General features: G+C 40.0%; 1 pseudogene; it reads left to right on the top strand.

Moving 5' to 3' along the window:
• Window positions 1-43,971: 43,971 nt before the first annotated feature.
• On the top strand, window positions 43,972-51,831 carry LOC148150625 (uncharacterized; annotated as a pseudogene).
• The last annotated feature ends 20,258 nt before the right edge of the window (window positions 51,832-72,089 follow it).

A 72,089-nucleotide genomic window follows, 5' to 3' on the forward strand; every position in this document is an offset into this window, starting at 1 on the left:
TCAGTGCTGCCATCTCATCTATCAGTCTGACTGTTGTTACCACTCAAGGGTGAGCTTCTGAGTTTTGCCATTTAAAGCTTGAGAAGATTATCTGGAAAATTTTCTTCACATTGAGAATCTGATTTTGTATTTCATCCTCATCCTGTCATCCTACTGTTGCGAAACTAGGGAAAGGAAAATTCCACCCCATGATGTTTTTAGCTTTTTTAAAAAAATAACTTTCTGAATGTGATTTCTAATGCTTAATTGAATTGACTTCCACCTTCTGACAACCTACGCTGAACAGTACAAAGGCAAACAGACAGCCTGCCCTCAGATTACCATATCCTCTGTAACACACAACCAGAGACAGCTTGAATCCTGATGAAGAGCTTTTGCCTGAACCGTCAATTTTCCTGCTCTTCAAATGCCGTCTGATCTGCAGTGCTTTTTCAGCACCACACTCTCGACTCAGAGATCTCATGAACCTGACTTGAAACATCCTGTCAGGACCAAATAAACATAAAGGCATAAGGGATCACTATTCTTACTGAGGTCACTTGCTACGTGAGCACACCTGTGGCATTACCTTAAAATTGTGATGCATTGGCTGTTCCATTCTGCCCGCTTGCTCGAAAATGCTCTGTTCACACCCATCACTTGCCTGTTAAAAATTCCCAGCTGTTGTTAAGAAGCAACAGTCAATTGGATTTTTTCTATTACGGTGGTCACAGTTAGCAGTCTTTCCTCAGAAGTTAGAGAAAGCAGTCTAATTTGCTATATTAACCGGCAACACAAAGAAGATTTAACAGGATGTTGCCTGGCCTTGAAGATTTTAGTTATGTGGAGAGGTTGGATAAACTTGGATTGTTTTCACTGGAAAGTTGGAGGCTGAGGGGCAACCTGATGGAGGTCTACAAAATTATGAGAGGGATAGATAGGGTGGATAGCCAGAGGCTTTTTCCCAGGGTGGAAAAATCAGCTACAAGAGGGCACAAGTTCAAGGTGAGAGGGGGAAAGTTGAGGGGAGAAGTGTGGGGAAACCTTATCTCACAGAGGATGATGGCTGCCTTGAATGCACTGCCAGTGGAGGTGGTGGAACCACATTAAAAGCACATTTGCAATGTTTAAGGCATTTCCTGATAGATAAATATGGAAAATGAGCAGTAAGTAGCAGGTCTAAATAAGGAATAGGAATCAATGCAAGTTTGATGGGTCGAAGGACCTGTTCCTGTATTGTATTATTGTATTATATTGTAAATAGGACAAAATCCCAGAGTATTAATAACTAAGAGGGATGAAATCAAAGTAATATCTAAATTAATATCCAAGAATGACCATATTGTGAACTTTGGATCAACACTGGGAAGCATGAAATTCAAATGTTCACAATTCAGATTTCATTTAAAATGGCAAATGGACAGAAATTGGAGTTAAATTCTATATCACATTTTCAGGCAGCTGAGGATAAATCATCGACATTAATCTGTGTTGAATCACCAAGGGAAAAGCCAGTCACCTACCTGGTTCAGCCCCTCTGGCATTGTCTTTGGGGACTGAGTCTACAGGTACCAGTAGCACAAGAGGAAAACCCGACACACCAAAGCTTTAAGGGACTACAGTCGTGTTATTCAGCCTGATCCAGTGTCTCAAAAGAAATAAACAGAGCAAAAGCCAAATGGTGAAACTCAAAGCACATTTCCAATTAAATATAATTTTGTGTAAGATCTGGAATATGTGGAGTCTAATTTTGCCATTCGTCACTACTGATAACCTTTTCATATTTAAAATAAACCCATAAGATTACTCTCTGCCACTTTCATGAGACACTTAATACAGGAACATTTCTCTTTTTAAAAAAAAGGCAGCTTATGATATATCATTCTCTGTAGCTACATAATTATAAATAAAGGAAACTTATTGCTCTTCCTGTCAAGCTAGTATGGGGCTCTGTTACAAAGAATTACAAGAGAGACTAATTGATTGTGAGTTTTAAGACTCCAAGCGCTTTAAACTGACTCATTGTCATGCCTTGAAGCCCTAGTTTGCATCTTTTCTTTTACACTGTTGCATTTGACCTGACAACAATGAAAGAATAATGTGTTCCATTCTTGCTTTCCATCACAGCTTACAGAACTGATCCCGTGGCAGTGGTTTTAGACAGACATAATTAATCGCTCATCTTCCCTCTGCCACATCTATACATCACAATGGCAGCTGGAACTGCCTCTTGCTTAAAAGGCATCACTTTCATGAGGCGCTTGTCTGATGTTCAGATATGACCACAGGCAGAGATTTGTGATGTGTTGAATCATTTTAAATACTAGGGTGGAGATATTCTGTATATCCAGACTCCACCATACCTTCCTAGGAAATCAATAGACATTTCTACAAAAATCCATCACAGCAAAAAAAGGAAAAAAAGAACAGGCAGCCATTCTAATACTGCAATTTGATTTGACATTGCACACCACAGTCTGAATCTTTATATCCTGGAAAATGGATAAATTTAGAATCTTGTTTTGAACAGATCAGATAAGATCTTCAACACTTTGAAAAACTGTTTCTCACCAATATTTTATATGGAAATTCCAGAATAATTAAGCTTGATGTAGTCAGTATTTCAAATAGGCTTGCTATTAGTAAGAAAAAAATCTTGAAATGATTAAAGTGCAAAAATAAAAGAACTTTTGTACTACTTTTAGAAAACCAACTCTCTTTGAGTAAGATAAATATAGATGTACTGCAATCTTTTTCAAAAAACAAAACATTCATGGGTATCGGGTGGCTCTGGCTAGGCCAGCATTTACTGCCAATCTCTAATTGATCTGAATCTGAATGGCTTGCTAAGGCAGTTCAGAGGACATTTAAGATTGATGAATGCATTGCTATGGGGCTGGAGTCACATGTAAGTCAGACCAGGTAACAACATCCCTTAAAGTGCATTTAGAACACATGGTCTTTGTAAAGCAATTAGTAGTGGTTACAGCATTGCCATGAACCTTTTAATTCTAGAATTTAATTGAATTCATATTTTAACTGTGGGATTTGAACCCATGTCCTGAGAACATTTGAATGTGCAGCTCTGGATTCTAGAGTCATCATCACTACAGTCTCACCTATTCTAACTTAATAGCTTGAAAAGAGACACTTGAAAGATTTGGGCTGGGTATTATATAGGTGACAGCAGTCCTTCATGCCGAACTGAAAGCAGACAGAGCCCTTGAGATGTCCATGGATGGAGTGGTTAAGAGAAGCACATATAATGTATTTACTGAACCCAGTCACATGCTATATGTTTGACTCTGACATGGTCTGGTGCAGTAAAGTAACATATCCACACTTGTGCCTGCTCTCAGTGTTCTAAACTGAGAAAAACTGCCGACTTCTCCCTCTGCACTAAACAGCAATGTCAGCCTCAAAATCAGTATAAGATGCGTGAGCATTAAGAATGTAAATTCAGTTGCTACATATGTAGATGCATGAGATGTGTGTCTGTGTCCCTGTGGCCAAGGCGAATCTGATAGAAGTATTGATTTGGAGAAGTGAAACTATCACTGTATTCTAACAGATGAAAGGCTTAACAGACAATCAATTTTTCAAGGTATAATTTCAGTTACATCACACTGCAAACTTTTGCTATAAATTCTGCTACGATCGAGCCCTCCACAATCACCTGATGAAGGAGCGTCGCTCCGAAAGCTAGTGTGCTTCCAATTAAACCTGTTGGACTATAACCTGGTGTTGTGTGATTTTTAACCTTATAGAAGTATGTAAGTTCTATTTGTCCCAAGCTCCGAAGTGAAGTCCTGAAGTCTGAAGAGATGTGTGAGTTGTTCGGAAAGCAGCCAAGAAGATGGGGTGAGGCTGGTAGTTTGACAATGCCCATATGCACAGGGGTGGGTGGGTGAAGAGGTGGTGTCCATGGAGACTGCTGGGAAATGGTGGTCGTGAAACTGGATGAAGGCTTAAGAAGCAAACAGCTTTCAGTAACCTTTCTGTCTTGCACATTGGGAATTAGTTTCTCAGGGAAGGAGGGGATAATGGGGGAGCTGAGGTGAGAAATGAGGTGAGGTTACCTCATAAGGAGATACAAATGCATGGAAGTAAGTCAGTCACCATTGGTCAGAGAAATTCAGAATATGCAGTTTAAAATGGTAAGGGGAAAATGGAAATACTTTCTCACAAGGTTACAAATCTGATTTTTTTTCCACATTCTTGCCATATTTTCCATGTTTTCTCACCATTGCCTTTGCTGCTCAAGGTAGTGGAAAATTCCACCCAAAGCCTACACTGACTCACTTACCTATCTTGTCCAGGAATGTAATGGTGCTTTGTGTCTTCCTGCCAACACTGAGTCTCCACTTCAAGGAAAGCAGTGCGGATGATGAGTGAGAAATATCAATTTAGACCACCCTCCAAACAAAGCGTGGATACACTATGAAAAGATTTGACATTAATTCTGTGCCATTTTCAACATAATTCAACATGAGTTGATCCCTGAATTTTTCTATTACTACGAGAACCTTGAAGTATAGCTAATGTAGGAAATTTAAAAATTCCCAGTTGTCATATGTGAGTGTGGCTGAGGTTAAAGTGCTTTATTGCAGCAGGGTTGAAGGAGATTGAATTTGGCCAAGTTATCTCAAAAGGCAGAACCATGATAAGTATATAATTTGACTGATTTTTCCCAAACTTTGGCCATGTGTCAGTCTTGGGAGGTTTTATGGAGAGTTTTCCTCTATGATCACTGGAGACTTTCCTGATACAATTTTCTGCGGCTCACCTCATTAAGTATGAACCCCACCTCCACAGTGTCATTGTTACACAATACAATGTATTGTATACTTCAGCAGTGAAACCTTTCCCAAGTGCTGAGAATTTACAGAGTTCACGTCATGCACGGCAGTGTTTAAACCAACCACATAGTATGCTAGCGTGAATTAAAGTAATTATCTGGATCAATGCAGTGTCCACAATTCAGAGGAATACCCAGCACTGCAGTAAGAAGGTTCATGGCCTTTTTGCTCTCTGCAAGGTTAAGTATCATAATTTTTTCTCTACTATCTCACACTCACGCTAACTCTGCCACTATACCCACCTTCCAGGCTCAAGGTGTCACTCTTGCATGAAGCATCTTCCCTCATCGTCTCTCACCCACCCCAAACTCAAACTACTAATCCTTCCTCTCCTCAAAACTTTTTACCCACTCACTTGGGACCCTCACCCCTTTCCTGACTGAGAACTGACCATAGTGCTCTTTCACTGGACTAAGGACTACTCTTTTTAGACTTTCAGAGATGGACATTTGGGTGAATCACATGCGGTGTATTTGCCACATAAACAGCTGCCACTTGCTGTTGAAGTGTCATTTACTTAGCAACGTGCACGTCTACTCCCTTGACTGATCATTGTTAGACACCATGACAAGGTATCTGGCTTTTTTATTCTGTGCTAAAAGGCAAAGTGAAACAGAAAACCATGCCAGCTCCTAGCTTTGGAATGAAGCTGCAGTGCTGTAAAAGGCAAGCATGGCAGAGATCTTGTTGACATCCAATTAGGCACAAACTGAACGTGTGAGATGTAAGAAGGCAATCAAGGAGCCCTGACACCAATACACAGTGTCTGCCCCGTGCACAAAACAGCCAGGCTGCTTCATTGTATACACATTGAACTGAAATGTCAATCAATGATGTGGTACATTTTGAGAAAAAAATTATCTCCTGAATTAGTTTCATTCAGAATTAGCAAATCTACTGCACTTTGAAGAGATTGTCTTTGGCCATGAAGTGTTATGGGGCAGAGGAATCAATGAAAGTGATTCTACAAATTCATCCTACTTCTAGATCCCTTTCATTCTAGAAAGAACAATTAACAAGACAGTTTAATCATCTAGCTGTGTTTCACAAGGCCTCCATCACAGCTAAAAGCCTGCGCATCAGAAAATCGAGCCTCTTACCTCACAAACTACTATCATCTGCATCTGACTATTTTGTCGACAAAAGGTAAACCCCATTGAATGGCCAAAGAAACTTTATTTGCATATGCTTATCACAATAATAAATCCCACAATGAATGTTTTTTTTAAAAAACTGAATTTTTTTAGATATTCTCCCCACAGTGATTTGTTTATCCTTTTAAAATGGAAACCTATTTGAAATTATTCCTGGACTTATAACTGATATCTTTACAACTGATTTGCAATTATATTATTGGAACATCAGAGAGTATTCTTTTAGTTAAAAATATGAGGTGTTGTAGATATTTTGCACATTGAGTGAAGTATTGATTATTGTCCATGTTTGATGCTAATTGTAACGGTTCTAAAAGTCACACTTGCCAGCTTGTAGATCCAGTTAATACATGATGGTGTCCTCAGGGGAGGCCAGTGAAGTGGAAGGATGGAAACTCCTTCCACATAGATTCATAGATACACTCCAGCTCAGTAGAAGGCTATTCAGTCCATCATGTCTATGCGGGTCAACAAGATCTGGCTACACTAATCTCATTTTCCAACTCTTAGCCCAATGTCCTGGAGACCATGACAATACAAGTGAACATTTAAATAAAGCTTAAAGTTAAGACAGCTTCTGAATCAACTACTTATCCTGCCTGTGAGCACCCAGATTTCCACCAACCTCTGAGTGAAAGACGTTCCCTCAATTTTCCTCTTTCGGGGATGTTAGTGGGGGCCGGGTTAATAGAACATAGAACAGTACAGCACAGAACAGGCTCTTCAGCCCACGATGTTGTGCCGACCACTGATCCTCATGTATGCACCCTCAAATTTCTGTGACCATATGCATGTCCAGGAATCTCTTAAATGTCCAAATGACCCTGCCTCCGCATGGGCGGCACGGTGGCACAGTGGTTAGCACTGCAGCCTCACAGTGCCAGAGACCCGGGTTCAATTCCCGCCTCAGGCGACTGACTGTGTGGAGTTTGCACATTCTCCCCGTGACTGCGTGGGTTTCCTCCGGGTGCTCCGGTTTCCTCCCACAATCCAAAAATGTGCAGGTTAGGTGAATTGGCCACGCTAAATTGCCCGTAGTGTTAGGTAAGGGGTAAATGTAGGAGAATGGGTCTGGGTGGGTTACGCTTCGGCGGGTCGGTGTGGACTTGTTGGGCCGAAGGGCCTGTTTCCACACTGTAGGTAATCTAAAAAATCTAATTCAAACTGCTGCTGGCAACGCATTCCATGCTCTCACAACTCTCTGTGTAAAGAACACGCATCTAAAAGAACCAATTTTGCAGACTACACAATATCTTAATCTTCATCTGACCTCAATTTAAGACGTTATTGTATTGTATATCAGAGTGGGAAACCTCCAGCCTATGGGTTGAATCTAGCCCTGTAATATATTGAAACCAACCCTCCATGATTGACAGGATCCTGGAGAAAATAGTTGCTACAAAGGAGTAATTAACCTCAAAGTGGGAACAGTACCACTGCACATCGAGGGGATGAGACTTGAGAGCAAGGGACCATGAGTAAAATAGCAGGCCAAATGCATATCGGAGTAAACCCAGAATCCACCACCAGAGAAGCAATGGCTGCCAGAGGAGAGCAGCCTGAAGGCCCAAAAGCCTATGTTAGAGAAATGCCAGCAGAGGCCTGTGTCTGGCACAGAATGACAACAAAAATGGCTACTGCAAAGAAAAGGAAATTGGTTGCAGAGTTTCATATTTTTAATGAGAAATGAGCAAATAATGTTTTTGTTTTGCAAGGTGAAATGCAAGTCTGAGTGCTTGATTTCTTCAGAGGCATGCAACCAAAACAATATAAAATGATATTGCAGTCTAAAGTACATCAAATATGAACAAGGTCAAGGACATACACAGAAAATTTCATAAAGCTGAGAAAGGAGATGGGCAGGGTTACTCAAGCCGGTTACATGGTGAATGACCTCATTGCAAGAAAAAAAACCTTAGGTATCATACAAATGGAGAACTTGCAATGGAGTGCATCATTGCCAGCACAGCTTCACTGATTCCAGTGAAACGTAAATTATTTCAAAGTCAGCTTATCTCACAGGATTGCACCAGGTGGCATTAAAAATATGGGTTGGACATAAGGTTCTGTTGGAGTTTTCAAGTTCAACTCTTGCTTCTGATGAGACAACCGATAAAACAAGTGCAGGCCAAATGATGATCTCTGTGTGTGGATCATAGCAGATACTGAAGTTGGAGAGGATTTGCTTTCTTCATCATAGTGTCACAAATGCAGAGAGAAGCTATTCAGCTGATGGAGCCTGTACTAGCCTTCAACTACTAGCGCCATTACTTCGAGCCAATCTTCTGCTTTTACCCCTTGTGCCACATCCTTGCACATTACTTTCGTCCAAATAATCATCAATACACTCTTGAATGGTTCAATTGAACCTGCCTCATTCACACTTCCAAGCAGTTCATTCCAGACCCTAAGTTATTTGCTGAGTGAAAATGTTATTTTTAACATCTCATCTTTGCTTCTTTTGCAAATCATATTATATCTATGTCTCTTTTTGTACTTGTTCCTTTCACAAACTGAAATAGTTTGTCCCGGTCTATTTTATCCAACTCACTCATGATAACTCTCAACCTTCTTCTCTCCAAGGAGACCAGTCCCAACTTCTTCAATCTATCCTCATAACTGAACCATTTCTCATTCTGAACTGTTCTTGTAAATCCCTCCTGCTCTGTCTCCAATGTGTTCACATCCTTTGCTGAAGTGAGGCATGCAGAACGGTACACAATACTCCAGCCGAGGTCTAACAGGTGTCTTCTACAAGTTCAATATTACCCCCTTGATCTTGTCCTTTATGCCTGTAATAATAATGTTACTAACTTCTCTCTCTATCTGCCCTGTCATCTTCAATGATCTGTGCACATATTCATCCAGATCCCTTTGCTCTTACACCATTTGTAGAATTGTACCCATTGCTTTATATAGTCTTTCAATGTTCATCTGACCAAACTACATTGCCTCACCCTTCTGCACATTGAACAGCATCTGCCATCTTTTGCCTCCTCACAGTTTACAATATTTCCAAGTTTCATGTCATTTGTGAACTTTGAAATTATCCCCTGCATACTCAGATGTACTGTATCAGGAAAAGCAAAGACTCCAAAAGTTTATTACAAACAATCCTCCAGCCTAAAATTATCCATTGACTGCTACACTCTTTTCCTTTAACTTAACCAATTTTATATCCATGTTGTTACTTACCCTTTCTTTCCATGAGCTATAATCTTTCTTACAAGTCTGATGTGTGATGCTGTATCAAATGCATTTTAATGTCTATATACACATATGCTTCAGATATGCTTACATGTGCTTTTTTAAAAAATAACCTTATATCACCTCACAATACTCTCATCAAGCCTTTTCTGTCACTTCTTCAAAAAGCTACAGCGAGTTAGTTAAAAATTAGTTTTCCTTTAGAAATCTATACTGACTCTTCCGCTTCATGTAACTACTAATTCTGTCTGGAATAACCGACTCCAGAAGTTTTCCCACCATTGAAATTAAACTGACAACAACAGTTATATTGGACAAAAACTTTTAGTCTGTTTCACCCACCACAGACATTCACAGACCTGCTGAGTTTCTCCAGCAATTTCTGTTTTTATTTTAGATGTCCAGAATCCACAGTACTTTGCTTTTTATCTAATTTAATATCCCTTTCATGTCTGTTTTTCCTCTTATCAGGCATTATTCTCAAAGTTTTATGAGATATGTTCATATTTCTTCAATATTCTAGTTACCTTGGGAAGTTTTAGCAGCACACAGTACTTTAATTAACTGTTGTTCTGCCAGGAATTTTTATAGACTCTCCTATTGCAGTCTAGTATTGATATCTTAAACCACTCACAATAAAGCCTATTTTCTTTTAATGGTCATATTGCTTGTGTTCCTGCTTTTAATGTCTAGCAAACCAGAAATCTCAGATTCCTTTGTGCTGCCATAGGAACCATTCAAGAGACATATGCTTTTTTAAAATCAATAATCATGTATTCCCTCACATTGAAAGACAATGAATGCTATCTCCTGATTATTACTGATTGGTTATTTGAGTGTTCAATTGTTCTGTGTTTGATCATGTGAGAAGTTTATTATCGATGCTCACTGTACAGTACTGATTAGGCCTGGATATGCACTCAGAGGTAAATAAACAAACCGGGGAAAGAGCTGGGAGCTGCAACTGAAGCATGGAGTAAATATTTTAAACACAATCAACAAAACCTATTACACACAGAGAAACTAATTTTATTTCTGCATTACACTGAGGCATAAAATATAGAGCAATATAAATGGCAATGAGCCTGATGGAAAATGGTTTAAATTCTCAGGCTCCAGCACCCACAGTGTGATACCAACAGCATGTGTTCAATTCCCAGACTCACTGAGGTTGCCATGCAGTACTCTCCTCAATCTCTGCACTCACCTAAGGTATGGTGACTCTCCATTGAGAGCATCTTTATAGATGGATAGCACTACAGTGACTTCACCATAATCAGCAACTCTAAGAGAGCAACCGTGATATGTCTTTCATGGAGCAGAAGATCAGCTAATATATAACTAGGTGTGAGTGTGAGTTGTAAGTTGGATGTAAAGTCACTTGAAGTGGATTTAGACAGGCTGAATGAGTGACCAGCAGTATGACAAATGGAACATAATGTGTGTGATGTTTGTCAAGGAGCAATTGTTCAGTGGAGATGAACAATTGCACAGCTCACAATATTCAAAGGGAGGATGACACCACAGCAATTTTCAGCCCACATGTAGAAACATGTCACAATCAATGAGCAGAGAAATGCAATTGGAATTGTACTCTCACAGTATAGTGAAGGATGAAAATAAGTTGATGAGTATTTGAATGAATTCCAATGAATTGTTTTTATAAATGACTTGGATGAGGAGGTTGAGGGGTGGGTTAGTAAATTTGTAGATGACACCAAGGTTGGAGGTGTCGTCGATAGTATAGAGGGCTACTGCAGGCTGCAGTGCGACATAGACAGGATGCAGAGCTGGGCTGAGAAATGGCAGATGGAGTTCAACCTTGATAAATGCGAAGTGATGCATTTTGGAAGGTCGAACTCGAATGCTGAATATAGGATTAAAGACAGGATTCTTGGCAGAGTGGAGGAACAGAGGGATCTGAGTGTGCTAGTACATAGATCCCTCAAAGTTGCCACCCAAGTGGATAGGGTTGTTAAGAAAGCATGTGGTGTTTTGACATTCATTAACAGGGGGATCGAGTTTAAAAGCCACAAGGTTTTGCTGCAGTTCTACAAGTCCCTGGTGAGACCACACTTGGAATATTGTGTCCAGTTCTGGTCGCCCTACTATAGGAAAGATACAGAGGCTTTGGAGAGGGTGCAAAGAATGTTTACCAGAATGCTGCCTGGACTGGAGGGCTTGTCTTATGAAGAAAGGTTGAAAAAGCTTGGACTTTTCTCTCTGGAGAGAAGGAGGAAGGGAGGAGACCTGATCGATGTGTACAAAATCCTGAGAGAAATAGATAGCGTCAATAGCCAGAGACTTTTCCCCAGGGCAGGATTGACTGGTACAAGGAGTCATAGTTTGAAGATATTAGGAGGAAGGTATAAAGGAGACGTCAGAGGTAGGTTCTTTTACGCAGAGAGTTGTGAATGCATGGAATGCATTGCCAGCTGTAGTGGTGGAAGCAGAGTCATTGGGGACATTTAAGTGACTGCTAGACATGTACATGGATAGCAGTGAATTGAGGGGTGCATAGGTTAAGTTACTATACTTTACATTAGGATTAAACCTCGGCACAACATTGTGGGCCAAAGGGCGTGTTATGTGCTGTACTTTTCTATGTTCTATGTTCTAGTATTTCTTATCACTCACAAAGTGGTGGGCATCTGGAACTCACTGGCTGAAAGGGTAGTGAGTCAGAAACTCTTGTAACTCTTATGATTTGGAGCTGCCAGTGTTGGACTGGGGTGTACAAAGTTAAACATCACACAACACCAGGTTAATCCAACTGGTTTATTTGGAAGCACTAGCTTTCGGAGCACTGCTCCTTCATCAAGTGGTTGTGGGCCTGATGTTGTGTGATTTTTAACTTTGTAACATTTAAGCAGTGTTTCAATCTTCACTTGTGTTGCCATATCCTCCAAGACTATGGTCAAAAGTAGGATTAGTGTACTCAGATCTTTGTCAACAGGCACAGACAAAATAGGCCAAATGGCCTCCTTCTGTGCTGTAAATGTCAATAAAGAATTCTGGGTAATCCAAGATGGAGAAAGTGAGGTCTGCAGATGCTGTACAGGACATTGGTTAGGCCACTGTTGGAATATTGCGTGCAATTCTGGTCTCCTTCCTATTGGAAAGATGTTGTGAAACTTGAAAGGGTTCAGAAAAGATTTACAAGGATGTTGCCAGGGTTGAAGGATCTGAGCTACAGGGAGAGGCTGAACAGGCTGGGGCTGTTTTCCCTGGAGCGTTGGAGGCTGAGGGGTGACCTTAAAGAGGTTTACAAAATTATGAGGGGCATGGATAGGATAAATAGGCAAAGGCTTTTCCCTGGGGTCGGGGAGTCCAGAACTAGAGTGAGAGGGGAAAGATATAAAAGAGACCTCAGGGGCAACTTTTTCACGCAGAGGGTGGTATGTGTATGGAAAGAGCTGCCAGAGGATGTGGTGGAGGCTGGTACAATTGCAACATTTAAGGGCATTTGGAAGGGTATATGAATAGGAAGTGTTTGGAGGGATATGGGCTGGGTGCTGGCAGGTGGGACTAGATTGGGTTGGGATATCTGGTCGGCATGGACGGGTTGGACGGAAGGGTCTGTTTCCATGCTGTACATCTCTATGACTCTATGTGGGAGTTTAGGGAGATTTTACGTGTTACTGAGGATTATATTTGCAACAAATGCCATTGGTTGTGAATCCTATCAGATAGAATGGATCAGTTGAAGTGACAGTTAGAGGCAATGAGGAATTTACAAGAGCAAGTGAATGTGACGGATGGCAGTTATAGGAAGGGAGAAAAGCTGTAGATGCAGTCAGATAGATGTGTTAACTCCAAGAAAAGTGGGAGAGGTTGGCAGGTAGTGCAGGAGTCTTCCATGGCTATCCCCATTTCAATTAAGAATACTCTTTTGGAAAATGAAGGGGGTAATGGCCTCTCAGGGGAATGTAGCATGAACAACCAAGTTTCTGGTTATCAACACCGGGTCTAATGTAATGAGGGGTATGTCAGGTTCCAAGCAATCGATTGTAAAAGGGGACTGTCTAGTCAGAGACACAGACTGATCTTTCTGCGGCCAGCAGCGAAAAATCAGAATGGTGTGTTCCCTCCCTTGTGCCTGGATCAAGGATATCTCAGAAAGGGTGCAGAATGTTCTCACAGGGGAGAGGGAACAGCAGGAGGTCGTTGTACACATTGGAATCAATGACATAGGAAGGCAAAAGGATGAGATTCTAAAGGGAGAATATAGAGAGTTAGGCAGGAATTGAAAAGAGAAGTCCTGAAGAGTTGTAATATTTGGATTACTCCTGGTGCTATGAGCTAATGAGGGTAGGAATAGGAGGATAGAGCAAATGAATGTATGGCTGAGGAGCTGGTACATGGAAGAAGAGTTTGCATTTTAGATGATTGAAATTTCTTCTGGGTTAAAAGTGACCTGTACAAGAAGGACAGATTGCACCCAAATTGGAAGGGGACAAATATACTGGCAGGGAGATTTGCTTGAGCTGCTCGGGAGGATTTAAACTAGTAAGGTAGTGGTGGAGGTGGGACCCAGGAAGATAGTGAGGATAGAGATCAATCTGAGACTGGTACAGTTGAGAAAGTGGGTGAGTCAAACAGCCAGGGAAGGCAAGAACAAAGCAGAGAACAAGGTAGGACTGATAAATTAAACTGCATTTACTTCAATGCAGGAGTCCTAACAGGGAAGGTGGATGAATTCCGGGTATGGGTAGGAACATGGGACTGGAATATCATAGCAATTACAGAAATGTGGCTCAGGGATGGGCAGGACTGGCAGCTTAATGTTCCAGGATAGAAATGTTATAGAAAGGATAGAATTGGCAGGGTGCAAGAGAGGAGGGGGAGAGGCACTTTTGATAAGGGACAGGATTACAGCTGTACTGAGGGAGGATATTCCTGGAAACACATCCAGGGAAGTTATTTGGGTGGAACTGAGAAATAAGAAAGAGATGATCACCTTATTGGGATTGCATTATGGACCCCTCATAGTCAGTGGGAAATTGAGAAACAAATTTGTAATGGGTAAATGAGTAGGAATAGGAAGGGTTGGGAGGGATATGGGCCAAGTGCTGGCAAATGGGATGAGATTAGTTGGGATATCTGGTCAGCATGGGCAAGTTGGACCGAAGGGTCTGCTTCCATGCTTTACATCTCTATGACTCTAAGTGTATAAGTCCAGACATGTTGTCAGAAACTGAATGCCAATAATCTGTTGGAGATGGGAAACATTCCCCTGCACCTACACCCATGAACATTGGCACATTAACCTCTAAGGTAGAAATTTCATTTTTAACACAGGTCACCAAGCAGTGTCAGATTGCCATGCTGAGCAACCAATGGCAATGTTCTTGCTGTAGGATGTTTGAAGAGTGTTGGGGACTGGGGGATGGTGAAGCTGGAGGGAGTGGGCGCTGCGGTATAGAGAGTGTGAGCAATGATTAGTTAAAGGCAGGAGTTCACATCTTCCAGAATATATCCAGACAGAGTAGGGTTTCCTTTTCTATAAATCTTGAGTCATAAAAAAGTACCTAACAAATTTAATTGTCTTCCTTTGGAGTATACCTCACACCTTTAATAAACCATTTCAATTCTGCTTCCAGTATACCATAACTTTACATCTTGCGTGCCAACTTACTACTGTACAAAAAATGTTACACAATTTAAACATAGTAATTCTGAACAAGTATCTCTGAACAGTGTTGTCAGCAATCCAGCCATTAGTTAGAAATAAGTGCAGATTGTGTTGGCATATGGTCGAAGGATTGCATTTACAGGTATTTATTAATTATCACTGTACCTCAATTCTACAAATTTATGCATTTGAGCCTGGTAATGGGTTCATTAGCTATCTAGATTACAATTCATGCTCCTTGTTTGTCCTTACTGATAATTGTCCATAACAATATAAAGATTATGCGAAGATAAATTGTCCAATTGAGTTGTTTTCTGTGCACATGCATTCTAATGCTCTGGATAACAAACAAACTCATTGGATGGGATCATCTTAACTTGCAAATAATTGACAGCTCCTCACAGTCACACAGATGGCTCACTGGTGCAGGTGACTTCTGGAGTGGGAATCACGGGATTCCAAATACACAGCGCTCAGGGACACAGTCAGTTGTGGAGCACCTGTGTCACTTTGGGTTCAGCAGCACCTATGCTGTTGTCAGGCAAGATGAGCAAATTGCTGAGTGACACAAAAGAACGTAAGGAGTAGCAGCAGGAGTAATCCGTTCAGCACCTCAATGCTGGCCTGCCATTCTATTAAGTCTTGGCTGATCTTCCCCACATCTCAACTCCTCTTTCATGCAAGCTTCTCTTAGCTCATAATTCCTCAATATTTCAAATTCTATCTGCTTCCCCTTTACGTGTTTGCATGGATGTAGCCATCCACTCCCTGACGTAGATTTTTCCAGCCATTCGCTATTCTTTTGAATCTTGATTTTGAATGAGTTTGTCTTTCTTCTGTAACTATGTCCCCTAGATTGAGGTTGCCCCACTAGTGGAAACATCTTCTCAACATTCACCCTTTCAAACCCCTCAGAATTGTATCACTCTAATGAATAAAGGTGAACCTGTTTGGCAATTCATCCCAGGAATCAGCTGAGTGAATCTCTTTTGAACTGCCTTCAATATCAGTATATCCTTTCTTAAAGTTAGAAAGTAGAATTGTACATAGTACTCCAGGTGTGGTTTCACCCACATCCGATACAGTTGCATCAAAAAATCCCTATTTAAAGAAGCAAGATGGTCATAGTGTAGCAGTGCAATTTGCAGGAACCTCAGTCCAGGAGCTCATCTGCTCCATCTGCTTTTTACTCTTTTACTTTTTCTTACTTTCTCAGCTTTTTCTTAATGCTTCCATTTATTACCTTACTTTCTTTAACTTCTTTGACAAAAGGCATCTTCTCCCAGCCCAGACTCGGTGAAGAGAAGGCTTCCAGCCTGGCATGGCAGTATTGGCCTGGTGCAGTGGTGTCTCGTTATGGCAGCCTCATCCTAGAGGCGCTGTCTCAACTTGGCATGGTGGTCTCCAGGTTGGTGTGAAGGTCACATCAATGTGGAGATCTTCAGCAGCAGATTCCAAATTTTTCCAGTGGCCCAGCCTGGCAACCTCATTCAGCCCCAGCATGTCTCGATGTGTGGTGTGGTGGTCTCATCCCAGCGTGGAGGGCTTGTACTCCACTCTGGATCAATGGTGTCTCATTGTGGCATCCTTGTCCCAGAGGGGTGGTCTTGGATTGGCATGGCAGTCTCCAGGTTTGGTAGTCTTGTCTCAGCGTGGAGGTCTCATTAATGTATAGGTTTTCTTCAGCGGCAGCTTCTGGGATTTCCAGTGTTTGTCATCTTAATTGACTTTCCCCAAACTGAAATTGATCTGAATGAACTCTGTCTTAATTATTACTGTTTTCTTCTTAACTATAACTTCTGTCAATAATACAGGCACCATGATATGGTGACTTAGAAAACTTCCACTTTTTTTGTAAAAACACACATGACAATAAATTGCTATTCTATTCTGTTCTATTCTATTTTTAAATTCCAAAACTCTAGCAATAAAGATCAAAATATAATTTCCCCTTTTAATTACTTGCGTACCTTAATGTTGACATTTTATGTCTCAGGCTCAAGAACACAGTAGAGCTCTGCTACACATTTTTGGTGTCTTTCTCTATTTAAATAATTGTCTGTCCTTTTGATTCTTCCTACCAAAGTGCAGGAACTCACAGTTTCCTACATTAAAGTCCATCTGCCAAGTTTTTGCCCACTCACTCAACCTATAGTATTCCCTTGGGGATTTATTATGTCCTTATCATAACATGCCCTCCTACCTATGTTTGTATCATCAGCAAATTTGGACAGATTTCTCTGTACCCTCTTCTCCAGCTCAACAGTACAGATAATAAATAATTAAGACATAGGATTGATCGTTGTAGCACTCTACTAGTTATGTCTTCACAACCTGAAAATCACCCACCAGTCCTGGTTCTCTGTCCCTGTGTGTTAACCTAATCATCAATCCATGTTAATACCATATTAACACACCCAATGCCTTTTGGAAATCTAAGGACACTACAACTAGTAGTTTCCCTTTATCAACTTTGCTTTATTATGACACATGATGCTCAAAAGGCATCATTAGCATTGGGGTCATTGGCAGCAAAACATTGAGGTAACCCCCTTAGATTGAGCTCCAGTCTTTCCTGGTTGCACAACAACTGTGATGAACATTGCTAAATTACCAATGAAGGCAGCAGGACACTTAATGAAAAATTGAGGGGGACCAGTCATGTCACCCTAAATATCCCACCATCAAGTAGCTAACACATGTAGCTATATTGCTATCATGGACAGCATTAGTGATACTGAAGTGAATTGTGACATTGAAGTCCACACAAATGAAATGATTTCTCACATTTCTATGAACCTTGTAACATAAGTGGAGTTGAAGGCTGTGCTGATGACAGACAGTATAGCGCAGAAAGTAAGCCAATATCCAAAAAAGTAAGTCTTCTTGCAAAATAGTGGAAGAATTGACCCTGCACTAGAGTAAGTAGTGAACTCACAGCAACTGACGATTCCTGTATTGCATGTGTAACTTAAGCAGCTATCACAAAACAGGTACAGCTATGCCTATTGCACCTAACCCATGTAGTACATGTAAGTTTTGTTAAGGTGAATCAGCAATCCCATGAAGTAGTCTGGTTCTCAGTAATAGATTGCTATATAGAAGTGTTTGTTAGAAACTGTGTAGCCAACAAAACCATGGCCACAACTCCAAATTGGAGAAATGCATGCAACACAAAAAAGCAATATTTTTGCTCATTATTCACACGTTACATAACCAATGGCCGGAAATTAAAACAAAAAAAATTCCATAACCTCCAGTTCGATCACAGTGCAGATAACTTGTTAAAAACTAGAGTTTACTGGATTCTATCACTACATGTAATGGTACAGTTTTGTTTCTAGTCACTTCCTGAAGTTTTCAGCAAGCTATGGAATTCATCTCCATCTGATATTATGACACGATTGAAATTAAATACTAATGTGAACAATTCAATATGATGAGAAAGGACACCCCGAGGGTTAGTATAGCAGAAAGGTAAGATTTGAACAATCTCTTCATATCCAACTTTACACACATCAACCAGCCCTACAGTCTCTGGCCAGAAAGACACCAGGATAGTTCATAGTTTTCACATTACGTACAATTCTTAATCCATTGCTGCCTTTCATAGCAATACTCCAGCTGAACCAGCTCTTGTGTCTGATATATGTCTAGCTGCCTTTACAGACTTATACATTTTCGGGTTCCTTTGCTCCTCGACCCGATGAAGAGTTGTACCATTTATTTTATATTGTGTCTCCTTGTTCTTTATATCAAATGTGTCACTTCATCCTTTTCTATATTGAACTTCATCTGCCAATTATCTACCTGCTCCACCAACCTGCCCACATCCTCTTCAAAGTTTACATTGCCTCCAAATTTAGTATTGTCCACAAATTTTGAAATTGTGCACTGCACCGCAAGTTTTAGATAACTAATTTATATCAGGAGAAGCAAAGTCCTGATACCTGGGGATCTGCATTGCAAACCTTCCCTCAACCTGAAAATCAGCAATTAACCACTTGTTTCGGTTTCCTGTATCCAGGTTGTTACAATCCTTTGTATTCCAGGAGCTGTAACTTTGCACACATGTACTGCACTGTACTGCATCAAATGCCTTCTGGATGTCCATGTAAACCACATTAACAGAATTGCCCCGGCCAACCCTTTCTTTTACCTCATCATTCAGCTGTAAGAATTTGATTAAATAGGATTTCCCTTGAGGAATCCATTGCATTTTATTTAATTAAATTGTATTTATTGATCAATATATGACAAATACTAAGTTACAGGGTGGTGGTGGTAGTTTGGGGGCAAGGGTGAGCATGGAGGCTGAGAGTGAAGGTCCATGGGCCCATGGATAGATGTCAAAATTGGAGTTGAAAAGGGTGGCGCTGGAAAAGCACAGCAGGTCAGATAGCATCTGAGGAGCAGGAGACTCAAAACTGGATTCAAGGCCTAAATAGGGAATCCGTGTCAAGGAATGTGCAACCAGGACAAGAGACATTTGTTGTCGAACAAAATCAATTACATTTCTAAATTTCTGATGATCAACCATCAGAATACACATAAAACAACTTTACAAACTGAAGAGCTTGAATAAATATGAATATTTAAGTTGATGTCTCTATTAATTCTAAGCTTGGAAATTGTTGCCCAGTTTTTAATTGACTATTTCTACACAGTCTCTTACTTTATTCAAAGTAAGTATGCTTTTTACTGATAATATTTTACCTTTATTTACCCTGTTTTTGAGCTCTAATTGTGTCTTCAACTTTCCCACTATTGTGTTGAGAAAATTAAAAACAGAAAAATCAAAAAATCCTGTGTTCTTAAAAATATAAAAGTTGATTTTTAAAAACAATAAAATTCTGTAACTTGATTAGAGGAGCTCAGATACAGCTGAATTAATCTAAGCTTCATCCACCCAATGACCAATCTCACTGAGGATGTTATTTCTGTTGCTGCTGTGAATATTGTTAATTAACTGCAATTGTTGGGAACTCACTATGGATTATAGAATCAGAAAGACACATGAAAAGGCAGAATTCTGCAGATGCTGTAAACCTGAAATCAAGACAGAAAATGTTTTAAATAATCAAAAGGATAAACTGCATCTGTGGAGTGAGAGTTGATAGCCCTTCATTAGAGTGGCATTTGAATGTCATGAGGAGAAAAATAGGATAGGTCTTGTTTAGCTTTTTTTGGAAGAGTCAACGATAAAAATAACTCTGCCTTGCAAAAGTTCAAAATTCAGAAAATTTTCTATTCTCTGAAATGTCTATGATTTATGTGGACACTACCCCAATATCAATCAGTTTAGATGGCCCTGAACTATCAGTGGACAAATTCAATGTGTAAGGCATCCACACTTTACAAGCTATTTGGGTATTTGATTTAAGTTGAATCTAGAGTAAAAGTTAATTTGAGGTGTGATATGAACGCTGAATGAACTGAATGAATATTATGACTGATTTTGATCCTGTGGAGGGAATTACCTCATTGCCAGCAAGTGCGACTTTCAGAACTTCCATTTTGTGTCATCATCAAAGTCCTGAAACATACCAGCAAAGCAAGCCCATCATATTATATCATACAAAAAGAGATTATTCAGTCCATCATTCCTGCTCCACTAACTATAAAAGCTAAAATTAGTTCCTTTCCGTTGCTCTTCCCCAATAATTTTAAACGTGGTATGTTGGATCAAATTAAATTGGTCAATTTATATAATCAACCTCTTCATACAGAATAGATACAAGCTGATTGTTTTACTAGGTAAGTAAAGAAACACCAACAGGATGTAGCTTGTGTTGTGCTGTACTTTAAAATGATCTGAGATATAATTATGAATGGCCAATAACAAAATAAAATGAATGATTTTACTCTTTTACTCTGTGTCTTTAAGTCTGTGTAGAACTGTGCATATCTATGCTGGTTGAAAATATCTATATTTAGTACTGCAATTTCACTAAATATCTTTTTGGTGCTGTGAATGTTCTAACATCTTTCAATGAAATTTGCATTAATTCACCTCATCGAAGAAACATGCATCACATTCTTGAGTGCCAACAAATGGTACCTTTGTCAGATTTATTGAGCTGGTGCAAAGGAAAAGAAACAATCTTTCATAATGAATAAGCCAGCATTACTCTGTTAATTGAACAATACATACTTTGTCATATTTATTGCCTGTGTACAGGGATACTCCTTTAATAGTCTGTGTGTCACTAGATCTGACAATTGCCTCTGGCTTCAGACTGCTAGAATGTTGATCTCAAATTCTGTATTAGGATCCAAATTGTATTCATGTGCCAAAGGGGTTCTGTATGAGACTGAGATCAATATGAATGGTGCACCATTAAGTCATGTGATACTACATGCTTCCATTATGTCAGTCATCACTGATGCACCAACTTATACCTGTGTTTTGTCTCTGACCTACATAAGCTACTTCTGGTTGTCTAACCTGCATTAAACCACATTTATTTGCACGCAATGGCATTACTCCAAATCCAATAATTGGGATAACAGATTTTCACAATTATGGGATTTCCTGATTACATTCACTTTGGAAGAGTGAAAGGTATTCCAGAATTCAAGGTAGATGTAGAACAATATCTTATTTTTATGATTTTGCATGGGCAACTCACATTCACCTCCGTTTACGCAGTGAATAACCAATTTGCTTCTTTTGTGTATTGTTTGTGTAAACAGTTGATCAATAAGATTCTGATACACAACCATAATAGAAACATTTTCCATTTTGTATCAGTTAAGCAATGTGCCACCCATCATCTTATTCTTTTTAAATATGAACTGATGTATGTGTCTTTTCTAATTTTATTTCACTTATCTCAAGTTGGACACAGCAAGTGTCAGGTGCAATATTAAGCAATATTATTGCCATGATATCCTGCCTCTCTTCAGCCTGAGAGAAACATACCTATGCGACATTTTCATTTCTCTTGCTTTCACTCTTTTTAGCCATCTTTGAGAGAGGTTGCTGACTAAGTGCCAATTAGTGTCAAATTTGAAAGAAATTTTGTGCAGTTGACTTATGTCCCCTGGGAGCTGGATTAAAGCCACATGAATTTCCTTCTCCATGAACCCTAGTCATCCTCCATATCTGAAAAAGATCGCAACCAAATCGCAACCGTAGGGTAATCTTCTCCCATTCGAACATATTGTGCCAGTATTGTTCTTCAAGGCAGCATTTCTTTTCCTTTAGGCAGTTAGAATTAAGTCAGCCTCCAATTTTCTGACTGGCATTGAATTCTCCCATCTCCAACCACTCCTTCTCAGTGAGTCCAAATTGTAAGCAGCAAAGGAAAAGCCAGACAATGGGTAAAAATTCATGTGCAAAGTGAAAGTGTACCTGCAGCCTAGAAGGTTAGTTGTCCGAGGACTCTCTGATATTTCAGTCAGTGGGGATAATGAAACTGTGCGCTGTGCTTAGTTTAGGTTTACTTCAAGCTGGTTTCCAGCTTAGCTCAAGAGCTACACAAAACTACATCTCAAATCTGCCGGACTCAGTCGCAATGGGATTTTGATAGATTTAGGTGGTGTGTTGTCAGAGACTATGCATTCAAACTAAGATATAAGAGAAGTTGATCTATCCACCACCACTTTAACTGCCACTGACATTTGACTAACCAACTATGCGATAACAACAATATTGTTGGCATTCCAGCTGACAGGTCATTGCTCTAAATCATCACATTTGTTTCTTCCTCATTGACGCTGAGTATCTGAGTATTTCCTGCATCTTCTGGATGTTTTTTCCCCAAATGCAATTCTTGCTACAACTCAGGTGTGATTAGCTTGAGATTTCCAGTATCAAATTCAACATTAATTTCCTTTTTTGCTCTTTCTTAATTCAATTTTCATCCGATGTTAAGAAAATAATAGATTTTGTGATTCTGTTGCTTTATAGTTAGTCAGAACCTGCAAATTATGTACTTCATGGGTATTAACAGTGATGGATGATTCTGCAATTTTAAGTCTTGAGTCTAGAGTATTGAGTTTCCATTTGTCTGAAGGCAACTGTAATGCACCTGAAAACCATTGTTATATCTTTGACAGAATGCAGGTAACTGGCTGACGGAAGATGAATGGAGTAGGGCATGAACAGAGCATGAATTTGGAAGAAATAATGGACTCCCCCTGAGCCCCATGAGCATTACCAGTGCCAGAAATTTAACTAGGGGCTTTATCTAAACAAGTACTGAATCAGTTTGACTCAGAATAGGTTGAATATTCATCAATAGCAAAATCAGGACTAATTTGGTCTACGTTTATCACTTGGTCTCAGTAAATAGTATGTATTTTTAAAGCTGCTGTGTCGTTGCATACAATATTAAAAAAAGGTTTTCCTAACCAAAAAAGAGTTTGGGTTACAAAGTTTTATTTTTTTAAATGTTGCATTTACTTTTCATTCTTAGAGACAATTGTCTGCAGATATAGTGACAGTAACTCAGACCTTTGGCAATCATGGTTGAATCAAGCCTACAATGAAAGTTCTTCTACTATTCAATCAAGAACTGGAATCACATACACCCAAAAGTATGGTTGGAAAGATCTAAGACATCCAAGATAGAAAGGACCAATTATAACTTTGAGTCTTTACAAATTATTGGAGCATTGAAGCAATTTGTGGGCCTTTTTTTGTGCTATACAATGAAGCTGGCAGCAAGAATATATGAGTAGGCTGGGCCTATACCCACCAGAGTTTAGAAAAATGAACGGTCATTCTTTTGAAACATATATGATCCTAAAAGGTCACAACAGGTGAGTACTGAGAAGGTTTTTTCCTTGCAGGGGTATCTAGAATTAGGAATCAGCGTTTAAGATTTTAGACTCTCACATTTAAGGGACAGTGTGATTAGTTATTGGAATTCTCTTCCCCCGAGAACTGTGGAGGCTGATCGTTTACATATTCAAGGTTGAGTTCAACAGAGTTTTGATCGTCAAAGAGAAGCAAAGATTATATTGGGCAGATATAAAAGTGAAGATGAGACCAACATCCAGCTCACGCATTGTCTTGTTAGTTGAGGGATGGTACGGGGCACCTACAAATTCTTGAGGTCTTGAACACTCACCATTATTAGATAAAACTGACAACAAACTCTGGTATCTGAGAAGTACAGTTAAATAAGGAAATGCAGAAGTTACTGTCACAGATACCCCAGCCCCTGTCCAGAATGTGCTGTTATCTGTGAGGCTTGAGTAATATTTTCGTTTGACATCAATGGGATATCAACTTATGATGCAAGGAATTGTATGTGAGTGAGTATTTCTTCTTCCTGTATTCTTAATTATGTAGTGGATTAACATCTTGGAACTGCCTCCTTAACAGTATATGGGTGTCCTTACATCAAATAGACTGCAATGATTCAAAAGGGCAGGTCAGCACCATCTTTTCAAGGTTAACCAGGGATGGGCAATAAATGCGAGGTCAGCCAGTGATGCTCACATCAAATGAAAAAAATCTTAATATAATTAAACATCTTTTGGTGAGAAAGAATACAGCTAAACAATGATAGTGAAATAAGGCACATCATTAACGACTAAAAGCACCAAAGGCCCCCAAAAACAGAAACATCTCCACGTGGGTATTATCCCCTCGTTTCAATTGCTCAGTCAATGATGGTTACTTTCTTTAGATCTATCATCTTGCAGCTTTCGCTTGTGCACCTAAACAGCATCCTCGAAATCTGACTTGTCCGTATCATTCTTTATTGATCTTGTTCTTCTATCTTTGACAAACAGACGTTTGTAACAAAAAAGGAAAGGAATTAAATGAACCATTTAATTAGTATTAGAACCAACAATAATTAATGCCTTTTCCTATCCCACGCCAAGCTGTGCTCTAAAATCTATTAAGGTTTTAGCTTTTTTTGTCTAAAAAGTCCTTAAATTAGAGGCTTTAAGCAGATCAAAATCTTTCACCAGCCGCACAAACAGCCCCAGGTAACGGAGTGTTCTGGTCCTGTGAGGGTTATCAAACCAAGGCCGGTCCTTTCAGGCAAAGTAAAACCTTCCACTGGGAAGCAGCTTCAAGTAGCTTGTTCCACGAGTCTTCTGGATTATCTCCACAATACCAACTCCTATCGTCTGGCTTTAAACTCAACCCCTGTGGCAAATCACATACAAAATTCTTTTATTTTGTATTCACTTGCTTGGCCTCACTCTTACGCGTTTCCAGCAGCCCCTGACAAGGCCTGCATCCCACTGCATAGCACCAGGCTGGATTAATGCTGCAAGCCAATAGCTGGGGGTCAGGATTAAGAATGAGGCCTGGTCTTACTCCCCATAATTAAGGATTTTTTTAAAAAAAATAGAAACCCCTGAAAAATTCATTAAAAAAAGAATGTCTTTAACATCAGACACTGCCTTGGGTGATGGAAGCAGAAAAGATAAAAAAGAAAAGAAACTGAATTGTGGTTGCCAGAATTCCCAGGAGATCAGGCTTTGAGTAATATTTTTAAACTAATTAAAACTAGACATACTTTATTCATGCATTGAACACAAACATACACCATAACATGGGGAGAGCCAAACACAAATTTCTTTATCAAATAGACAAGAAAGGTTGTTCAAAATGTGTGTGTTTGAAGAATTGCCAAAAGAAAACTGTTGCATCTTTGCATTCTTGCTGCATTGCCTTAAACCTTGTTTCTAGCCTTGATTTCATTCTTTGCTCACTGTTATCCCACCTGGGGTATTAGTTATAGCATTTGCAACATGAACTGTACAGAGTTCCTAAATATATAGTCAAATAGAATTTCGAATTGTTCTAAGCCCCAGTGAGTTCATAAATATTGCTGGTTTGCATTGAGACCAATTTTAAGTATAAGCTGATACAAACCCTAAATACACAATTTACAATTCATATATCCCTTTCAGTTATCAAAGCATTGCTTTTTATTCTATTTTATAACAAAACACAAATGGTATGCCAATCAAAATAGCCCAACCTTGCAATATTTTCATCATCAATGTTTTTTCCTTCATGTTCACCATCAAGAAAAGAAATAGCACACAATTTTTTCACATAAAAATTAATACACAATAAAACATTTATGAAAAAATTCAAAAAACATGAAGAAAACATGTAATAGTCTGGATATGACAATGGAAAGGGAGTCTTTAGAGCAATATATTTGGAGTTGTATAGCAGGACCATGCAGAATGCCCAGCACAGCTGTCCCCATGGGAATTGCCTGGGAAATTTCTGATGGGCAGTTCCCTTGTATCTGGAAACTTTTGAAAGAGCTCACTAAATTCAAAGAATTCGGGGGAGTTTGACTCACTTCAGCTAAATAGTTATATTGAAGGGTTAGAGGGTTAAAAGCAACCACTAATGCTTGGGTAACAATTAAAGTAACACCTCAACTAACCCCTGAATCTCCCAATGACACCAAAATCAATTAGGGGAGTTTTCATTCTTCCAAACTGAATGGATACAGGCTTGATCTGTCTAATCTTCACTTATAAGATGAACCCTGATCCCAGGAATCAGCTGAGTGAATCTTCTCTGACTGCCTCCACTGCAATTACATCCCTTTCTAATTATGGAGACCCAAGACTGCACACTGTATACTCCTGAGATCCTCAGACTTCCTGGCAACCCCTCCTGACACCGTCCAAAACCCAGCAGACCCCCATGCCCACCATTCCCCACTGCAGATTTGACCAGCCTGGCCTGACACTGACAACCTCCCCACCCCAGCAGCTCACCCCCATTAAGTCAATACACCCATCCCACCTGTCAGGTCTAAGATACTCTCCCAACAATCTGATCCAACTCCCACAATTCACAATATATCCAAATCACTCACTCATATACCTATTAACCTGCCCACCTGACACACTAACCTCTTACTCACCTGGCACCCTAACTCTAAAACAACAACCATCCTAACCCCACACTTGCATTAAATATTTGCCCTTTCACTGGAGCGGCTGGCTGTGCTGCTAGACTTTTGAAATCACCAAACACAGCACCCTGACTGCTTCAAAGGAGGTTACGGTTTCTACAAAGATTATAGGCATCTAAATGAAAGGAGATAGTTTTTTAATGTGATCAGGGTCGGAAATAAGGTTTCCAAACCTGACTGGAATATCTGAGCCAATGAGAGATTGGCCAAATTCAACACTGCTGCCAATCTGTGAATGACTCATGTGGTCAAACATTTCTGATGTACAAGATTTTGAACTTAAAGAGGGAATAAGATTTAGAAACTAGTCACTAATTGCTCTCACATTGGCCTCTCAGCCCCGATCTCCTATAGTGTTTCAATGAGGCTCAAACAGCACCTCACTTTTCGACTAGGCACTAAAAATAATAAAAATAAAATTCAACAAAAATCCAGAATTAAGAGCCTAACAATGACCATGAATCCATTGTCGATTGCCAGAAAAACCCATCTGGTTCACTAATGTCCTTCAGGGAAGGAAACTGTTATCCTTACCTGGGCTGACCTATATGTAACTCCAGGCTCTTAAATGCCATCTGGACAACTAGGGCTGGGCAATGCCCTCATCCCATGAATGAATAAACAAAATCTGTGCAGCTTTCCTGTCCAACATGGTTCCACAAAAGGTAATACCAGCATTTTTAGCCTTTAATTCCAAAATGTGTTTTTTAAAACGACCCCTAACAAACACAATAACTGCATTCATAAAACACTTTGGGGTGTGATCAATAGGATACGAAACTAATCAAGGAACCTTTGAACAGAATGGACTCTGATCTCTTATATCTACAAAGATAATGGGGGATTAATGGATCAATAGTAAGCCATCACCTGCAGATAATGTCGCAAGCTGCAGACAACAAGGAATCGCAGTACAAAAGCAATGTCAACTCCACTACCATGGACTAGTGGGACTGAATGCTGTTATGTGTACCAGTCTGGGTTTGAGTATTAGTATGCTGCAAATGTCACAGTCAATGAACTGTTCTTTGGTTACTCTTGAGTTGTAAGTGAGCAACAGATCTCTCTCAGTCCAAGTGCTACAAACCAGTCAAAAAGGAAAGAGAGATCTCTGTCATCCTGAATGCTGGAAGTCAATCAGAGTCAAAAAGCATCAGAACTACAGAATCTCAACCAATATTCAAAAGGATCATCAGCTATCTGCCCACCTACATATATTTATATTACTGGGAACCATTACTTCACTTGTTGCAACATTCAACCATCCACTCTTCAGGATCAATTCAGTGATTGATCAGGATAACCGTTTTGCATTACTCCCAACTTTACTTCTTTCTTTTTGCAATTGCAACATTGTTTTAATCAATATGTAAGTATGTTACAGTATTAATTTGTTTCATGTTAATCATTAATGCATTCACACTGTTAACTTAAGAAAGCCTGGTTAAATTGGTACCTTTTAAAATAAGTATTTGGATCTGGGAGAAAGATAGTCAGTTCTTCTAAAGCGTGGTGGTTGCGTTCTTGTGCAACCCTGTGTTATAGAAAAATCACAGTTTAGAAACAGCATTTAAAGTGTTGGCAATGTAATCACATGACAGCCAACACACGTTTTAAAAGTTCACAGCGTCCCCAATTCATCAATAGCAGAAAGACATGGATGGGATCCTTTGAAATTAACTGGTTGTTACCAACCAATGGGATGAATAAAGAGGCAGTCCAGTTCATCCCTATTCACCTGGAAGCTTCATAGTTGGGGTGTCATATCTGGAACTTAAATGAATTAGGGAACGTTGCCAGAGTCTATTCATAACACAGCTCTCATTCTGATGCTCCCATTCTGTTTTTTTTCTGTTTAGTATCACACCCATTTCATGTATGTCCACACATAGGCCACCTTGCTGATCTTTGAGGGGCCTTATTCTCTCCCTAGTTACCCATTTTTTCACAGTGTGGAAATAGGCCCTTCGGCCCAACAAATCCACACCGACCTTTCAAAGAGTAACACACCCAGACCCTACTGCTCTACATTTAACCCTAACAAATGCACCCAACCTACACATCCCTGAACACGATGGGAACTTTAGCATGGTCAATTCACCTAATCTGTGCATCTTTGGATTGTGCATTCTAACCAGAACTCCATCAATAAACACATTGATTTAGACCCCATCTACCTTCCCTTGATAAAAAAGAACCGGAAATGACATCACCCACCTTAAGAAATCAAGACATACAAATAGAGGTAGGACATACCATCAGTGCTTCATCGAGACTCTCACCTGATGATTTTTCCTTGTATGGTGATGAAAGATCTGAAAACAAACCTTCCAGCTCAGCAAGCTAACTTACATCCATACCATCAACTTGAGCTACAAATCTTCTCAAAAATCGCTACCTTTAACTTCTCTTTCCACAACCGCTGCCAGATTTGAAAATTTCCAGCGTTTTGTGTTTTTATTTCAGATTTCCAGTAATTTACTTTTGGATAAATACCTAACAAGAATAGAGCAGCAGAAGGATCTGGGGGTCAAACACATAAATCAATAGAAGTCCCATCATAGATTAATAAGACAAGAGTGATGGAATCAAAGCATGGAATTCATTTTGAGATGGATAAAGTTGAAAAGCAGAGAAGTTGCTTAAATTTGTACAGAAGCATGGTTAGATCTCACGTTAACTTTGGAATGGTTCTGGGTTCCATATTATTAAAAGATTGGGCAATGGAAATTAAAGTTATAGAATACTCCCCGAACTGAGAAGTTACACCTAAGCAGGGAAAAAAAGAGTAGGTTGAGGCTTCTTACAGTCATAAGAATATACAGCATGGAAGTAGATCCTTCGATCCAACTTGTCCATGTCGACCAGATATCCTAGATAAATCTAGTCCCATTTTCCAGAATATGGCCCATATACCTCTAATCTCTTCCTATTTGTTTACCCTTCCAGATGCCTTTTAAAGTCAATAAAATGTGGAGCTGGAGGGAGCACATCAGATCAAACAGCACAGAAGAGCAGTAGAGTCGATGTTTCAGGCAGTGCCCTTCATCCTCTGATGCTGCTTGATCTGATGTGCTCCCTCTAGCTCCACACCCCATCGACTCCGACCTTCCAGCAACTGCAATCCTCATAATCTCCAAGATGCCTTTTAAATGTAATTGTACCAGCCTCCACCACTTCCTTTGTTGCTGCTTTTATTTCTTTCTTGGGTTTCTTCTCTGTTTGATTTTGGATGGCAGCAGTTCATGATTCTTTCATTCTTTCATTCACACTCCCTCGAGACATACTTTTTGCTTCTTCACTTGCCCCTCTTTGTCTTTGCACCAACTCTTTTGCCTTTTGACTTATCCCAGTTCAATCTATCGCAGAACTTTTATTTTCTATTTTTTAACCATGTCCTTATCCATTAAAACCTATTACATCTTTGACCTGTTTCAGCTCTGATGAGAAATCATTAATCCAGATGATATCAGCCCTCAGGGGAAAGTATGGGAAGCGGATTGAGAGGAGGGAGTGGGGGTGGGGGCTGTGATAGTGATAAGGGAAGGTGGAATAAGAGTGCCCATCACCTTCTTGCTAATGTGCCACTTTAGCAGTAGCAGGGAAGATAGAGAACAGCCTTCCCACACAGAGGTCAATTTAGCAAATCAGTTGGTTAATGTAAGGTCTCTCCCCACTGCTGCTGGCAATTTATCAGGTGATATTTGGACTCTTTGCTAATTAGGGAGGTTGGCACTTGAACCTTTGTCGCCTCTGTGTGGTCAGGAGAGGTTGGTGTTCCTGTGTTCTATGAAATGGCCCCTGACAGCAACAGCCAGCATCATGGCAACATTCCTTTCCACAATAGTCTGTCCCCAACCTGTCAACCACCAGCCTGGGTCTACGTTGGCCAGCCCCCAGATCCCATTTACCTGGTTGAGAAGGAAGTCAGTTGCATGGTGTCCTGTCTTCCAGACATAGTTTCAGTAGTTGACTATCACACCCAATGGTGTTTCTGAAACTGCTGAGCCCCTGACCATCCAATTGGCTGACTACAAGGGGAGAGGGGCAGGAAGTTAGGGGGTGGGTTTGGAGGTGACCATTCTTTAAAGGAACAGGACCCTTGACCTCAACTAATTGGTGTCAGTCAGCTTGAAAATATGGCAGGGGCCCTACTAATGTCTGAGTTTTCCCTCAGCTTTTGTGGTCCTCATCCTGGCATAGTTCATACAACTATATTTTACATTCATAACATTCTGCCCGTCAACCTTCTCCACAGCTGCTGCCAGATTTGCTGAGCATTTCCAGCAATTTCTACAGTCCTCAGATGAACATTCAGCAGTGTCTACTGAACTGCAAGTTGAAAATGAGCGTGTGAAATTGGAGTTTGTCAACAGCACAAGGCTGTCAGTTTTGAAAACCGCTTGATTTTTGAAAGTGAGCAGCCAACTTACCTGTCAACGTTCTCAGCTCCAGTGAAAATAACTTTATCTCTGCAAGTCTGTCATCAATACAGCAACCCATATCCTTGAGAATACCCTTGTGAATTAACACAGCAACTTTTTGATAATAATAAACCAATGTAATATTTTAAATCATTAAATATAAGAAAACTAGACTAGACTTTATAATGGAGTGTACAAAACCTGATGGTGTATTAAACTATGACCTAACTAAGGCCCAGTATAAGTTGAGCACTACCTTATTTTGTTTTTATGACTATCTCTAAATATAAAATGAAAAGTTCTATTTTATATCAACTTAGCTAAGTACACTGTCTCCACTGATTTGTTTGTTAACACATCAAGGCAGCTCTATTTCATTCCAAACCTTACCATCTGAGGGGCAGTTCCTTCTGCTATTTTCAATCCTGCTTCACTGTTCTTTAACTGGACTTCATCTGCCACCTATCTGCCCATCCAACCAAAATCTCTCCTGCAGATTTTTACAGTCCTGGTTACAATATGAATTTAGAGTCAAAAATATAATTTGAAATTGACTCTTTAATCCCTAAACCCCTGTGTCCAGCAAATAAGGGTGAATGAAACACATCACCCTGCACAATGTCACTTACTCCATCTTTCCAATCAAATAAATATTCCATCAAGACTCATATATGCAGAGTTAACACTTAGACATGGTACCAGATGACATTGGTGAAGCTGTACACCAGTAATTACAGGAGTGGTGAGAAAAGAGCAAAAAAATTGAAAAATAAGTGGGAATTTCAGTTTTCTTTCTCAGCTGAAATATAAGTACATTCTGTACATTCACAATATTACACGTATGTTTAAATGCAGTTTATACCTGCTGCTGACATCAATTGCACACATTGTTAACATGATTGCCTGAAAAACTGACATAGGCATTTTCACTTTTGTCATCTAATTGATGTCAGCAGGCAGCAGAGCAGATGGACTACTGCAAACTGATGTCCCAAAGCACAGACAGGATTCAGCTCAAGCACTCACTCTAATGAGTTAAAGGGTTTACAATGTGTTTTTAATTAACAACCAAATTCAATAATAAAATATATATTGACCTGAATGCTGGGTTACCTGGGTCACTGTCCCTTTGGTTTTGGGTATTGCATAGCTCTTGGGAATATCTTAGTGCTGTGTTCCTCAATTAGAGTCATATATATCTTCCACCTTGTTTAATGCCCTAATTTTAAAGCCTGGAGAATTCAACTACTTGGAATGCCAATTCCTAACACATCGGATAAACTCCCTTGACCTACTTGCAGATTCTCCAGAGATTGCAAACCTCAATATGGGTCAAACCCACTGGTCAGTTTAGTGTGTTCTGTGGTTGATCCCCCCACCATTCCAAAATCATTGAGCCAATAATATGTTTCTTAAAATGCTTTGGGCTTCATATCAGCCTTAACTGCGATTGAGTAGTCACTGAATTGCAACTTCTTCCATGCAAGTCTGCAGAGAGTGTGCAATGCATTGATGAGACCAAACATGAAAGAATATTTTTAGTCCTGTTAACCATAAACAAAAAAATGTTCAATGTGCATCAAAAAAGTTGCAAAGGGACTCATTAAAAATTACCACAAGAGTAAGAGGTGACTTGATTAAAACATATAAGATCCTGAGTGTTCTTGACAGGGCTCATGCGGAAAAGATACTTCCTCTTACAGGCGAATTTAGAACTCATGATCACTGATCGGTCATCCAATCAGAACAGAGATAAGTAGATTTTTTTTTCTCACAGAACCGTGTGAACTTGTTTCCTCAAAAGACAGTGAAAGCAGAGTCCTTGAATATTTTTAAGGTAGTGGGAGGTAAATTCTTGATAAGCAAGGGAGGAAAATATTCCTGAGGTGAGATGGGAATATGAAATAAACAGACCAACCATGATCTTATTGAATAGCGGAGCAGGCTCTATAGGCTACTCTTCTCCTAATTTGAATGTTTGTATCTAACTAATAGCTAGAGAAGCTTAAGGCTCAAAATAAATGTGCTGGGGATTTTAATGAGATACAGACGGTGTTAATTATTAAGACAAAGTAGAGTAATTCCAGAATACTATTCAAAATAATCTAGTATTGGAGGAACAAAGGCCTTAAATTTAAATAGTGAAAAATTAACATAAAACAGAAAATAAGAATTTTGTTCCTTACATGTTTAAAATAACTGACATATAAATTAATACATTAGAGGCACTCACAACATGACTGGCTAAGCTATAGGAGTGAAGGTGCAATATGACTAAGTTTTGATGGTCTGATTGACCTTTTCTGCTGCTTGAACGTACAAATTATCAACAGTTAGAGGCTTTGTTAATACTTCAATTTCTTTGCCCACGGTAAGCCTTGTCCTTTTAAAGGATTTTTATCCTTTCACGCTTCTTGAGCTTTTCCACATGTACCATCGGCAGAAAACAGCATAAGTAGCAACCAAACTGGTTGAAAGTTCTATAAGATATAGGAACAAAATTAGGCCATTTGGCCCATCAAGTCTGTTCTGCCATTAGATCATGATTGATATGTTTCTCAACCAAATCCTCTTGCCTTCTCCCCATAATCTTTGATTCCCTTCTCAATGATGAACCTATCTATCTCAGTCCTAAATACACTCTATGACTTGGCCTTCATAGCCTTCTATGGCAATGAGTTCCACAGATTCACCACCCTATAACTGAAGATATTTCTCCTCATCTCAGTTCTAAAGAGTCACTCCTTCACTTTGAGGCTGTGCCCTCGCGCCCTAGTCTCTCCCATCTTCTCCACATCCATTCTATCAAGGCCTCTCAGTATTCCATAAGTTTCAATCAGATTCCTCCCATCCTTCTAAATTCCAAATACAGACCCAGGGTCCCAAACCACTCCTCACATGACAAGGTCTTCATACCTGGGATCATTCTTGTAAACCTCCTCTGGACCACTTCAAATGTCAGTGCATCCTTCCTTAGATACAGAGCCCAAAATACTCACAATATTCCAAATGTGATTTGACCAGAACCTTCTACAGCCTCAGCAGTACATCTCTGCTCTTGTATTCTAGCTCTCTTGAAATCAATGCTAAGAATGCATTTGCTTTCCTCACTGCCAACCGAGCCTGCATGTTAACCTTAAGAGAATCCTGAGCTAGGGCTCCCAAGTCCCTCTGTGCTTCAGATTTCCAAAGCCTTCCTCATTTAGAAAATAGTCTTCCCCTCTATTCTTCCCTCCAAAGTGCATCACTTTACACTTTCCCACATTGTAATCCATCTGCCACTCCTTGCCTGTCCAAGTCCTTCTTCAACCTTCCCATTTCCTCAACATTCCCTTTCCCCCTACCTATCTCTGTGTCATCTGCAAACTTAGCAACAATGTTCTCAGCTCTTTTGTACAGATCGTTACTGTACGATGTGAATAGTTGTGGTCACAACACAGACCTGTGCGTAACTCCATAATCAGCAGCTGTCAGACTGAAAAAGACCCGTTAATCCCTACTGTCTGTCCTCTGCCAGTCAGGCAATCCTCTATCCAAGCCAATATCTTGCCCCTAACACCATGAGGTCTTATTCTACAGCCTCCTGAGCAGCAAGTTGTCAAACGATTTCTGGAGATCCAAACAGACCGTGTCCACTGGCTATCCTTTGTCAAACTTGCTCGTTATCTCCTCAAAGAATTCAAAAAGATTTGTCAGACATGGCCTCCCCTTGACAAAGCCATGCTGACTTACTCTATTATGCTGTATGCACGTTCAAGTATTCCACAATCTCATCTTTTGTAATAGATTCTAACATCTTACCAACAACCGAGGTCAAGCTAAATAGCTTATCGTTTTCTGTTCTCTGCTTGTCTCCCTTTTTAAACAGGGGTGTTACACTTGCCATTTTCCAGTCTTCTGGCAATCTCCCTGACTCCTGCGATTCCTGTAAGATCACCACTAATATTTCTATAATCTCCTCAGCTATTTCCTTCAGACCTCTGGGGTGTCGTCCATCTAGTCTGAATGATTTATCCACTTTCAGACCTTTGATCTTCCCCAACAACCTCTCCTTAATGATAGCAACTACACTCACCTCTGCTCTCTGACTCTCTTGAAGTTCTGGTATGCTGCTGGTGTCTTCCACTGTGAAAACTAACATAAAATATTCAATCACTTCCTCTGCCATTTCTTTGTTTCCCATTATCATGTCGTCAACTTCATTTTCCAGTTATCTAATGTACACTCTTGCCTCTCTTGTACTCTTAGGTATCTAAAAAATCCCTTACAATCTTCTTCTATGTTAATATTTAGCCAGCTCTCATATTTCATCTCCCTTCTCCCTTTTTTATGAGTTATCCTCTACTAGTTTTTAAAGGCTTCCCAATTCTCTGGCTTCCCACTAATCCTCATCGCATTGTATGCTTTATCTTTGGCTTTTATGCTGTCCCTGACTTCCCTTGTCAACCATGTTGCCTTCCCTTATATGTGTCTTCTTCCTTGAGATGAATTTCTGCTGTGCCTCCTGAATTACCCCCGAAACGTCTGCCTTTGCTGCTCCACCATCTTCCTCGCTAGGCTCCCCTTCCGATCAACTCTGGGCAGTTTTTGCCACACATCTTTGGAGTTTGTTCAATTGTAATACCATTAAATCTGATTCCAGATTCTCCCTCTCAAACTAAAGGTGAATTCTTTCATACATAGCCACTGTCCCCCAGGGGCTCCTTCACCTTAAGCTCCGTAATCAAATGTGCCTCACTATCCATCTCCAAATCCAGAATTACCTATTCCTTCTTGGACTCTACCACAAGCTGCTCCAAAAAAAGACATCTTGTAGACATTCCAAAAATTCCTTTTCTTGAGATCCATTACCAACCTGATTTTCCCAGTCCACCTCCATATTGAAGTAGCCCATCACGTGCCTTTTCTATATCCTGATTTTTTTTTTCTCACCTTCTGACTATTGCTAGGAGGCCTAGACACAACTCTCATCAGGGTATTTTTTTCCTTTGTGGTTCCTCAACTCGAACCACACAGATCCTACATTTTCTGACTCTGTCACTTCTTGCTATTAATTTAATTTCATTTCTTACTAACAAGGCAAACGTGTCCCCTCTGCCCATCTGCCTCTCATTTCAGTTGGATGTGCATTCTTGGATATTTAGCCCTGATCCATTACAGCTATGTCTCTGTGATACCCACAACATTGTACCTGCCAGTTTCAATCTACACTGCAAGCTCATTTACCTTGTCTTGTATACTGCATGTATCTAAGTACAGTACACTCAGTCCTGCGTTGCCTGCCCCCCTTCTCATTGCCTGAAGTTAGATTTCTGATCCTTTCCATGCTCTCTGTCGTATTACTTGGTTTGGAAACTTTAATAACCTTTGCTGAGCCCTCCCACCCTTTAACGTTTTCCATAATTTACATGCTACTGATGGCACCCTTCCATGATTTTTTTTTAAAAGCTCCAGGGATTAGCTAGTTACAAAATATGAAGTTTCAATTGGGTGCCACTACATTCTATGGGAACAATGGGAGTCCTGTGGATGTGAGCACACACCTTCTGATTTTGTGCTCAAATTGTTCCCAGAGAGTAATTTGTTAACTTCATTTCATACTAATTCTGCCTTGACACCAAAGATTTCAAACGGAACTTATTCAATGAAAGATAGGTGATCTGAAATGTTAACTCTGTATCTGTCTCCACACATATTACCTGACCTACTGAACATTTTCCACGTTGTCTGCTTTTCTTTCATTATAACACGTGTTCCCTGCAATAGAAGCAAATGATATTATCGACATTCACACCATACATGGATAAAAATTGGCAAATGAACAGAAATATTTAAAAAAATGTTCAGTTGCGTGAGACATTTCCATGTGGGAATTGGCAACAGAGAAGCAGAGCTATAATGACAGCCCGTACTGGGACACGAAATAGATAAAATTATGAAAACCTAGCAATCCTGAAGTTATATACATCTATTATGTCGAGGGAAGAGAGGGCATTATTATCTGAGTTATGTGCTCCCCCAGATGCTCAGACCTTGCCACAATCCTGCAGAGAAGGTTATTTATCCTCAAAATTGGATTCATGTACCTTGACACTTTAAACCCTTGTGTCATCATCAGCATGCAAATGAGATCCATGCATCCTGATTATTCCCAAGATGGGAAAATATAGTTAGCATTTGCTGCTTATACCCTGAAGGAAGTTGAGGGGATTAAAACAAAAAAACCCTTTAAATCAGGTTCACATTCTGCTTAACCTAGTGTTCTTCTTAAAGGCAACGTCACCAGTGTTGTCTAGAAGTGGAGGACATGTCATTAAATTCCTGTTTCATTTTTTTTTCCTCTTTTATTCCCTAGTGAAATTGCTTATGTCCACTCGACTCCTTTAGTTGTGACAGGCAACAGTTTAAATTAGGCTACTTCACAGATACTGTTTGAGACAAGAGAAGTAGAACTTGCAAAATGTAGCAAGTAAAAGTCAAATCAAGAAAAAAAGGACTGATGCTGTTGTTCATCATTATGAAATTAAGAAATCTAAGAATAACTAAACTACAGGTCATTCTGTTACAACGTATGTTTCATCAATGCGAATTCGCTGAAATGTGATTGACGAATTGGGGACACTGTTTCTACAGCACAAAACTTTTAAAACATGTGTTAGCTGTAATGCAATTACAGCACCAAAACTTTAAATGCTGTTCCTGAGGCATGTTATACAAGAACTGAGTGTACATTGTAGAATGGTAGAATTGTATGGCTCAGAAAGGACCATACAGCCCATTATATTGATACCACTTCATTGTACAAGCTAACAAATTAATTCCAGTTCTATGATCTTTCCTGCTTTTTTTATTCTTTTTCAAGTAGCTAGTACCATTTTGAAAATTGCTATTGAAACTGCTTTCAACCCTCTTTCAGGCCGTCATTCTAAATCATAACAAATTATTGCATAAAGGAATTTTCTCATTTCCCTTCTTGCCAGATTATGTGTAGTGAATTTCCTCAAGTTGATTTCCTGTCAGTGTAAATAGTTATGGGTTCAAGATTTTTTTAAAATACCCACCAAATTGCTATGTCATATCAGGCTTTATTTTAGGCCCACATTGAAAAGCAAAGTGAAGCAATTAGATTTATTTTTGAAGACAACTTTATAGTCAGCAGTTTAATCCAGGCTTCTAAACTCAGTTTTGAAGACTGCTTCCAACCTTCTTATTTAGGCCATAAAAACTACGAGCACATATTCATGATTGCTGACATGATGTGACACTTACCCTTTCAGGACGCCCTTCTCATTATCCTGAACTCAAAACACACTTTCTATCTGAAGCAGTAATTTAATTGTACTTCTTACAACTTACTATGCTGTTCATGATGTAGCCTCCAATACACCAGGAAGACCAAACACAGATTGTGTGATTGAGCTGCTGAACATCTCCATTCAGTCCACACGAATGAGCTTTTGCACGTTTGCCACTTCAGTTTTCCACCTTGGTGTCACTTTACCTCCTATACAGTTCTAATTAAGCTCAACAGAAATTTGAGGAACTGCACCATATCTTTCATTTAGAGACTGCACCACTGCCTAGGCTCAACATTGAGATCAATAATTTCAGATCAGAACCAATGCTTCCATTTATCAAACAGCAAGCGATTGCTATAATTCAGCTACTCATCTCAGCATTCCTGCTTTCCACACTACCAAAGATTTTCCTATTTGTTCTTTCCATCCTTCCCTCCATGGCTCTGTACTTCCCAAATTTGTTATGTTTATGATTTTCTCTGATCTTGATTAAAGGTTATTGTTCAATGTTTTGGAGAGTTAATGTTTCAAATTTCTGATTTCATTATTTCTGAATCCCATTCCTAATTATTTCCAGAGGTGTTTTATTTTCTTCACAGCGCAACTTGTAAGCCTGCCTTGTATTGCTTCTTTTGCCTCATTCATCTCTATTACTTTGCCTAAATTAGCTTCTGCTCCCTCTGTTGCATGTTGACCATTATCTAATATTCCTTATTAGTGATTCAGAACTGTTAACTGAGTTTCTCTCTCCACAGATGTTGCCTGGTCTGTGATTGCACCAATCCCTTTGAAATTAATATTTGCATTTATTAATAGGTTGTCTTCTTGTTTCTCATTAATCTATCAGTATTGTAACACATCTTTTTTGTTATATGTAATCTGTCCACTCTTTTTGAATCTAAAGACTACCAAAACATAATTGAATACAGAAATTAATCTTTCTAATATATAACTGTAAGTCTTTTAAAACACATAAAGCCCGAATTGATGATCCTATTCCTCTGGTGGGGAAGCCACTCTTGAAGAGCTTGGACTTCCAAAATATCTAATAAAAGGTCAGCCTTAATTTTCTAATCTGAACTCCTTGAAAGCATAAATTTCCAGTTGAGAGAGTCCACTCATTTCAATGTTAGATCACTATAACTCAAGAAATTCTACATGGAATCAGATATGAACTTACATCTACAACTCTCATGTTAAGTGAAGAGGATAAATTGGATCACAATCTGGTAACTGTATCAGAAGCTCATTACTTACTTGTTTCTCAGGATACCCTGACAGCTGTGTCTAAATGATATACCTTTTTGTTGGATGCTAACTTCTCTCTGCATTTTTGATGATATTTCTAACATGTACTTTTTCATAAAATTTCACATATTTTACTCTCTACCCTTCTCAATGCTTTACCGTATTTAAATTACCAATGTACACAAATTTATTCTTGATTAGTAGCATTGTTACAATTTTCCCTTACATTAGTAGTCACAATATTATATCACTGATCCTAGCAGAACACTAGAGTAAACCGGGGGGTTGTTAGGAACATTATTCCCACTACCCCGTGGCTTCTTTGTCACATGTATGGATGGGTAGAATTTCAGATTTCTGATTTGATTGTTTCTGAATCCCATTCTTAATTATCACCAGAGGGCTTCTATTTTCTTCATTGCACAACTCCTCGGCTTGTCCTGTATTGCTCCTTCTGCTTCATTCACCTCTATTACTTTGCCTAAATTAACTTCTGCTCTCTCTGCTGTTTTTTAAGCATTATCTGATATTCTACAAATGATTCTGTCCTTATTAGTGATTCTGATCAATGGAGTTTCATCTGTTATGTACACCTGCAAATAATATTTTCTATAAGTCACAGATTGCTTCATCTGTTTATTTGTAGAACCTCATAGACTTATTAACTGTAATTTCTTTACCTTCTGTCTCTTTGGCCATCCAGCACTTATGGCACAACTGAGACACTTTCTAAGATATCGTGCCAAATCTTAAAAAACATGCCTTAACGTATCAGAAGTAATTTGTTCTGAATTTATGTTGTTTATATTTTCGGTAATCTAGAATTTAATGACAACATTAAAAACAAATAGATCTATGATCATTCAAATGAGTATCTGCTTTTCTAATTGCTGATCAGTATACAATTTGATTCTAACAGACAGAAATCGGTGGCAAAAATAACAATTACTTAAGGCTTCAACTGGGACCCAAAGACAATGGAAATGCATCTACTGCCAATATGATCCGCAATGGTTTTCAGCTATCACAGGCAACCACCTTAAATAAGTGTTAGGCTCTTTTTAATATATTAATGACAGGCTTAAAGCTTGTTTTAACACCCCTCAACAGATTTCTTTAGCTGTGCTTTACTTACAAGGTAGCATTTTGTTCTAGTCTTTTTTTAAGACTTTAACTAAGAGCAGACTCCTAATTCTCCCACATTTGCAACAAACTAAATAAACAAAATATTTACCATTCGGCAATGAATGCTTGCCAAGCTGTGGCAAGGGCAACAACACACTCCATTCTCAGCCTGTCTGTTTTATGCACAGGAAATTAACAAAAATGAAATTCACCCCATTTATTGCAGTTGGAATTTAACATATGACTTAATTACCGTACTGTTTATTTTAACACAACAAACGTTTCACACTTGAAATGATGTCTCACCATGGGAATGACAGACACAATACTTTCTTCGTTACAATGTTATAAAGCATATTTGTCATACAAATACATGAGTGAAGAACAAAAGGAATATTAGTAAAGGATAATGTGAATTTATGACAATGAAGGGGTTAAAAATACGATGCCATATAAACCATACATATTTGTGTGATAGTGAAAGGACAAGATTTAGTCCCGCTTTAGGACTTAGGGTCCTTATGTCTTGCGATACAGACATTCAAAAGCTTCTCTGTGATTCCTGACACTGGAACACAGGATTAGTTTCTCTCATGTGAAATCTAATATGTTTAATACTTGGGCAGCGATAATGTTTTTGAAGTGTTTTTTCAGGATAATGCTGCTGACCCACGGCCTACACTGCCACTCTCTGCACATGCACTGCAATAACTACACCTCTTGAATGAAGCTCATCCTCTCTCATTTCATTACCAAGCTAGGTAGATCTGTGTGTCTTTACACTTATCTTTAGCAACTTATCTTTCCCAGGACCCACATGATCAACTAGATGAATGAGCAAGCATTTGCTACTGTGAAGTAGGTAGTTACTTACGTCAGAGTATAGAATTTCACAGGCAATGCTGGGGCAGCAAAATTAAAAGAGCCATTTTCATTAGCTGAAATATCAGCCCAGTTTTGAAGATGAGCCCAAGGTCCTCGAATCCTCAGCTTCATACTCAACCACCTCACCTAATTCTCCCCACACTGTCATTATTCCCTTATCCCCATCATCCCCTTCATATACCCCTAAACCACTCACCTATCATCCATTACACAGTAGAACTTATAAGCCGTGCTATAAGATTTGGATGTCTTGAAGAAGCTCAGAAATCAATCAAGATAAATGAATAGTACTTGTAAAGTCACTTACAGTGTATAAACCTGTCAAAATAAGTAAGCACATGTTCGTTTTTGTAACTGTATTAACAACTAACACTGAGCTGAATCCATTCATGAGTCTGGACTCAGCCAAGCATTCATAATGAGATTTTATTAAATAATTGTGTCAACAAGATCTCCTGCATTGAATATATTAACATCTTTGAAAACTGCCAGAATCTCAGTCACCACCAAAGCTTTGAAACAGCCAAATAAAGACTGAATTGAATTTCAAAGATCATAAAAGTTTATCCATTTATTAAACCTTTGCAGCAGTCAAGCAAATGGCTGACCTGAACTGCGAGGAAAACATGAAAACAAAGGAAAATTTTCACACAATTAAATGTGGATATCATTATCATGCAATGCAAAATGGCAATTTACCTAGTGAATAATGCATTCTAATACATCTGAAAATCTTTCCACTTCCAAAATACTATTCAATTTAATGGTAACTTACTTTTTTTAAAACACAGAGGCCTGGAATAATTGTTGCATTGAAACATACATAACATATATTTCTACATTTCAATATGACATATAAAGTTGGCAACACATTTTGAACTTTGCTTTCCTCGGGTTGCCAACTCCAAACCATTGTGCTATTATGGTTAGTAAGGCCTCTGAGCTGGTGTGAAACATTTCACCTTCCAAATCAATCCTGACTTAAAATTTTTCGAAGATCTGAAATATCCATTTTGCATTGAAACTGGCAATGTTGGGACATCGGGTATGGTTTCACAACCCTCCCTCATTCCCATTGCTGTCTCAGAAATGTGAGCATAAATCTTGTAACCAGGTCCCAGTCATCGTTTTTAAAGACTACCAACACTTTTGGCATTACTGGGAAGGCAAACATCCAGCCCACGATTTTTGCACAAGGTTTAGTCTTGGATACATGGAGATCAGAGTATGGTTATTAGTATGAGTCCTTGCAAATTTCAAGTTCCAGACTTTATTGCGATCTTCTTCTTGGGTTGATTGTGACTGCAGGTGATCCCCTGCTAAATAACCGGCAAAATACTCAGTAAATATTCTGTATTTCTCCTTCTTGTTCTTCAACTTCATATAGCCAACCATTTATAGCCACTTCAGGATTTCAGAATTGTTGAGATGCAGAAGGAGGCCATTCAGCCTATCATGTTTTCACTGGTTCTCTGAACATTTTAACTCAGTGCAACTCTCTTGCCTTTTCCCTATAACGCTGCACATTGTTTCCAAAGCCCTCTTGAATGCCTCAGTTGAATCTGTCTCCAATACAATTCCAGGCAGTGCATTCCACATCCTGACTATTCGATGGGTGAAAAAGGTTTTTTGTTACTTTGTATTTTTTTCTTTCATTAACACATTAAATCTGGGCCATCTGGTTCTTGAACCGATGACAAACAGAAGCAGCACCTCTTGATTTTCAATACTTCTATCAAAACCGCACTTAGCCTTCTCTTCTCCAAGGGAAACAGTCCCAACATATCCAGCCTTTCATCATAACAATTCTCTAATCCTGGCAACAATTCTTGTAAATCTCTTGTTCTCCCACTGCACTGAATTCACATTCTTCCTTTTGTGAGGCAACCAAAACTGTACACAATACTTCAGCTGAGGTCCAGCACAGTATCATATAAATGTTCATCATAACCTTCGTGTTCTTGTCATGCTTTTTTAAAAAATCAAACTTGAAAATAGCTTCATGGTCACTGTTACCAAGACTAAAACCATTGAAATGCAAGGGACTGGAACAGTGGATAATGTTGAACTGTTACAAAATGAATGAATCATGCCAGATGCTTGGCTTCCTGGCAGACTCCTATACGTATCTGCTGGTCTGATCAAATACTAGCTGAACATTCATTTTGTTCAACTCTTTGCATTTATCAAAAGCTGGTTCTGTAGGGCCCTCATGGTAACATGAGAGCAGCCAATTATGGCATGCCACAAAACAGACATTGCTGGCAAGCTTAACGTTTGCAAGCTGTTTTCATTGATTGAGAATGAAATGCAGTGGTTCATTCTACTTGATGCACTAATGGACCACCTATTGTGGGAATATGGTTTGCTTGGTTTTCTTATCTCTTGGAAAAATAGTTTGGTTGTGAGCCAAGAAGTGAAAGACTGCTCTCTCTGTTCAGTTTATGTTTGACTTTTTGGAGGAAAGGAATAATCCCTGGCATCCTGAACAGGAATGACATTCAAATTGGGGCTGTCTGTTACCATAATGTAGGCATGGTTTCCTGCCCTCATGACCAGAGTAATGCCAATTCCTACTTCTGCCCACACAGCAAGTTCTGAGGGATGCATTTAAAACATTATTTGAGTTGATGCTCAGCTGTTTTGAGGTAAACTCTTTAGAAAGACGTTTTTACATCAGCTTGTGGCCTTTAAGCTATTAATGTTCTTCTTGGCATTATTGCGGGCTCTGGACTATAAAGACAATTCTGACATTGCATTTTCTTCTTCACTGGGTACTTGGGGAAATTTCACTTCTGGATGGAAAGAAAACCATGGGAACACAAAATAGAAGGAATGGAATTAGCAGGATACATGCTTAAAGAAATCCTTGCCCCTACAGTGTTTAGAAGTCCATAATAATGTGTCTGGAATGTGCTATAGCACATTGCCCAGGGAAACTTTGATTTTCCATGGAGACTGTGACAGAATTGTGCCACATCCTGCATGATAACAACACAGCTAGCATTCACAGGAAATGTAGGATTCTCGCATTATGTTCTTTGAGCTGTTGAATGTATTGTGACATCCTTCATGAATAGTTAAGATTATCTGTTAATGTCTGCTCATTATCAGGCTGTCATGGTAACTTTGATCACAGATACGTTCCCCCATTCATTTTCCTTAAATTTACTGAATTTCTTTGTAAAGCAACAAGTTAAAGATTAGTTATTTGGACAGAAGTGTGATGTCTTGAAAACTTAACTCATTGCACCTCTGCGGATACAGGCAGCATGGGAATTCTACTTCAATCAGTTCCATCGTCAATTACAATTCTCATCAGGCAATTTACTGGAGTTTGAATTTTAAGCTCTGCCTAGGCAGTATGTTCAAAAAGCACAAATTAGATCTGACTTTCCATGGTGTGACTAAATCTGCGGTAGCGAGCTTTGAGAAGATTTTAAAGCTCAGGTTGAGGTTCTTGATGTAGGTTTGCTTGATAAGCTGGAAGGTTTATTCCCAGACGTTTTGTCACCCTGCTAGATAATATCTTCAGTGGGCCTCCTGGTGAAGCACTGTTGATAATTCCTGCTTTCTATTTATATGTTTAGGTTTCTTTGGGTTGGTGTTGTCATTTTCTGTGGTGACATCATTTCCTGCAGTGATGTCTTTTTCTCGGGGGGGTGGTAGAAACAGTCTGACTCAATGTGTGTGTTAATAGAATTCTGGTTGGAATGCCATGCTTTTAGGAATTTTCATGCGTGTCTCTGTTTGGCTTGTCTTAGGATGGATGTGTTGTCCCAGTTAAAGTAGTGTCCTTCCTCATCTGTATGTACCATCTGTATACTACTGACAGAGGGTCATCTCGTTTTGTGGCTAGTTGATGTTCATGTATCCTGGTGGCTAGTTTTCTGCCTGTTTGTCCAATGTAGTGTTTGTTACAGTCCTTGCACGGTATTTTGAAAATAACATTTGTTTTGCTTGTTGTCTGTATAGGGTCTTTCAAGTTCATTAGTTGTTGTTTTAGTGTGTTGGTAGGTTTGTGGGTTACCATGATGCCAAGGGATCTGAGTAGTCTGGCAGTCATTTCCGAGATGTCTTTGATGTAGGGGAGAGTGGCTAGGGTTTCTGGATGCATTTTGTTTGCTTATTTGTGTTTGTTGCTGAGAAATCTGTGGACTGTGTTCATTGGGTACCCGTTCTTTTTGAATACACTATATAGGCGATTTTCCTCTCCTCTGCATTGTTCCTCTGTGCTGCAGTGTATAGTGGCTCATTGGAATAATGTTCTGATGCAGCTTTATTTGTGGATGTTGAGGTGATTGCTTCTGTAGTTCAATATTTGGTCCGTATGTGTTGTTTTGCTGTAGACACTGGTTTGAAGTTCCCATTGGCTGTTCGCTCTGCTGTGACAATCTAGGAATGGCAGTTTGTTGTTGTTTTCTCTCCTCTTTAGTGAATTTTATGCCAGTAAGGGTAGTATTGGTGGTCTTGAAGGTTTCCTCTACTTTGTTTCCTTTAGTGATGACAAAAGTGATATCCACGTAGCAGACCCAACATTTGGTTTGAATGGTTGACAGAGCTGTTTGTTCGAGTTATGATAACAGTGTTTTTTATTTTCTTAGTCTTTCCACTAAAAGACAATCAACTCACAGAAGAAACCCAGCAAACTATCAGACAGGTAGTCACACCAACATTAAGCAGAAAAAAGGAAGGAAACACACTCAGTACACAAGAAAAGAAAGCATTGGAAAGACTAAAAAATGATAAAAATATTGCTATCCTACCTGCAGACAAAGGACGCTTAACAGTCATTCTAAACTGAAGAGACTACATTAAAAAGGCAAACACACTACTACAGATACCAACACTTACCAACAAGTGGCGATAGACCCGACTCCACAACGAGAGATCTGAATCACAGCCTTACTCAAAAAACTTCAGAAATCTGGAGAAATAAATGAGACCGACTTCCAAAAAATGAAACCAGACAGACCCAACACACCACGCTTCTACAAATTACCCAAAATTTACAAACCAGGAGCCCCCCTCAGACCCATAGTCTCGCCACCTGGAACACCCACTTACAGTTTGGCCAAGGAGCTACACCAAGGACTAAAACACTTAGTGGAAGACTCATGCCACTTCATCCACTCCACCCAAGAATTCCTGAAGACAATCAAAGACGCTAAGATAGAAAAGGATGAAATAATGGTCTCCTTTGATGTAACAGCCCTGTTTACATCAATCAACATTAACCTGGCCAAGGTAACACTGACTACACTATTAGAAGACCCAAAGACATATACACTAAACACTATCAACCTCATCAGCAAGGACTTTATCATCAAGCTAGTGAACCAATGCCTTACCACACACTTCACCTTCAACAACAAAACCTACAGACAAACCAACAGAACACCCATGGGATCACCTATATCAGGGTTCTTAGCAGAGGCAGTAATACAAAGACTCAAACAAACAGCTCTGCCAACCATCCAACCCAAACGTTGGGTCTGCTATGTGGATGACACCTTTGTCATCACTAAAGGAAACAAATTAGAAGAAAGCTTCAAAACCATCAATAATACCCTTACTGGCATAAAATTCAATAAAGAGGAGGAAAACAACAACAAAATGCCATTCCTGTTCACAGAGCGAACAGCCAATGGGGAAATTCAAACTAGCGTCCACAGGAAAATAACACATACGGACCAAATATTCAACTACAGAAGCAATCACCCAATATCCACAAATGAAGCTGCATCAGAACATTATTCCAACAAGCCGCTATACACTGCAGCACAGAGGAACTATGCAAAGCACAGGAAAATCATCTATACAGAGTATTCAAAAAGAACAGGTCCCAATGAACACAGTCTGCAGATTTCTCAGCAACAAACCCAAACAAGCAAACAAAACACGTCCAAAAACTCTAGCCACCCTCAAAGACAACCCAGGAATTACTGCCAGACTATTCAGATCCCTTGGCATCATGGTAGCCCACAAACCCACCAAAGACTAAAACAGCAGCTAATGAACTTGAAAGACCCTATACAGACAACAAGCAAAACTAATGTTATTTTCAAAATACCAGTGTGCAAGGACTGCAACAAACACTACATTGGAGAAACAGGGAGAAAACTAGCCACCAGGATACATGAACCTCAACTAGCCACAAAATTAGATGACCCTCTGTCAGTAGTATCCTTACATACAGATGAGGAAGGATACCACTTCAACTGGGACAACACATCCATCCCAGGACAAGCCAAACTAAGACACGCACAAAAATTCCTAAAAGCATGGCATTCCAACTGGAATTCTGTCAACACACACATTGAGTTAGACGCTTTCTACCACCCCCTGAGAAAAGGAACCGGAAATGACATCACCACAGGAAATGATGTCACCACATTTAATGACATCACCAACCCAAAGAAACCCAAACATATAAACAGAAAGCCGGAATTATCAATAGTGATTCACCCAGAGATCCCACTGAAGATGTTACCTAGTAGGGTGTAGAAAAGTTTGGAAATGAACCTTCTAGCTCAGCGAGCAAACTTACATCCACTATCTGTGGTTTTTGATCCTTCTTTAAGAAAACGTACACTCCCATGTAAGGTGGTTGTTAGATATTCACAAGGCTAATTCCAGGGATGAAAGAATTGACTTATCAAGAATAGCTAAACGGGTTAGGCTTTTATTCATTAAAGTTGGAAAATTCTCACCAGAGGTGAGATGGAAAGTGATAGTCTATGACTCCAAGGCTCCATTTGACCAAGTGTGGCATTCAAAAGTTCTTGGAAGGCTGGAATCAGTGGAAATCAGACTTAAAACTCTCCATTGGTTGGAGTCATACCTGATATTTAGGAAAATAGTTATGTTTGTTGGAGGTTAATCTTAGCTTAGCTCCAGAACATCTCTGTAGAAGTTCCTTAGGGTAGGCCAAACCATCTTCAGCTGCTTCATTAATAACCCTCCCTCTATCATAAGGTTAGAAGTGGGGATGTTTGCAGATGATTTCACAATATTCAGGACCATTCTCAGATACTGAAGCAATCCATCTCCAAATGCAGCAAGATCTGGACAATATGCAGACTTGGACTAAAAAATGTCCAATAAAATTCATGTCATATAAATATCAAGCAATAACCATTACCAATAACAGACAATCTAACCACTTATAATACCATTGTCTCTTGACATTACCACTACTGAATCAACATTCTAGGGATTACCATCGGCCAGAAACTCAATTGGACTCGCCATGTAAATACAATGGTTACAAGAGCGGGTCAGAGGCTAGGAATGATGCACCAACTCACTTCTTGACTCCCCATATCCTGTCTAGCACCTATAAGGCACAAGTCAGAAGGATGTTGGAATGTTCCCCATTTGCCCGAATGACTGCAACTCCAGCAATGTTCAAGACATTCAACATCATCAAAGAAGCCCATTTGTTTGACATTGCATCCACAGACGCTCGGCAGCAGCAGGTGCAACATCTACAATATGTTTTGCAGAAATTCACCAAAGCTCCTGACAGAAAACTTTCCAAACTCATGACCACCACCCTTTAAAAGGACATGGAAACACCATCACCTGCAAGCTCCCCTTCCAGCCTTTCATTACCTTGACTTGGAAATATATCATTATTCATTTATGATCGTTGGGTCAAAATCCTGGAATTCCCTGCCTACCTACAGCATATGCACAAGAAGGCAGCTCACCACCACCTTCTCAAGGATGACTTGTGATGGGGCAATAAATACTGGCCCAGCTAATGATACCCTCATTCCACAAATGAAAAAAAAGTAAATAAATGAGACATACAAATTGAAGCACACAAGAATCTGAGGGAGATTGTCAAGGTCGATGTTGAGAGGTTGTTTCCATTCATAGGAGAATCTTGAACTAGGTGACCTGGTTACAAATTAACAGGACGCTCATTTAAAACTGACATACTGAGATACAAGGAAACAACATTTCTCAGGGGGAAGTAACTGTCTGGAATTCTGTAGAGATTATATCACTCAAGATATTTAAAGATGAACGAGATAGATTTTGGAAATATTGTGAGTTACAGCAAAGGGGCTTCTAGCACTGAAAAAGGCCCTTCAGCCCATGATTTCTGTGTTGCTCAAAAACAACCAACTAACTATTCTAATTTGATTTTCTAGCACTTGACCCATAGCTTTGAATACTTTGGCATCATAAGTGCACATGTTGAAGTGCACATCACACCTTCTCAGGCAGTGAGCTCCAGATTATCACCACCCTCTGAGTGCAAACATTATTCCTCATATCCCACTTAAACCTCCTTCTCTTCACTTTCAACCTATGCCTCTGGTCATTGGTCCCTCCATCAAGGGGAAATATTCCTTCTGGTCTACCCTATCTCCACCCTTCATTATTTTATATATCTCAATCATGTCCCCCTCAGTCTCCACTGCTCTGGGGAAAACAGTCCCAGTCTTTTCAATTGTTCTTCATAGCTAACACCCTCCAGCTGAGACAACATTCTGGTAAATCTCCTCTGCACCCTCTTCACTACTATCACATTCTTCCTACAATGGGGTTTTCAGAAATGCAATTAAGCCACTAGCTGTGGCCTAATGAATGATTTATACAGTTGCTGCATATTCTCCATGTTCTTAAGCTGTATGCCTTGGCTAATAAAAGCAAGTATTTAATTACCTTCTTAGCCATCTTATCTATCTTTCCCACTACCTTAATAGGCTGGTGTACATACAACACAAGGTATTCTTAAGAGTCCAATCATTCATCACTTATTCCTTTGTCTTTCTTATCCTGCCCAGGTTCATCACAATCACAGTCATCTGGACTGAATGTCAATTGGCCACTGATCAGCCCACCAACTTGTCTATATCCTCCTGTAATCTAAGGCTATCCTCCTCACTATGTAAGACCTCATAAATTTTGTATTGTCACCAAGTTAAGGGCCATGAGGAGCTGGCATGAAAGAGGAGTTGAAGCCTAGGGCACACCAATCATGATTGTAGAGAATAGAGGGGCGTGCTTGGGGGCTGAATGGCCAACTCCTGCTCCTATTTTCTGTGCTCTTATGAAATCACAAGTCTCAGCTCTTCTCATTTTTGTGGGAAAGGGAGTGAACTCAGGCCAAATTTTGCAAATGTGCGTTGTACAGAGGCAGCTATCCATTTAAATCACTGGCTGTATCTACTTTAATGAGACTTTGACATACTTGGAGTATGGAATCTGCAGTGCACACATTCCGGCTGCTAAGAGCAGCTCTAAACTTTGCACATTTCTGTGGAATGCTAGAGTTCCCCTTTGGAGAGGTAAACACACCCATATAGTTACGGTCTTAGGATAACTTGGACAGGGAGTGGTGGCTATGTACCATGGAAGGGGTGGTGTCAGTTATCCTTAAGAAAGGATCAGATATCATTTTAGGTTATTAACAATAAAGAAGATTCCACCAAAATGTGCATAAACCCTGTGAAATGGTGAAGAGCTCACACAGATGTGTCAAACCTGTCAAAGCTTGCAAGATGTGCTTGCTTGATTAAATGCTATTTTCAATATAGTGTAGCCTGCAATACAGAATTTTATGTAATTTTAATATTCCACATTATGGAATTATTGCCTTAAATTTCTCTTCCCCTCCAATAACAGCCTTATTCCTTAAAGTGTTAGGAGCATAGTGGAATACCCTTCACATGGCCTCAAGGTGTTTAGCTCCAAAACCGCTCAAGAATCTTGACACAATCTAGGACAAAGAAGCCTATTTGTTTGGGACACCATTTAACAACTTAAACTATCATTGCACAGAGTAGTATTATATACCATTGAGAAGATATACTGTAACAATTCACCATGGTTCCTTTGACAGCACCTTCCAAGACCTCTACCATCTAGAAGGACAAAGGACCACAGAAACCTGGCATGGTGACTAATTTAGTCTGCAGATGTAATTGGTGGTGGATAGTGACTCATCTGTTGAAGCTATGGGAGACTCCATCATGCAATAAGTAAATTCTTGACCTTTACTTCCAGGGATTTTACTTTTTTTGCTTACTTTTGTTTATTATTATTTCAGCCAAAAATTGTGAAAATGCAAATGTAACTGAATACAATTTGAGCTCAAAATTCCTAGGTCTTTTGCACTGAATTGACTGATTTCAGACAAATTGTGCTGGATAATCAGTGCAATTTAGCAGAAACCCAGAACCCTGGAGTCTCCTGCTTTCTTGCATATTTAATGTATACATGGAATCTTTGCATAATTCTGAATAATTTTGAATAATTCTGTAATTCTTCCGCCTTTGGAGAAGTAAGGTGGTTTTTGAACTGTTTTGAAAACTATTTCCATCAACTACTGTTATCTTCACTGATAACAACAATTTATAATTAAATCAGGCTGGTTACATTTACTCTAGCAGGTGCAATTCATGGTTTTCTAGTCATTAAACACCAACATAGAAACAATAGAATTTTGCAATAACTTTCTTATTAGGAAGCTAAAGTAAAAGTGATCCCTTTTTCTTTCATAGTAATATGACACAATCACACATTTTAAAACCAATTCCTGGAGAACTAATCCTCCCTAGTTACACAGCAGAGTGACAATAAGTCTCCATTGGACAGCTATATCATTAGTCAATCCATTTTGGATTCTTTGTAATTTCTGGTTACTCGAGTAGAAAGGCTAAATGGTCGTTGGTGGGCAGATTTACCACCAATTCATTAATGTTCTCCTAAGGAATTCCTGTGGTATGGACTCCAAGAACATAATAAGCTTCTTGATTTTTCATGTACAGACAACATAACAATTACAGCAAATTCTAGACCTGCTTTCAAAAAGTCGAATTCAGAATGGTATTGCTCATGCTATCCTGAAAATATTATTTGCATTGGAAAGTCTTGTGGCAGATTGGATTACTGAATGTAAAAGGCATTATTGCCTTAAATTTCTTTTCCTCTCCAATAACAGCCTTATTCCTTAAAGTATGAGGAGCACAGTGGAATACTCTTCACATGGCCTCAAGGGGTTTAGCTCCAAAACCACTCAAGAATCTTGACACAATCTAGAACAAAAAGGTCAAGAATTTACTTATTGTATGATGGAGTCTCCACAGCTTTAACATATGAATGTTCAACAAAGAAATAAAAACAAAATGATTATATTGTCTCATATTAAATCTTGTAATTTCATTTAGAGTCATAGATTCAGAGATGTACAGCATGGAAACAGACCCTTCGATCCAATTCGTCCATGCCGACCAGATATCCTAACTTAATCCAGTCCCATTAACAGTGGAACAAATTTTATTTTGATATCTGTTAAGGAAGGATGGGTATAATGAAACTTTGAAAAATGTAAAAGCTGCTTGATGCCAAAGACTTCTCCGATTGGATCTGCACAAGGTTGTTTTCTCTTATATTTTAGGAACCAGCCTTCATGCTCTAAGGTTCACCTTTAAGCTAAGTATGGGACATTTTGCACTGTGGGTTCCAATGCTCAGTTAGATTCAGAGTATTGCCTTTGGAAATCCAGGAATCCTCTATGAAAATTACATAAGCAAGTCAGAAAAGCTGAGCTCATAATGCCAGGTAAGCAGCACTTTGTAAGAAGCAGCATCACATGAATCAACAAGAAGAATTCTGTCTTCACTGTCAGATCTATTTCCAACATGTGGCAGAACAAAATCCACTTACTGTATGAAACTGAAATATTAACGGTAAAAATCCAGATTGAACTCTAGACATTTTATTTATACCAACAACCTCTCTGTAGCATTGTCACAATAAAACAAATATGATACTGTTTTATAACTTCAGGTGTGATCTACCATGCAATTGACAAAAGATTATTCGGTTGGAAAGGTGCGGCTCTTTTTAAAGGAGTTTGGCCTTTATAGAGAACAAAGTTGTGAATTGAAGATCCTGAGATCAATTGCAAGTTAACCTTGGCTCCTGGAGAAAGTTTACAAATTAGGATTTGCTCATAAATTGTCACCTCCAGACTAGAAGAAACTAGCATGAAACACTTATTTATTATTTCTTTTAAGCTATTGACACCTTGGTGTGTGACAGACTTAAAAACACATTTATTTTTGAACCAAGAGTTCAAACTTAATGTAGTTTCCTTTAAACAATCCTAAAGTCTGGTGTAATCTAAATTGATGTTGACTCATAAATTTAAAATCTTATTTTAAATTTATGGGCGGCACGGTGGCACAGTGGTTAGCACTGCTGCCTCACAGTGCCAGAGACCCGGGTTCAATTCCCGCCTCAGGCGACTCTCTTGTGTGGAGTTTGCACATTCTCCCCGTGTCTGTGTGGGTTTCCTCCGGGTGCTCCGGTTTTCTCCCACAGTCCAAAAATGTGCAGGTTAGGTGAATTGGCCATGCTAAATTGCCTGTAGTGTTAGATGAAGGGGTAAATATAGGGGAATGGGTCTGGGTGGGTTGCGCTTCGGCGGGTCGGTGTGGACTTGTTGGGCCGAAGGGCCTGTTTTCACACTGTAAGTAATCTAATCTAATAAAAAATTTATGCACAACAAAGAAAGGGGTTTCCAGATTAATTCTGAAGACCAGACACAGGGAGTACAAACGATTTATTGAGAAGTACTAAAATATCCTCCAAGATTGCAATTGTTCTAATTCCAGTTCAATTGTTCAATAAAAATAACAATCATTTTGCAAACCGAGTTAAAAACATATTATCTGAATAGTGGGTTTCTATGATAAATTAATCTATCTCGTCTAAGAGAGCAAAATAAATAAACATATGACTTCATCATCAGTGAGCTATTGATTCTTCATCTGATGTGGAGTAAATTCTGTGTTTCATCACTTTTCACTACATGTTACTTCTCTATCATTCTCTACCTCTGTCTATAACTGTAGCTTCTGTTCTTAAGTTTTGTTGGCAAAGCTCTCACACTTTGATTAAATGCAATGGCCTGTGGCACTTCATCAGCACAAAAGCCATTTATTATCATGTACACTTGGGATTGACAGACATTATCACTTAGATATATTAAATATAAAATGCAGTATGCAATGGAGTATGTGCTGATTGAAGTTTATATTATAAATATACATTGGTCAATTAATTGTTTACTTAAAAGAAAAGGCTTCAGAACGGAGATGAGCAAAGAAGAAGTTCAGATTGTTAAACACATTAACTATAAAGGTGCACAACTAATTTTTTTCTTAAAATTGTTTCCAATCAAAAATAGTAGTCTTTGTACTAAAGCACATCTATTAACAACATATTATTTTAATTGGATAATAATTTGAAAGATGACAGCCTAGTATGTTTTGTGCCTTGGTGAGAAGATATGCGTTGAGCTTCACTTGCATGGCTCATGAGCCCCACTATGATACAAGATCTATAGTGATGTCTATCTTACTGTATGAATTATCTGTTCTTTCTCATGCTTTGTGTCCATGTGGTTCTCACTTTAATTTTATTGGAATGTGAGCTATAACATACTAGCTTAGTTCAGATGAATGTCATCAATTTTAAGCCACACTTATAATTTATAAGCTGACATATTATGTAGCACTTAGAGAATACTGTGTTGTGTTTCTGCCTTTCACACTAGTGTTATGTCCCAATAAATACAAAGAATAAATAAGAATGCCTCACTTCCATTAGTAGAGGGTTTAATAACAACAGAACATAGATTTAATGTAGTGGAGGATAAATTGGAAATAGTTAAAGTTCATATTAAAAGAAATATATGATTTGATTTAATAATCTTCTATATCGTTACTTGAGTGAGATTATCAATTATACTAAGCCCTTACCTGCTAATTCAAGATAACGATCTGAATTCTTTTCTTTGAAAACATTTTTGTTAAAAACTTTTCAAATCTTTTACAAAAGCAATTATGTATATAAAAAAATACAAAAAGAAAGAGGTAGTACAACAGTGTCATATCACAATACTATTAATAATAAACTACCTACTGCTGTACCAGAACAAGCATATCCACTGAAATTAAACTACAATCAAATAGAAGTTAAATTAAGTTGAATTCAAATTAACTTAAAGTAAATTACATCACATTACTTTATTCTATTTCACTCACCACACCTCCACTGAATCTCTCACCTGGGAGCAACAGTAAGTGTACCCGTATTTTCCCAATGTCCACCTCCCAGCGCCCCATGTGCTGCCCAAACTGATTCTCACGGCAGTATCACGGCCCTGACTGATATTGCCGATAACTCTGTGTCTATATCATTTAGAAAGGGCCACCACGTCTTATAAAACTGCTCCATTTTATGGTACATCATTTGGTAAGGTAGTCTTGGGGGAGATGCTCCATCACCAGCCTGCGCCATCCCATAAGACGTGGGGGGTTTTCCAACGTCCAATTCATTAGAACGTTCTTCCTCACACAGTGAATAAGAATGTTACTCAGTCTCTTCACGTGTTCCCGTAGAAAGGGCAATTTTGGCAAACCCAGAAGAAGAAATATCGGATCCACCTTGACTTCAATTCCCAGGATTTCCTTCCGCTCCCTTACTATGGCACTCCAGCACCTCTGGATCTTGCGACATGACCAAAAGTAGTGTGTAAGAGTGCCTCTACTAACTTTACATTTGGGAGATCCTGGAGATGGTCCTCTCTTGAATTTAGCTAGCTTCTTTGGCACCATATGAGCCCTGTGTAAAATCTTCAATTGCATGGCCTGCGCTTTGTTACATATTTAGATTTTCTTTACGTTTTCCCATATATCTTCCCATGTTTCCAATGAAATATCCTCTCCACAGAGTATCTCCATATCTCCTAAGACACGCCCTTTCTGTAAATGATACAGAGTACTAACTGAAAGAGCGCCCGTGCACTGGAGCACTATTTTCTCCCTGTCTGACTTGTAAGGCTGAGCCAGGAGCGTGGTCCCCCTTTGTATATAATCCCTTATCTGAAAGTACTGGAAGAGGTCCCTATTAGACAATCCATATTTCTGACTTAGTTGGCTAAATGACATCAAGACATCCCACTCATATAAAATTTTCCAAACAAGAGATTCCCTTATTCTCTCATAGCTTAGTCCATTGCCCCAGATTTAAATCCTGGATCTAGCTGATGGGGTAAATGGCAAGGTCTTAAGCCAATTGCCCTTCGCTTCCCTCAATTTCCTCCAAGCTTTCACCATATTGAAAATGATTGGGCTCTTACACTGCTCTATTGCGGATTTCACCTTATTCATGAATAATAGATTAACTAGTGGACATCTCAAATGCAAGGCTTCAATGTCAAGCCAAATTGACCCCAAATCCCCCCGTACCCAGTCACATATGCTAACAGGGCACTTATTTGATATCTCTTCAAGTCCGAAAGGTCCATTCTCCCTACACCCTGCTGGAGTTGCAAATTAGTAAATTTAATTTGGGGCACCTGAGACATCAAATAAAGGACCCAAGCCAACCATTGAACCTCCATAATATTCAACTGGGTAGCAACAATGGGAGCATTCTCATGGGGTACAATAGGCGAGGAAGAACACTTATTTTAATCAGGGCTATTCAGCCTAACCACAATAACGGGTAATCCCTCCCACTGCTGAAAATCCTGTTTTATTCTCTTCAATAACATGTGCATAGTTAGCTTTATACAGCTGGTGGAAGGCAGGGGTAATAAAAATTCCCAAATACGAAAACCTTTTGATGACCATTTAAACGGGAACTGCATTCCATCTTTCAGATCAGGCACCTCCACTAATTATGGCACCCGATTTTGTGAAGTTGATCCTGTATCCTGAAAAATTGCCAAATAAATTAATTTTTTGGATTAATTGGGGTACAGATTTCTCCAGATTGGCCAAGAACAAAAGGACAACGTCAATGTACAGAGCAATCTTATGCTCCCCCATTCCTACCCTGGGCACCACTATTTCAGGATCTCTCCTGATAGCCTCAGCTAATGGCTCAATTACCAAGGTAAATAATAGCAGTGAGAAAGGACATCCCTGTCAGCTGCCTCTCCCAATATTAATGTTATTCGACTTAGTACCATTTGTGACAATTGCTGCCTTAGGACCATTATACAATACCGCCACCCATCTGGCAAAAGCTCCCCCAGAACAAATCGCTCCAGGTATGGCCATTCTACCCGGTCAAACATCTTTTCCGCATCTAGAGAGACCACCAAACCCAGGATCAATCTTTGCTGGCATACTTGCACTATGTTCTGTACCATCCTGATATTGTTGGAAGAGCTACAGCCCTTGATAAAACCCAACTGATCTTTTATAATATTGGACAATACCTTTTCCAACATCAGGGCCAGCACCTTTGACAGAATTTTAAAATCTACATTCAACAATTAAATTGGTCTGTATGAAGCACATTCTTATTAAATGAGGGAGATATTAGCCTCCCTAAGAGAGCGCAGAAGACAATCCTGAGTATATGAATGACTGTACATTCCCAAAAGTGGCTTCGCCAACACATTTATGAGCTCTTTATAAAACTCACTTGGGAATCAATCTGATCCTGGTACTTTGACACGCTGGAGATGCTTTATTGCTTCCTGCACTTCTTGTATCATCATAGGCACATTTAACGGGGAGGCCTGTTCCACAATTATACCGAGGAGGTCTAGGTTCTCAAAAAAGGACTGCATTCTCACTGCACATCTTCATCGCCCTCTGACCAGTCTAACTCTGCAAAGTATTCCCTAAATCTCGCATTGATCTTCTTCAACTCGCCAGTAACTGTGCCAGCCCTCTCTCTGACAGATATAATAATTGTGAAGCATTTTTCTTTCTAGCCAGATATACCAAATATCGACCTGGCTTAACTCCAAATTCAAACAATCTTTGTTTTGCAAAGGAGATCTCTTGTTTTACCACCTGCACGTGCAATGAGTCAAGAGCAGCCCAGAGAGCTGTGACCTATTGCAGCTTGACCAATTAAGGCCTATTATAATATATTTCTTCAGCTACCTTCAGCCGAGCCTCCAGCAAATGATCAGGCCTCATAAATATGCCTTACTGGCCTCCCAAAGTATTGCTGGATTACTGACTGTACCTGAGTTGATATCCCAGAAGGCCCTGAACTCTCTTGTAATGTACTCAACAAATTTGCTATCCCTTAACAGGAATGGGTCCATGCACCAGTGCCATTCATCTATTCCACTACCTTGATATTAACATCTAAATACACTGGCGCATGGTCTGAGATAATTATATTCCCAATTTTGTAAGCCAATATTCTGTCCAAACAGACTAACAACATAAGAAACATGTCAATTCGCGTGTGACACTTGTGTGGGTTGGAATAAAAAGTAAAGTCGCTTCCATTAGGGTGGAGATACCTCCACACATCCCAACTCCTCACGCAAGTCCACCAACTGTCTAGATTGCATTGGTGTACCCACCAGACTCCTTGGCATCCTGTCTACCCCGGGATCCATTAGGCAGTTAAAATTCCCTCCTATGATTGTACAGCGCACCCCAAGATGCAGTAGTTTAGCAACTGCATCAATTAGAAATTTAAGAGGGTGCAGCGGGGACAATAAACATTCAGGACACCATACACTTCTCCATGTATTAGAGCTTTAAGAATGATGAATTGACCATGTCCAATGGGAGGTTTCTTCTTATCAGTATAGCCACATGCGAATTGACATGGCTCCCTTTTACATTCCAGGTGCATCATCTAAACAGATCACTAGCCATGGTGGTCCAGGGCAGCCAGTGATTTCACAATAGGGGACGCTTATCTGAGGTGTAGCAAGCGACAAAAGCATTAACTCTATAAAATCTAAAAACTACTCCTAAGAAAACTACTGTAACTAAAAAATTAATTTTATTTTTAAAACTTAATTCACTAGAGATCTCCCCCCTTGCCCATAGGGGGCAATCCTCCTAATCCTTGCGACCATCCTGCCTCCTTCCAGCTGAGGCTGTGCCCCAGTTCCAGGCAATTCACTGACAAAGAGTTAACAATGGATGCCCACCCTCTCCCCTCCACACCTCTTCTCCATACATCTTTACCAAAAATATAGCCACCCCATATCCAGCAAAGGACAACAAAAAAAAAGCTAGGCGAAGGTGAGTACTGCAGATGCTGGAGATGAGAGTCAAGAATGTGGTGCTGGAAAAGCACAGCAGGTCAGGCAGCATCTGAGGAGCAGGAAAATCAATGTTTCGGACAAAAGCCCTTCATCAGGAATGAGGAATGAGCAAAAAGAAAACCCAGACAATAACCAACCGGCCGAAATGTTAAATAAATCAGGTTTTACACGAAGGCAGTACAGAATGTATAAAACCGATAACCACAAAAGGGGAGAGAGAAAAGAAAAGGAGCAGAGAAAGTAAAGCAAAAGTGTACCATTACCCTAACAGTGCCCTTTCCCCTGGTCCCCTCTTCCCAACCACCCCCATACCACTACCACCCCTGACCCGAGTCCTTTATTTCAAACAGTTCACAAAGTCCTTTGCTTTTTCTGACAAAGCAAAATTATAGAACGTCTCTCTGTAAGTGAAACGCAACATCGCCAGGTACCTCAAGGAATATTGAATGTTTACATCCCTTAATTTCCTCTTGACTTCATCAAATGCTGTTATCTTCTTAATTATAGCTCCAGAGAAGTATTGAACATTATTCTTGAGCCTTTGTATATTAAAGCCTGTGGATCTCTTCCCTGTCTTCTTGCTGCTTTAATCACTAACTGTTTTTCTTTAGAGTGCTGGAGTTGCACTAGGACCAGGCGGGGTTACAGATCCAACCCGGACCTACACATTGTGATCCGGTGGGCCCGCTCCACACTCACCCAGCCCGACTCTATCTCCAGCCCCAGGAATTTCGGGAGCCACTTCTCCAAGAATCCAATGAGATCTTCGTCTTCCTTGCGCTCTGGGAGATCCACAAGCCGGAAGTTTTTTCTCCTACTTTTATTTTCCAGATCATCTACTTGTTCCTGGAAGACCCCAACCTGGTCTTCCAGTGTTCTGATCTGTCCCCCTGAGACCTCCACCATGGTCTCCGATGCTGCGGTCCTCTGTTCGACCACTTCCTCTCGTCGATCCAGCGTTTGAGCTACTGCTCATGCTTTTTCAGCATAACAGGTATCGGCTCCAGCGCTGCCTCATTCTTTTCTCAGAATTTTAGCAAAAGCCTGAGAGTACATGCTGCTGCCCCATTAAATCTAAAATGGCCGCCACGGTTGTTTGAGTAATGGCTGCTGGCACCCCTGACATAGTTGAGGACTGCCCTGCCTGCTGTACTCCTTTCACCCCTTTTCTTTTATTTGCCTTCATCCTAATCCTGAGCTGTCAAATCAAAGTTTTAGCAGCACTAGATGCTTATCAATTTTCTCCTAGGGGTAGTTAGCGAGGTGGGGGTAAAGGTCAACATAGCCCGGGGTATGGCACAGAGCCCAGCACAGCAAACCTTTCAGATCACCACCATCTTGGATCTCCTTGAATTCTTTTTAACACATTGATCTACACAAAATTAAGTCCATCATAAATTGGTAATATTTCATCCTTTTATATATTTTGGATTGAATGAGGAAGCTTTTACTTTTACAATAATGGGTCAACACAAGGAAATGTTTCCAGATATGAGATGAGAGCCAGAAAGCATGGAATGTACTTAGGAAAGAACTGAATGCTGTGATGGCGGCTAGTGGGTGAGCTGCAGAATTTTTCTGGGAAAATTATCTAAAATAGGCCAAGTATTAGACCATAACACCATAAGATTTGGGGGCAGGTTTAGGCTTTTCGGCCCATCGAGTCTAATTTGCCATTGGAACACAGCTGTTGTATTTCTCAACCCATGTTTCTGCCTTCTCTCATAAGATCCCCTTACTGACCAAGAACCTATCCACCTCTGTCTTAAAGATACTAAGTGACTAGACCTCCACAGATATCTGTGACAATAAGTCCTTTAGATTCACCACCTTCTGGCTGATGAAATTCCTCCTCACCTCAGTTCAAAAGGGTCATTCCTTTATTTTGAGGCTGTGCTCTTGTGTCCTGGTCTTTCCTGCTAATGGAAACATCATCTCCACATCCACTCTATTCAGACCTCTCAGGATCCTATAAGTTTCCATGAGATTCTCCTTGATCCTTACTAAGGCCATCGAGTACAGGCCCAGGGTCTTCAACTGCTCCTCAACAGCCCTTCATTCCTGGGATCATTCTTGTGAACCTCCTGTGCACCCCCTCCAATACCAGCACAGAATTATAGAGTCATTTCGCATGGAAACAGACCCTTCAGTCCACTCTTCCATGCTGACCAAGTTTTCTAAACTAAACTAGTCTCATTTGCCTGCATTTGGCTCATATCCTTCTAAATCCTTCCTTTTGATGTAACTCTCCAAACGTCTTTCAAATGTTATGGTTGCTTCTGCATCTACCACATCCTCTGGCAGTTCATTTCACAGATGGACCACTATATTAACAATGTTTCCTAAATGTCCCTTTTAAATACTTCTCCTCTCACGTTAAAATAATGCCCTCTCCTTTTGAACTTCCCAACTCTAAGAAAAACACCTTTACTATTCACCATAGCTTTACCCCTTATGATTTTATAAATCTCTATGAGGTCACTATCCAGTGAAAAAAATCCCAGCTATCCAACCTCTCCTAATAACTCAAACCTTTCAGTCCCTGTAACATCCTTGTAAATCTTTTCTGCACCCTCATCAATTTAATAATATTCTTTTTACAGCAGAGCAACCAGAACGTTACACAGTATTCCAAAAGTGGCCACATACTTCCATAGATACCAGGCCTCAAACTGCTCATTATATTCCAAGTGCAGTCTGACCAGAGCCTTATACAGCCTCAGCAATACGTCTGCGCTCTTGTATTCTAGCTCTCATGAAATGAATGTGAATATTGCATTTGCCTTCCTAACTACCAACTAAACCTGCATGCTAATCTTAAAAGAATCTTGAATTAGGACTCCTAAGTTCCTTTGTGCTTTGGATTTAGAGTCATAGAGATGCACAGCATGGAAACAGACTCTTTGGTTCAACTCGTCCATGCCGCCCAGATATCCCAAACCAATCTAGTTCCACCTGCCAACACCCGGCCCATAGCCCTCCAAACCCTTCCTATTCATACACCCATCCAGATGCCTTTTAAATGTTGCAATTGTACCAGCCTCCACCACTTCCTCTGGCAGCTCATTCCATACACGTACCACCCTCTGAGTGAAAACGTTGCATCTTAGGTCTCTTTTATATCTTTCCCCCTCACCCTAAACAAATGCCCTCTAGTTCTGGATTCCCCCACTCCAGGGAAAAGAATTTGTTTATTTATCCTATCCATGCCCCTCATGATTTCTAAAGCCTTTCCTTGTTTAGAAAATAGTCTATGTTCTATTCTTCCTACAAAAGTGCACAACTTCATGTTTTCCCACATTGTTTTACATCTGTTCCCTCTTTGCCCAATGTCCTCGTTTGTCCAAGTCCTTCTTCAGCTTCCTCCCTTCTTCAAAGCTATCTGTCTCTCTGCCTATCTTTGTGTTATCTGCAAAGTTAGCAACAATGTTCTCAGTTCCTTTATCAAGATCATATAATGTGAATAGTTGTATTCCAACACTAACACCTGCAGAGCTCCACTAGTCAACTGCCGTCATCCTGAAAAAGGTTCCTGTAGCCCTACCCTCTGCTTTCTGCCAGTTAACCGATCATTTGTCCATGCCGGTATCCTGCCCCTAACAGCATGGGCTCTTAATCTGCAGCACATTGTGGAAATCTAAATAGAACACATCCACTGACTCTCCTTTGTCTAACTTGCTCATTATCTCCTCAAAGAATTCTGACAGCTCTGTCAGGTATGATCTCTTCTTGGTGAAGCCATGCTGACTCAGCCTATTTTACTATGCACTTCCAAGTACTCTGTAATCTCATTTTTAATAATGGATTCTAAAATTTTACCAATTCTCTTTCAGTTGTATCCAGTTTAGGTTTATAAGATAGTTTCCTGCTTTTGCATTTGGAGTGCAAAGCATTGTGCATAGAAATATAAGTATGAGATGTGTGCAGCACATATCTCCTCCATTCTCTGATCATTAAGTGTTGATGGATGTCTGGTAATCGGTTATTGAGTGGGATGGGCTTGATAAAAAGTTCTTCCCTGTTCAATATTGCAGTCTGCATTTGTTGTGTAATCGTGATTGTATATGTCAGAAAGCAGCATTGCCGAGTGCAAATAAAAACAGAATGCAGTGGATGTGGAAAAGTTTAGAGTGATGACTGTAGTTTCATGATATGGAAGTTGCTTTTTTTCAGCAAATCCATGAATACAACAAATCTTTTCAATGTTTTGTTGCTAAAGAAATTTACCTTGATATCCAATTGTCCTGCTTTTTTGCTGCTCCTCGGCTGCTGCCTGAACTGCTGTGCTCTTCCAGCACCACTAATCTGGTTTCCAGCATCTGCTTTTTTGGGTAGGTGACACAGGATCCTGTAAGCTGTGCACACCATTTTAGTTAATGCACTTTATCAACTAAACTTGGTGTTACTTCAATTATTTCTGTCAACCAGGATCTTAGAGCCTGATCTTCGCCGTTTACAAAGTTATTTTGTGACTGATCACAGCACCATATAAACTGTTTTAGTCTTCTTAGATAAGCAGTAACAAATGTAGAGGTTCTTAATGATAATTACCCAAAAGGTAAGCTTAAGATTATTTTTACTGCTCTAACTCCAGGAGCACATTCAAATCATGAACCAGTGCCAGATTTCATTCTTCTGCTCTTGATTTCCTCCTTACACGATAACCTGGACTGGCCTCTTCATTGACCACATGAATGGGGCAGTTCTATTGAGGTCAGCAGAACCAAATGCTGTGGTCCTGCCCCTACCTCATGAGGTATGAACAGTTTCTGCTGCACCAGCTGCTTTACTAAAAAGGCAGAGAGAGTACTGTAGCATTTTATATTCAGCAAAACCCCCAAGCTGTAATGTAGGTGATTGTGTCTGGCACACAAAAGCACAAACAGCTTGAAAGAAATTGAAGTGTTTTCTCGTTGCTTTCCACAGTGACTAGCTTTTTGTTGGAGTCTAATCTGAAAACACCTATTGTCAAAACAAGAAGGAACCATTTAAAAGCCCTATATCTCCTCTACAATCTTCCCAACTGGGTCATTTAATCGACCACTAAATAAACATTCCATTCATGCAGTTCCCCTAGTTTTAGTGATGGGTACAGTAGTACAGACTAACCAACTTACAGTGAGATGTACTAAGATGAATTGCAGGAAGCCTGACTACGAATGTATGTTAAGTGCAGCTTTGAGATACCTGTGAAAGCCCCTATATAACCTGATTTGCCTACAAACACATTGTGTTAAAAAAAGTTAAAAATGTAAGCTGACCTTGTACAGTTAAAAGCATTTTAAAAAGAGAGAAAGCTCAAGAAAAACTGTGCTTGGTGTGCTATCTTTGGACAAGTACAATACACCATGCCATATTGCCATTGTAGACAAACATTATTTTTATATTGTGTGTTATTTGAATTTCTAGAATATCTCTCTAGCCACTTCAGCTCGGGTAACTGGTGGGTGAATGGGGATGATTCACTTTAGGCTCAATGGCTTCCTCAAGCTCCTCAGTTAAAGAATGGTGCTGAAGCTATGATCACCTTACCTGTCAATTATTGTCACCTTGCATTGTGGCATTCACTTTAGCATAAGTTTCCATGGTTGTCTCTGCTGGAATTTCTTTGCCAGCCTCCTGTACATGAGCAAAAAGAACCTTTTCACTAGATTAGTTGTCCTCGCACTGCTCATCTTCATTCCCAGCACCTTATGCAGTTGTAACCTGTTTGAACTCAGCATCTGAAAAGCATTTGGCAACTGTGGCTTTCATCACCATTTTCATGTCTTCTTCCTCATGAATATGGCCCTCTCGAACATTTGCATTGTATTCTTGCTTGTTATTGATGATCTCAATAATCTAAGATCAGCTCCCAGCAGTACTGGGTTTTCTGGCCCCTAATCACCACCCGGTCCACTGGCTGGTATTGGCTGAGGTATTGGAGACAAGGACATCAAATTGACACTCTCAAGGTCAGCAATGTCAGGCAGCATTTGTCTGTAATGGTGATGAATTCTTATCCTTCCACTGATACATTTTGTCCACTTACTCAACCATACCTCAAAAAATGCTAGAGGTCAGCCAAGTGCTTTTGTTCGCCTCATACTCTTTGGATAGCATCGTGCCATTCACAAAGCAAAGGAGCATATTAAACTTTCCCATCACAAGTAGTGGCAGCTTTTCGGTGTTCCATCCATGTTAACACAGACCATAGTAGTGAGAAATTCCTTGCTCTCTTTCCGCCATTAACCTGTTAATTTTTTAACATTAAAAAGCAATCTGGTAAAAGGCATTAAAACAGCCCAGTTTCATCGACCTTAAAAATATCTCTTAGTGCACACTTGTTCAAGACATGAGGCAAGACCAATTTGCAATCATTGCATGACATTGACCATAAGACCATAAAACCAAAAGACATAGGAGTGGAAGTAAGGCCATTCGGCCATCGAGTCCACTTGGCCATTCAATCATGGCTGATGGGCATTTCAACTCCACTTACCCACATTCTCCCCATAGCCCTTAATTCCTTGTGACATCAAGAATCTATCAATCTCTGCCTTGAAGACATTTAGCGTCCCGGCCTCCACTGCACTCTGCGGCAATGAATTCCACAGGCCCACCACTCTCTGGCTGAAGAAATGTCTCCGCATTTCTGTTCTGAATTTACCCCCTCTAATTCTAAGGCTGTGTCCACGGGTCCTAGTCTCCTTGCCTAACGGAAACAATTTCCTAGCGTCCACCCTTTCCAAGCCATGTATTATCTTGTAAGTTTCTATTAGATCTCCCCTTAATCTTCTAAACTCCAATGAATACAATCCCAGGATCCTCAGCTGTTCCTCGTATGTTAGACTTACCATTCCAGGGATCATCCGTGTGAATCTCCACTGGACATGCTCCAGTGCCAGTATGTCCTTCCTGAGGCGTGGGGACCAAAACTGGACACAGTACTCCAAATGGGGCCTAACCAGAGCTTTATAAAGTCTCAATAGCACAACGGTGCTGTTATATTCCAACCCTCTTGACATAAATGACAACATTGCATTCGCTTTCTTAATCACGGACTCAACCTGCATGTTTACCTTTAGAGAATCCTCGACTAGCACTCCCAGATCCCTTTGTACTTTGGCTTTACGAATTTTCTCACCGTTTAGAAAGTAGTCCATGCTTGTATTCTTTTTTCCAAAGTGCAAGACCTTGCATTTGCTCACATTGAATTCCATCAGCCATTTCCTGGACCACTCTCCTAAACTGTCTAGATCCTTCTGCAGCCTCCCCACTTCCTCAGTACTACCTGCCTGTCCACCTAACTTTGTATCATCAGCAAGCTTCGCTAGAATGCCCCCAGTCCCTTCATCCAGATCATTAATATATAATGTGAACAGCTGCGGCCCCAATACTGAACCCTGCGGAACACCACTTGTCACCGGCTGCCATTCAGAAAAAGAACCTTTTATCCCAACTCTCTGCCTTCTGTCAGACAGCCAATCCTCAATCCATACCAGTAGCTCACCTCGAACACCATGGGCCCTCACCTTACTCAGCAGCCTCCCGTGTGGCACCTTATCAAAGGCCTTTTGGAAGTCTAGATAAACCACATCCACTGGGTTTCCCTGGTCTAACCTACTTGTCACCTCTTCAAAGAATTCCAACAGGTTTGTCAGGCACGACCTCCCCTTACTAAATCCATGTTGACTTGTTCTAATCCGACCCTGCTCTTCCAAGAATTTAGAAACCTCATCCTTAATGATGGATTCTAGAATTTTACCAACAACTGAGGTTAGGCTAATTGGCCTATAATTTTCCATCTTTTGTCTTGATCCTTTCTTGAACAATGGGGTTACAACAGCTATCTTCCAATCATCTGGGACTTTCCCTGACTCCAGTGACTTTTGAAAGATCTCAACCAATGCCTCCGCTATTTCCTCAGGCACCTCCCTCAGAACTCTAGGATGTAGCCCATCAGGGCCAGGAGATTTGTTAATTTTAAGACCTTTAGTTTTTCTAGCACTATCTCTTTTGTAATGGCAACCAGACTCAACTCAGCCCCTTGACTCCCTTTAATTGTTGGGATATTACTCATGTCTTCCACTGTGAAGACTGACGCAAAGTATTTATTAAGTTCTCCAGCTATTTCCTTATCTCCCATCACTTGGCTTCCAGCATCAGTTTGAAGTGGCCCAATGTCTACTTTTGCCTATCGTTTGTTACTTATGTATTGAAAGAAACATTTACTATCATTTCTAATATTACTGGCTAGCCGACCTTCATATTTGATTCTTTCCTTCCTTATTTCTCTTTGTTATCCTCTGTTTGTTTTTGAAGCCTTCTCAATCTTCTGATTTCCCAGTGCTCTTGGCCACTTTATAGGATCTCTCTTTTTCTTTAATGCATTTCCTTACTTCCGTTGTCAGCCATGGCTGTCAAATGAGGTAAAAACAATGACTGCTGATGCTGGAAACCAGATTCTGGATCAGTGGTGCTGGAAGAGCACAGCAATTCAGGCAGCATGCGACGAGCAGCAAAATTGACATTTCGGGCAAAAGCCCTTCATCAGGAATAAAGGCAGAGAGCCTGAAGCGTGGAGAGATAAGCTAGAGGAGAGTGGGGGTGGGGAGAAAGTAGCATAGAGTACAATAGGTGAGTGGGGGAGGAGATGAAGGTGATAGGTCAGGGAGGAGAGGGTGGAGTGGATAGGTGGAAAAGGAGCTAGGCAGGTCGGACAAGTCCGGACAGGACAAGGGGACAGGGCAGGCTGGAAGTTTGAAACTAGGATGAGGTGGGGGAAGGGGAAATGAGGAAGTTGTTGAAGTCCACATTGATGCCCTGGGGTTGAAGTGTTCCGAGGCGGAAGATGAGGCGTTCTTCCTCCAGGCGTCTGGTGTGAGGGAGCGGCGGTGAAGGAGGCCCAAGACCTCCATGTCCTCGGCAGAGTGGGAGGGGGAGTTGAAATGTTGGGCCACGGGGCGGTTTTGTTGATTGGTGCGGGTGTCTCGGAGATGTTCCCTAAAGCGCTCTGCTAGGAGGCGCCCAGTCTCCGCAATGTAGAGGAGACCGCATCGGGAGCAACGGATACAATAAATGATATTAGTGGATGTGCAGGTAAAACGTTGATGGATGTGGAAGGCTCCTTTAGGGCCTTGGATAGAGGTGAGGGAGGAGGTGTAGGCACAGGTTTTACAGTTCCTGCGGTGGCAGGGGAAAGTGCCAGGATGGGAGGGTGGGTCGTAGGGGGGCGTGGACCTGACCAGGTAGTCACGGAGGGAATGGTCTTTGCGGAAGGCGGAAAGGGGTGGGGAAGGAAATATTTCCCTGGTGGTGGGGTCTTTTTGGAGGTGGCGGAAATGTCGGCGGATGATTTGGTTTATGCGGAGGTTTGTAGGGTGGAAGGTGAGCACCAGGGGCGTTCTGTCCTTGTTACGGTTGGAGGGGTGTGGTCTGAGGGAGGAGGTGCGGGATGTGGACGAGATGCGTTGGAGGGCATCCCTCCCTGGATGATCTTTCTTTTCTTGGGGATGAACCTCTGTATGGTGTCCTCAATTATACCCACAAACTCCTGCCATTTTTGTTCTACTGTCTTCCCCGCTATGCACTGCTTCCAGTCTATTTTCGTCAGTTCCTCTCTCATGCCCTCATAATTACCTTTATTTAACTGTAACACCATTACATCTGATTTTGCCTTCTCTCTTTCAAACTGCAGACTGAACTCTACCATATTATGATCGCTGCTTCCGAAGTGTTCCCTTACTTTAAGATTTTTTATAAAGTCTGGTTCATTACATAGCACTAGGTCCAGAATAGCCTGCTCCCTTGTGGGCTCCATGAGAAGCTGTTCCAAAAAGCCATCCTGTAAGCATTCCATGAATTCCCTTTCTTTGGATCCACTGGCAACATTATTTACCCAGTCCACCTGCATATTGAAGTCTCCCATGATCACCGTGACCTTGCCTTTCTGACATGCCTTCTCTATTTCCCAGTACATGTTACGCCCCTGGTCCTGACCACTGTTAGGAGGTCTGTACATAACTCCCATTATGATTTTTTTGCCTTTGAGATTCCTCAATTCCACACACAGACTCCACAGCATCCGATGCTATGTCATTCAGTGCCATAGATTTAATTTTGTTTTTAACTCACAAGGCAACCCCGCCCCCTCTGCCTGCCTCCCTGTCTTTTCAATACATTGAAAATCCTTGGATGTTTAACTGCCAGTCCTGACCCCCCTGCAACCACATCTCTGTGATGCCTACCACATCATAATCATTCACGATGATCTGTGCCATTAGTTCATCTGCTTTGTTATGAATGCTACCAGCATTCAGGTAAAGTGCCTTCATGCTAACTTTCTTATCATTAGAGATATTGGAAGTCATAAGATGTCCTAAATTATCCTTCCTTTTTGCTGCATTCCCAGTCTGCCTCAAGTTTAAATCCGCCTGCACACATGCTATCCTGCTGCTTATCTTTCCATTTAACTCCATACTCCCTGTCACTTTCACTTTCCCTTCCCGCCAACTCAGAAGTTTAAAGTTCTACTGACCAACCTATTTATCCTCTTCGCTAGGACATCCTCTTGCTGCTATAACCGTTACAAACTCACTGCTTACCACATGGAAGACATCGCTGTGCTTTATCTTGACTCCATCCAACCATCCACTGCTGCAGGTGAATTCCTTGCAATCCATCCTCTTTTCTAGACTAACTCCCCTTTCCAGAAGGATTGGTCCAGAAAAGGGAACAGTTTCTGTTTGAACTGCCTCAAACCACATTATCAGCACTTCTTTGGCATTGAGAAAAGCAGCTGTTTTCATCTTCGCCACTGCCCATCAAACTATTCCCACAATATTCAGCTTGTGCTTCCGAATGGTTGGCGAACTCTGTTATGGAATCTTCCACTCCTTAGTGATATCACCATTTTCCAGTTGGTGGATCAACCTCACAGTCTCCAATTGACAGCACTTTTAACATTCTCACATGAGTAGTTGTGTTTCCAGGGTTTAAGCAACCTTTCACAGACCTTTCACTCAAAAGTCCTGATGTTGAATGATGCCTTACCATGCTCTGCCATGACTTTTTGGCTGGCGCAGCCATAATGACAAGTATGCTCTGGCTGATCCAAAGTTCTCAATCTAGAACTTCGACTTATTCTGGCCATCCTTCCGTTAGATTTCCTATTTTGCTGGCAGAAAAGAACAACAATTTTTGCTCCAAATGGAATTTCAAATTACCCGAATTTGACTCATCTTGATTTCACTGTACTTTCAACTGTTTGAGACAGCTTACAGATTGTGAAATATGAAAAAAAATTTAAAATAAAAATTAAAGATGGTCCACTGAATAACCATTTTTATTTATTTGCTTTTATTTGTCAGAACATGTTTGAAAGATGAACAGAATATATTTTGTGGCATGACTGGATTTTATAATTTCAGTTCCCTCACTTTAGCCAAAATATCCTTTTGTTTGGACATCAATTTCTGGCACTACTGTGTTGAAATATCTCAAAGCAAGCTGACCTCACACAACATTAGCAGACAAGAGATAACCAAAAGCTAGATGACAACATTATTCAGATCAGCAAACACGATCAGATTGAGAAGTGAATGTCTTAGGTTCAAAAGTAGAACCTCACTGGATTTGTGTTTCTGTTTGCCACATTTTGCACATGAGCAGGAATTGTAATAAACCTAGTTTCAATAAAACAAACTTTTCACAATAGGATATGCAGAGGAAACAAAAGTTGTGATAGAAATAATTGCAAAATTGACAAACCACCCATCAATGTGTATTAATGACAATTTTGGATTAACAACCTAGTTGACAGAATCTCAAAACCCACAAATACAAGAAATGGAAATAATTAAATTGAGAAGGCAGTGGCCTAGTCCTATTATCACTGGACTGTTAATTCAGAGACCGAGATACTGTTCTGGGGACCTGGATTTAAAACCCACCACAGCAGACAGTGCAATTTTAATTCAATAACAAAAAAAAAATCTGGAATTAAGAATCTAATGATAACCATGAAAAAATTGTCGATTGTTGGAAAAACCCATCTGGTTCACTAGTGTCCTTTAGGGAAGGAAATTGTTATTCTTACCTAGTCTGACCTAACATGACTCAACATCAATGTGATTGACTCTTACCTGCCCTCTGGGCAATTAGGTGTGGGCAATAAATGCTGTCTAGCCTGTGATGCCCTCATCCCATGAATGAATAAAAAAGTAGTTAACTTGTGGCTGGTCTTGGAAGCAATGATGCTGGGTGCTACAAGAATCTTATAAATCTGAAAGTGTTCACTA

The sequence above is a fragment of the Chiloscyllium plagiosum genome, unplaced genomic scaffold (assembly GCF_037043375.1).
Source record: "Chiloscyllium plagiosum isolate Xiang-an unplaced genomic scaffold, Cpla_swu_hap1 HiC_scaffold_3, whole genome shotgun sequence".
In the NCBI taxonomy this organism is placed as follows: domain Eukaryota; kingdom Metazoa; phylum Chordata; class Chondrichthyes; order Orectolobiformes; family Hemiscylliidae; genus Chiloscyllium; species Chiloscyllium plagiosum.